This window comes from Chelonia mydas, chromosome 6 (assembly GCF_015237465.2).
Source record: "Chelonia mydas isolate rCheMyd1 chromosome 6, rCheMyd1.pri.v2, whole genome shotgun sequence".
In the NCBI taxonomy this organism is placed as follows: domain Eukaryota; kingdom Metazoa; phylum Chordata; order Testudines; family Cheloniidae; genus Chelonia; species Chelonia mydas.
Genome location: NC_051246.2, coordinates 67,007,068 through 67,063,652, shown reverse-complemented (window position 1 = coordinate 67,063,652; position 56,585 = coordinate 67,007,068). Strand labels below are relative to the sequence as shown.

The 56,585-nt window shown below is 44.7% G+C and overlaps 2 protein-coding genes across 2 annotated transcripts; both read left to right on the top strand.

Moving 5' to 3' along the window:
- The first annotated feature begins 11,886 nt into the window (after nucleotides 1-11,886).
- LOC102933702 (disintegrin and metalloproteinase domain-containing protein 20) lies at nucleotides 11,887-16,323 on the top strand. The gene has a single exon (XM_007055788.4). It carries the CDS (start codon nucleotides 12,145-12,147, stop codon nucleotides 14,494-14,496), a length of 2,352 nt encoding a protein of 783 aa, XP_007055850.3. The 5' UTR covers nucleotides 11,887-12,144; the 3' UTR covers nucleotides 14,497-16,323.
- Nucleotides 16,324-21,907: 5,584 nt separating this feature from the next.
- LOC102939711 (synaptojanin 2 binding protein) lies at nucleotides 21,908-37,888 on the top strand. Its single transcript, XM_007055727.4, has 4 exons — nucleotides 21,908-22,138; nucleotides 30,177-30,313; nucleotides 34,544-34,639; nucleotides 36,026-37,888. Exons 1-4 carry the CDS (start codon nucleotides 22,075-22,077, stop codon nucleotides 36,164-36,166), a joined length of 438 nt encoding a protein of 145 aa, XP_007055789.1. The 5' UTR covers nucleotides 21,908-22,074; the 3' UTR covers nucleotides 36,167-37,888.
- The last annotated feature ends 18,697 nt before the right edge of the window (nucleotides 37,889-56,585 follow it).

Genomic DNA, 56,585 nt, shown 5'->3' with positions numbered 1-56,585 from the left:
AAAAAGGCACCACCCGCTGTGGCGCTTTTACTCACCCAGCGGCTCTCCAGCAGCAGGCTCTCACTCGCGCCGGGTGTCTTCAGCACTGGAGGTGCCGCCGAAGACCCGGAGCGAGTGAAGGTCCCCCCGCCGAGGTGCCACCGAAGACCCGGAGCGCCGCCGGGTGAATAAAAGTGCCGCTGCAGGGGAAAATTTAAAAAGCGCCAAGACATTGACAAGGCGCCACTTGTGCTCAGTGGGGAGCGGCTGCTCCCCCGCTCCCCCCATAGCTACACCACTGGCTTGGGGGGGATATTTTGGGGGAATAGGAACTCCATGTGGTCCTTTCCCTGATTCTTTGTTAAATCATTTGGTGATGGCAGCGTACCCTCCAAGGGCAAAGAGTTTGTGCCTGGGGTAAGTTTTACCCTAAGCTGGTAGAAATAAGCTTAGGGGGTCTTTCATGTGGATCCCCACATCTGTACCCTAGAATTCAGAGTGGGGAGGGAACCCTGACACACTCTCTCTCAGCTCTAGGCTATCAGAGACGCTGGGACGCTGTCAGTAACTGATGATCAGTTTTGATCGGGTAGCAGTGAAATAATGGAAAATATTTAGGATCATATGACACTGTCTTGACCTATATGATTTTGTCTGGTAATCTAAGGTTTTAATATTCAATATGTTAGGATGGGGTGGGCAAACTTTTTGGGCCGAGGGCCAAATCTGGGTTGTGAAACTTTATGGAGGGCCACGTAGGGAAGGCTGTGCCTCCCCAAACAGCCTGGACCCCACCCCCTCCCACTTCCTGCTCCCTGACTGCCCCCCTCAGAACCACTGACTCATCCAACCAGCTTCTTGTCCCCTGACCACCCCCTCCCGGGACCCCTACCCCTAACCACCCCCCAGGACTCCACCCCCTATCCAACCTCACTGTCCCCTGACTGCCCCGACCGCTATCCACAGCCCCACCCCCTGACAGGCCCCCCAGGACTCCCACCTCCTATCCAACCATCCCCTGACTGCCCCCCGCCCCGAACCTCCACCCCATCCAACTGTCCCCTGCTCCCTGTCCCCTGACTGCCCCCCGGGACTCCCTACCCCTTACCCAACCCCCCACCACTACCTCGCCACTCAGAGCGGCAGGAGCTTGCAGCCATGCCGCTGCCCTGCCCGGCAGGAACAGCAGGCCAGAGCGTTGGCGGTGCATTGCGCTGAGGCTGGGGGAAAGGGGGGACAGCAGGGGAGGGGCAGGACGGTCCCACGGGCCGTAGTTTGCCCCTCTGTGTTAGGATATATAGGGAAATATAGTTGCATTGTTGATATATCTATAGATATAAAATTGGCATGTTGATGTAGTGGTAGTTGGGACAAATTCATTGCTAGCTTAACTCCATTCAACCTGGGTTGAGTTTAGACTGTTACACTTCCTAACAATCTTTTTTTTTTCTTTAACATGGATACTTCAAACTAGCATGAGCTTCTAATTAAAATGATAGAACTAATGCTAAAGAGGAGAGAAAGGTTTGTTATTCCTTGCTGTATTGGAAACATATTTTGGAGACTTTTGTTAAATGGGTTGACATACCTAAAGAAGTGAATGCAGTTAACCTAATTCAACAACAGAAGGATTTGTGGTTCTTTTTCATGTACTGGAAGATTTACTTTGGATAGTGGGATGCTTAGAAGGCACAGTAGAATTTATTCCACTTTGATGCAATCCTCTGTCTATTCACTAAGTGTCTTCCAGCTTCTGCGACAGGTGAACAGGGCTCTTAGAGAAAGACTCCTTCTCTACACAAACCTGATCCATCCCCCAAGTGGCTACATTCTGTGCACAGAGTCCGGGGTCCTGTGGGAAAAAAAAAATGTAATTGTGGAATACTGTGTGCACATGGGTGACTGAATTAGGGTTGCACAAGCAATCTAAATTCTGGCATCTCCTAAGTTTTGAGTGCTTGACTTTGCAAACTTAATGCTCTTTTAACATAGGGTTTGGGATATTTTTGTAGCTAAGTGTTTTTAAAAATAAACTGAACACTCCAAAATGTGATCATGTGGATTCATACTGATACCACCCCACCAGTTCATCGGCAGGGTAAGAACTGTTAGATCCACTGCATGGATCCCCGCCAGTTCATCCCAGCTCCAAACTCCTATCCTCAGGCTTCTCATCCCAGTCCCAGGTCTCTTCCCTCACCCTGGCTCCTTGTCAGATGTCTCTCCTTCCCTTACCTCACTGATTCCTGTTCCCAGCCTCCCTCCCCTCCAACTCCCAGTTTCCCATTTACCACCCCCCGCCAAAACTGCTTGTCCAAATCCACTTCCCCTGCCCAGATCTAGCTCTTGTCCTCTGCATTTGAGTCAGGCAGTTTCGTCCCTGGTGTCAGCATGAGGAACAATGAGAGCACAGGAGAGAGTTGCCCTGTTTTCAAGTTTCAGTGCCCAGACCTGGCTAGCCTAGCCCACAGCAGCAGTGGCAGTAAAAATCCTGCTCATCTCCCAGCAGTCCTGGGCTAGAACATACTTGGTACAGACAATATTTGGGAAATCTAGCTGAGTAGCTCTAGGAAGTCTCTAATGAGCATGTGTGCACTGTGATTTTTTCAAGAGTTTATAACCTTGCAAATTTTCATGGGGGTGGCAAAAGGCTTATCCCTGACAAAGGTCCCCTCCCTACCAAATTTCATATCCATATTTCAAAGCAAGGGGACAACTATTTTGAAAAAGGTTGCCAGATTTTTTCAATGTAGGCAAAATCTATTTTTCTCTAACCGTATTGGAAAGAAATGAATTGTGGGCTGAAATTTTCCAAAGAAATTCAGCCTGAAGCAGATCTGTCTTAGAAAATTACAGCTCAAACAGTTAAAGGTTGGCCCAATTATAAGCAGCTGGAAACAGGGTTTTGTAATGGGAAGTGCCAGACAACCTTAAGCAGTGTTACTAACCTTGCCTATAATAAACGAGCCAAAATTTAGAATGAGAAATAATCCAACGAAGATCCTGGAGAAGACCACTAAAAGTTGTTACAGACTTAATGCCTGCATCCTGCTGAGAAGTGCTGAGCATCTTCAACACCTCTCTGAAACCAGTGGGAAATCAGCAGTCAACACCTCACAGAAGCAAATCATAAATACTACCGTGAGCTGGGCAAGCTAGCTGTGATTATGGACCAAGATAATCCATCATTTAATTAAAACGATGGGAACAAATTTGAAATACACAAGAGGGAGGCACTGTATATGTAGAACAGATGATGGCGTGGTAGTGTCACAAGTTTGGCTAGACTGTATTATGGCTTCTGGCAATAAAGTCTGAATAGCACAGTAAGCCCTTATGTATTCTATTTACACTTTATATTTTTGTCCTACTCCCATCTTCCTTTCCCATTTTCCCACTTCAAAATACATTAGTTACTATGGAAACAATATAATTAGTATGGGTGGAGCTTACTGACAACCACGAGCTCAGAATACAGTTCATTTTATATCATGGTTTGGGATGTAGATTGGGAATATTAATGGCGTTTGATTTTTCCTCCCTCTGTGTGGTATAAATAAATGTATATTCTATCTTCTATCTAGATTATCACATTCCTCTTTTATTTACCTATTTGGTTTGGTTCTACTATAGACAGATTGCTCTTGGCAGCTTTTGCATCCCATCATATAATGTAAATCTTTGTATTTACATACAAATATTTGTATCAATGTTAAACAAATTACAGTAAATTTCTAAGGCTTTTATATTCATTGCCAGGACCCAAAGATCGTGAGGTTATGGTTTGGCTTGAAAGCTGTACTGTAACATATGGTCCAGTAAAAGCCATCCTGTAATACTGGGGAATTGCCCTATGAATGACTGCCCTGTTTGCCTGCTGCAATATAAGTAAGTTAGGATGAGGGCTGGTATAGCTGTTAAGCTACTGTGGGCTTGCTTGATCTCCAGTGGAAAAACAGCCCTCTTAATGAAACCAAATTAACAGGCAAGAGTGGGTCAGTTTTCATCATGGCTAAAGATTACCTCAAGATTACCTACTATGTATCGTTGATTAATGATCTGGAAGAGAGGTAAGCAGTGAAGTACCAAAATCTGCAGATGACACAAGCTTATTTGTTAGGACCAGAGAGGACTATGAGGAACTTCAGAGAAACATAATCAAGCTAGGTGATGGGCAACATACTGGGAAATGAAATTCAGTGTTGATAAATACAAATAAAGCACATTGGAGGGCGGGAACTAACTCATACACACAGCAAGGATCTAAATTAATTATAAACTGAGAAAAGGAAGCTGGGAATCACTGTAGACTGCCTAATGTACAGCTGCAGTCAAAAAGGATGTTCGGCTCCATAAGGAATGGGATAGAGAACAGTACTGAAAAATCATAATGCCATCATATAAATTATGTGCCTCATCTGGAATAGCATATGCAATACTGGTCACCCTCTGAAAAAGGAAGTAGAGGGAGCTCAAAGAAGAGAAATGAAAATGATTAGGGGCCTGGAAAAACTCTCATGGGAAGTGACATTAAAAACACCAGGATTGTTTACCTTAGAAAGCAGATGAATAAGAAGGGACTTGACAAAAGTATATAAAATAATGACTGGAATAGAGAAGATAAATCAGAAGGTTCTGTTCTCGGTCTTATAACACAAGAACAAAGTGACAATAAAAGCAGTCACATTCAAAATGAATTATTTAGTCTCATGCTTCAGGGTTTAACACAATCTCTAATGTAGAGATCTGGCAGAAACCTAAAAGTGCGGGGGAGGCAGGCAGACTACCCCACATTTGCCTACCATGGGGTTCTTATAACTTCCTCTGAAGTATCTGGTACTGGCCACTTTCAAAAGGATACCAGACTAGAAGGAAATCTGGTCCAATCCAGTATAGTAATTCCTATGTCACAGTTTAATAACTAAAGGCACTTGCTACCTGGGTGACATGTTCTCCCGTAACAGTATTTGTAGTCCCATTTACCCAAGAAACAAAGCACAGGGTGGAGCCCTAAATTAAATCTGAGTGTCATTACAGCTGCTTTTATCTTGTATTTTCTTCTTCCTAGCCATGCTTGGCTGCCGTTCTGTTCCTTTACTTCTGGGTAGGAGTGAGATGTATGTAGCCACTTTGAAAAATGTGACATGGAGGAGTACTAATACAGTAATTGTATTTCCAACCCTTTTCATTTGCCCTGGAGTATCCCTTCGGTGACCCATCCAAATTCACGCCTGGAGTGAGTGGGCAGCCTAATTTACAGTGCCAGCATCTAAGCTCCTGCAGGGCCAATTAATGATTTTAATTTACAAGCCTGGTAGCACTGGGAGTTAGATTACATGTCCATTTTGTGAAAATGGTCCCTTTTTAAGAACGTTCAGTCTGTAAAACAAAAGTGTACTTTATATTAAAGCAGAAGAGAGCTTCCATTTCCACCAGTGAGTGCTTTAATTTCTTAGTCAATGACTTCCAGAAGCCGGGTTTACTTGTCAAGATTCTAATGAAATGTTTTCAAACCCTATTACTCTCATTCAAGTGATCCCCCAAAATTATTTTACCAACCAAATTCGCTTTCGATAGGTTTCTCAAGTGACATTAGATCAGATAGTGCAGTTAAACTCCAAGTAATGTACTTTCAAATAACTACGTAGAATTGTCTCTGTTCTTTTGTCAGTAATGATATTTTTAGTGTGAGATTCTAAAGTTTATCTTTATATGGTATTTAAATGTACCTATAAGTGTGGTGTTTAAGCAGTGGTGAGCTGGAGCCGGTTGTTAAATTTAGAAGCCCTTTTAGAACTGGTTGTTCCGCGAGGGACAACAGGTTCTAAAAGGGCTTCTAAATTTAACCGGCCAAAAGTGGTGCCTTAGGTGCCGACCCCATGGGTGCTCCACAGCCCTGGAGCCCCGAAGGGGAAAATTTGGTGGATGCAGAGCACCCACCGGCAGCTCCCTGCCCCATGCCCCGCCCCAGCTCACCTCCGCCTCCTCCCCTGAACATGCCGCCCCACTCTGTTTCTCCGCCCCCCCAGGCTTCCCGGGAATCAGCTGTTCCCACGGGACGCTGGGGCAGGCTAAGAAGCAGGCCACGGCTTCCCGCTCAGGCCCAGGAAGGCGGAGGTGAGCTGGGGCAGGGGGGTGTGAGGAGGGCCGCTCACGCTGCAGCAGGTAACCAAGGGTGGGGGGCGCGCAGGGGAATCGCTCCTTGCCCCAGCTCACCTCTGCCACCCTCGGCCTGAGCAGGAAGCCGCCACCTGCTTCTCAGCCCTCCCAGGCTTCCCGCCGAACAGCTGATTTGCGGGAAGCCGGGGGAGGGGGCGGAGAAGTAGAGCGGGGCGGTGTGTTCAGGGGAGGAGGCGGAGCGGAGGTGAGGTGAGCTGGGGCTGGGTGGGGAGCTGCTGGTGGATGCTCTGCACCCACCAAATTTTCCCCGTGGGTGCTCCAGCCCCGGAGCACCCAGGGAGTCGGCGCCTAAGGCGCCACTTTTGATGTGATCAGTGGGGGAGCGGCCACTCTCCCTGCCCTCTAGCTACACTCCCCTGCCCCTAAGAGCCAGAGGGACCTGCCAGATGCTTCCTGGGAGCTGCCCCAGGTAAGCATCTCTGGGACTCCCCACCTCGCCCCCTGGCAGGTGCCTCTGGCTCTTAGGGGTGGGGTGAGCACCCACTACAGTGGCCCACGAGACCCTCCTGCCCGGTTCTGGGGGCAATCAGGGGACAGGGGAGGGGGGTGGATGGGGCAGGGGTCCTGGGCGGGGGCGTGAAGGAACCCGGGGGGTTGGATGGGGCAGGAGTCCCAGGGGGCAGGCAATGACCCCCTCGTGGCGTGAGGAGGGAATCCGTTGTTAAGATTTTGACAGCTCATCACTGTGTTTAAGTACCAGAATGTAAGATCCTTGAGCCTGCATTCAGTATTTCTAATGTCACAAAGTGTTAGAGAAATGAGCAAGTAGCTCCAGAATTTGTGTTGTGAGTCACCATGTATGTTTTGCATGAAAGATGAGAGAGCTATATAGTGGAATCTATGATCCCTGTTTGTGTCCACTGTGCTCTTAGATAATGACAATTCAGATTTAAGATTGGCTTTCCAAATCTTTCTTCACATAATAGTTATTTTGGTGGCTAAGCAATATGAAATTGAAGGTTAGTGTATTTAACTGAGAGTCTGAGCATCAGTGTGTCTTACTGAATATATCATAAAATGGGGGGAATCCTCTTTACAGACACTACTGTGATAAGGCTAATGGATTCTGAGGTGCAGCTGAAATAAAAATTGATAATGGGGTCTGCATATTTTTCTTTTTCCCAACACTTCTAGGAATCCTCTAGGAGCCGCTATTTCCTCTTCATCACACTCACATACAACACATCTTAGCAACCTTCCCTTCCAGGCAAGGAAACTTAGGCGCCCACTGCCTCCACAGCCTGTTCGCTATCAAAGCAGGTTGCTTAAAACCAGGTGTAAGCTCCCCCTCTCTCTTCCCCCAAACAAACTCAATCCCAGGAAGGGTAACATTTGTGTCTCTGCTTCTCACATTGATCACTACTGGAAAGCCAGATCTACAAAAACAGTTGTTAACCCTATTTCCAGGCATGCAGTGTCCCCATTAAATGAAACTGATGAAGGTTTCCAGCATTTGAAGGGAAAACAGAAGAGGTTTACCTCCTGCCCCCCAAAACTGAAATACAAGTGGATGGATAGTTTTGGGAGGACAGATGAAAATATAATCAGTTTTGGTATTAAAATAAAAAAGTGAGCCTTCCCTAAATAGATAGTTGGTGTCTGAACAAGATCTTTGATGTGATATTGACTCTCTGTTCTTCTCATATATATAGATTTCCTAAGAAGCATATTCTACACCCATGGCTTCCCTCCAGATCCCCAAATAAGACCACCTTTTCCTGATATGCTATGGCATCAAGATAGGGTAAGGGTGAAATTATTTTGCTGCCTACGGAAACATTTATAAATAGACTTCACAGTAAAACTGCTGCTCCAATCCATTTACTGAGCTTATCATGATGTGGCTGACAGATGTGTCTTAAAGGGGAAATGTGTTCTTTTTTCTAAATTCTCTGTAACTTTAAATCTTTAAATCATGATTTGGGGACTTCAGTAACTCAGCCAGAGGTTAGGGGTCTATTTCAGGAGTGGATGGGTGAGGTTCTGTGGCCTTCAATGTGTAGGAGGTCAGACTAGGTCCCTTCTAATCTTAAAGTCTATGAGTCTGTAATCTAAACACAATTATGTAATCTCTTTGATATGAGCTTGATCTACTGTAAATGCTCAGCATAATAACATCATGAACTATTATTCACCTACAAATGGATCAGTACCAACAATTTAATAGCTATGAGTTCAACGGCTGAACTAATCTTCTCTTGTGTTATATGTAGACTTATATATCAAAGTGAGGCAGAAAGTAATCAGCAACATTTGCAGGTGATGCATCCCACCAATTTGGCAGAGGGCTTTACCAGGGATTACTCCTCAGGGAATTCTGCGTTACTGCACGTATGCAGAATTCATGTACCCCACAGATTTCTTTGCTTCCCCACAAAAAATGACTTCTGACGGGAAAGCAAAGGAAAAGGCACAAGAGCAGTCATGCGCCAATCCCCAGCAGTGCTGACCGGTTTGTTTGGGCACCCAGAGCAGCTGGTAGAGATGTAAATCATCACCGGGGAGGAAGTGCTGGGCAGTCATGTGTGAGAGAGAAAGAGATACATTCTGTCCCTCTCACTTGCTATTGTGGCACACTTTGCATGGAGGGGAAGGGCTTTGGGGTGTTTCTGAGGAGGTAAGTGTGGGGCAAGCTCTGTTCCCCTCAGAGCAGAATGTAGCAGCTTGTCTGCTTAGTGAATTGTTCCCATTGTTTTTGTGAATTCCCCCAGGAGTATACAACAGGTATAAAAGTTTTTAAGGCTCCTTTACATTGCCAGAGTGGCGTAAAGGACAATATGGCCTTATAAATGCTTATGGGGCTTTAGTGATTAGAACTGGTCTAAATTTTTGGACTGAAAAAAATTCCTGTGAAAAGGTGCTCCATGAACTGTTTGCTACTGACCTTTCTGGAGATGGTCAGTAGCCAATATAAACTGTAAGTTTGATTCCCCAGCCCTTACTTGCTCTTCAGTTGCCTATGATGTAACACTGAGCATATGGCTGCAAATATTTGTTGACTAATAACGAGCAATAAAGGGTCAAACCTAGCTACATTACTATTAGGCAAGAGGGTTTAGGGATTTCCTCCAATGCTCCCCATTCCCATTCTCCATTCATTGTATTGTAGTTTAAATAAATTACCAAAATAACTGAAACCAGAGTAATTATATTGCATTATTTTGACAAATAAAATATACAGAACATGGCAGAATTTTAAAATATTGTGTGCAGAATTTTTTGGTGCAGAATTCCCCCAGGAGTAAGGGACTCTTTGATAACCTAATGCGAGGCCTAACCTAGCAGAAGGATGCATTTAAAAAGAGTACTAGAGATACTGCCCTTCGGTCGAGGTTATATAATAGCACTTTGCTATTACAGCTACTGTGACCTATATTACATTTACTCCAGAATACATAATCTGACCTAATTCTCAATTCTGATGTGCAAAATGGGTAGTGGTGGAACATCAATTAAGGTACTGGAACCTCAGTAGAAGTAGAGAGGGCCCATCCCCTGTGCCTCCTCTCCCCCTGAGGCCCTGGCCAGGCCAGAAGTCAGAGCTGGGCAGTGGTGGGAGCCCCCCAAGGGAACCTAGGCCACTGTGGATAGCCCTGGACCCTCCACCTGCACTAGGGGGGTGCCAGGATCACCAAGAGCAGCCCACAGTCCGTATCCCTTCCCCACCCCATTGTGGCAAGGATAAGGGCTAAGGCCCACCTCAGCCCCGGCCCCCTTTCTAATTGCTGGTAACTAGACCCCCAAGGTCCCACCTCTTCCCCCGCAAGGCCTGACCCCTGCTCCACCTCTTCCCTCCAGGCCCCGCCTCCTTCTCCACCTCTTCCTCCCAAGGACCTGTCTCCATCTCTGGCTCCTCTCCACCTGCCCTAGGGTGACTATATGTCCTGTTTTGGCTGGGACAGTCCCTTTTTTAAACCCTGTCCCAGCCATCCCAACTTTTTTTTTGGCAAAAGTGGGCATTTGTCCTATTTTGCACTTGCCAACTGATCATCAGTTGGCAAGAGCAAACTGGACAAATGCATAGTTTTGCCAAAAAAGTGGGGTATGACCCCTAGCAGGGCATCGAGAAACATGCTGGGAGGGAGGGCGACAGGCAATGCCACCCCTGTGCGTGACGGAGGGTTTGGGAGAGTGCCTTGGGCTGGCCCTGCATGTGGGCAGGTGGCAGGGGGCTCAGGCCAGCCCCACATGCGGGCAGGCGGCAGGAGGGCCTTGGGCCCGCCCTCCGGGCGGTAGGGGGGCCTTGGACTGGGCAGGAGGCAGGGAGGGCAGGGGGTTTCAGGTCAGCCACTTGTGCTGTCCCATTTTCCATTTGGGAAAATATGGTCACCCTACCCTACCCCTCTTCACTTGCTGGATTGTATCAAGGAGCCTGCCTGCAGGTAGGAGGCAGCCCCGGCTAGCAGTGGCTGGTGCTGGTTAATGACCTGGTGCCTCACCTCGCCCCATCATAACCAGACTTTTGGTTCAGGTGCCATTTAGGATTGCCAGGGTTCCAGCACCCTGAGCCAATGAAATGTGAAATTCTATAGAAAAAAGGTCTTGAAAGGTAGACTTTTGAGGGTTCTCTCACCTTCAACAATGTTATGTGAAATTCCAAAACTGCAAATAAATCAGAGAGAGCAAGCGCGCACACGTGTGTGTGTGTATGGTTCATTAGTAGCAACCACTACAGTTAGTCCAAAGGAGTATCAGGTGTAGATATGGATACATGCATGGGTGGCGGGTATCAGAGGCAAGGATAGGCTGTGCCTTCCCAAACAGCCTAGCGTAGCCCTGCCCACACTCCACCCCCAGGTCAGGCCCCCTCCTGAGGTTCACCGAGCACTGGCTGCTCTGCCTTGGCTGGCCCAGGCTTGCTGGGGCTAGCAGGCCTGCAGGAGTCAGGGCAGCTGGTGCTGGGGCCATGCCGCTGGGAGCACTGCTGCCCGGAGCTGGCTGTGCTGCCCAACCACCTGTAACACAGGGGTCCAGGAGCACTGCTGCCTGGCAGACTGGGGCTGGGCACGACATCTGACCGCCCAGAGCACTGGGGGCTGGGAGAGCTGCTGCCCGGAGCACTGGGCCTGGCCGCACCTCCCGGAGCACCGGCACTGGGGCCTCACCCCGTGGCCACCTGGCGCGCTGGGGACCACGATGGGGGAGCTCTGGGCTCCTGTGGGGGAAGGCAGAAGGGGGGGCAGATGGGCACAAGGGGAGGGGCCGGGAGCTAGCCTTCCCCAACAGCTGGGTCACCGGCTGCCCATGGATATATCCATGTATGAAGATGTTGGTGCATTGCTGAAGCATCCATATGTATATGGTGCAGCCCTAGTGTCCAGTTAATGCCTGGTTTAAAAGAATTGACCATACTGGAATTACACTAGGCATTAATTTAGTCCACTAGGTTTTATAGGTGCTGGTCCTGGGGGGTGCTGCAGCACCCCCTGGCTTGAAGCGGAGATCATCATATAGAGAGTTTACAGTTTGGTTCAGGCTCTCAGCAACCCCACTATACAAATTGTTCCAGCCCCGCTGCTAGGTTTCTCAGGATCATCTTTTTTCTTTCGCCTGGGGATGTCGTGTGCTGTCAAGAGCAGCCTCAAGCCCAGGACTGAGCTGGCGGGCAGGGCTAGCCCGCCCGTGTTTGCTGGAATTGGCAGCTGTTATTTCAAGGCTATTTTTATTGGGGGGTGGGGGGACGGACGTTTTTCAAACTGCAAATTGCTCCAGCCCCACCAGTGCGCGTTTGCGTCTCTACGCCGGCTGAGGGGGTGGGAGCGGCGCTGAGGGGCAGAGACAAGGGAGGCGAAGCCGGCTCTGAGGCTTGTTGCTAGCAGGGGCTATTGATGAAAGCGAGGCCAGACCCTAGCCCCATGACAACTGGGGGGGGGGGCAGGGGCGTGCCTGGCCCCTCCCGCCCGTGTTTTGCCCTCGCCACGCTCCGCGGCCCCCGGCGCTGGTGCCCCGGCTTCAAACGACGCCCGCCTGGTTCTCACCCTCACAATGGGCCGCGCGCGCAGGGGCGTGGCCCGGCCCCGCAGCCGCTTCCCTGGCGAGGCGGGGCCACAGCCGCCCAACGGTGCGATGGGGGCGGGCGGCCCCTGGCTGGTGCTGCTGGGCTTGGGGAGCCTGGTGGGTGGCGCGGTCGGCTCGACCCCACCCGGCGGCCGTGGCAACGCCTCCTACGCAGTGATCGTGCCGCGGCTGCTGGCGCCCCGCGCCGGGCAGGAGTCGCGGGAGGTCTCCTACCTGCTGGAGGTGGAGGGGCGGGGCCGCGTCGTGCACCTGAGGCAGAAACGGCTCTTCGTGCCCGAGCACTTCACCCTCTTCACCTACCGGCCGGGCGGGGCCCTCCAGCGGGACCAGCCCTTCCTGCGCCGCGACTGCTTCTACCGCGGCTACGTGCAGGGCAGCCCCGCCTCCCTGGCCGCCCTCAGCACCTGCTCGGGCGGGCTCCGCGGCCTGCTGCGCACGGCGCAGGCCAGTTACGAAATCGAGCCGGTGCCGGACTCCGCCACCTTCCAGCACGTGTTGCACCGGGTGGAGGAGGGGGTCACCGGCCTGCGGTGCGCCTTAACCGACCAGGAGCTGCAGCGCCAGGCAGCCTTGATCCCTGGCCTGAGGGGCCTGTTAGCCAAGGAAGCGTCCCAGGGCGTCTGGTGGACGCATACCCGCTACGTGGAAGTCGTCTTGGTGGTGGAGAATGAACGATTCGTCAAGTCAGGCAGCAACGAAACCAAAATCCTGCAGCAAATGCTGGACATAATCAATATAGGAGATACCATGTACGATCCGATGGGCGTGCGCTTGTTCCTTGTGGGGCTGGAGATCTGGACACAAAACAACCGTATCCCAATTAATAGTAGTGTAGGTGTGATGCTTGGCAGTTTTAACAACTGGAGAAGAGTGGACCTGTATGAACGGCTGCGCCATGATGTAGCTCACTTACTCACCTATCAAGGGTATGGAATAACCCTTGGATTAGCATATATAGGAACTGTGTGTTCTCATCATTGGGCGTCAGCCGTTCTTTCTTTCAGGGCTCTTGGATTGTACTCTTTTTCCATTGTTTTTACTCATGAGTTGGGCCATAACCTCGGCATGATACATGATGATCGTTATTGTAAATGTAAACGCAAGGCCTGCATCATGGCTGCGACCCACAGCATCACTGATCTGTTCAGTAACTGCAGTTATAACAACTATTTCAATTTCATGACTGGCGGTGCACAATGTCTGCTTGATCCTCCAGCACCGGGGAAAGTTTATACACGCAAGCACTGTGGCAACAAGGTGGTGGAAAGTGAAGAGCAGTGTGACTGTGGCTCAAAATTTAGTTGTGAAAAGGATCCTTGTTGCCAACCCGATTGTACATTGAGTGCAGGCGCAGCTTGTGCTTTTGGAGAATGCTGTGAAGACTGTCAGATACTTCCAGCAGGAACACTGTGTAGAAAAAGTACTACTGAGTGTGACCTTCCTGAATATTGCAATGGGACTTCACAGTGGTGCCAGAAGGATTTATATGTGCAAGATGGAGCCCCTTGCAAGGATGATGCCTACTGCTATCATGGAAACTGCTCTAGCCATGATCAACAGTGCAAAATGATTTTTGGTAAAAAAGCAAAGGTTGCTCCATTAGTTTGTTTCAGAGAATTGAATACTCAAGGTGACCGTTTTGGCAACTGTGGTCTTAAGAGTGATACTACTAAATATAAGAAATGTCAAGGAGAAGATATCTTATGTGGTAGGGTCCAATGTGAAAATATGGAAAGTGTACCATCTTTGGAGAACCATAGTACCATACTTCAAACTCCAGTTGATAATAACTGGTGCTGGGGTACAGACTATCATCATGGGATGGATATAGCTGATATTGGAGCAGTGAGAGATGGCACATCTTGTGGTCCTGACAAGATTTGTGTTAACACAAGTTGTGTCACTGTGTCACTCCTGAATTATGACTGTAATATAACAAAGTGCCATAAAAGAGGAATATGCAACAGTCATAAAAACTGTCATTGTAATTATGGCTGGGCACCTCCAGACTGTCAACATAAAGGATATGGAGGGAGCATTGACAGTGGACCACCTCCACCTAGGAAGGCCTTCTGGGGCAGTGCTATCGGAATACCAATATTCCTTGCTGTTACTGCTGCTGTTGGGATTGGGCTTTGTGTATATTATAAAGCTGTACTAATGGGATGGCTTAGAAGATCAGTGGCCAGATTCCGCCCAACACAGCAAGCAGATGCTTCCAGTGGGGGAAAGGGAATCCCCGATAGCTCACATGAGACAACTGCTACTGTGTCAAAACCTGTGGTAGAGTCCGCGGAGAACGCATGGGATTTTTTGTAATGTTAAATAATGTATAAACAATATATTTACCTCTTTTAAGAATAAATTCAGTCTGCAAGCATTGATACAGCCTTTTAAAATTGTGTCTTGAAGGACTTGGTCTCTGCCTAAGCTCAGGGAGTTAGGAAAATACTAGGAGTATCTATATAGCCCCTTTCATCTCCATGCTCTACAACCAAACTGTCACAATGCCTTGTGAGGTAGGAAAGTATCCCTATTTTACTGATAGGTAAACAGACACAGCTGTGGTAAAGTAATTTGTGCAAAGTTACGCTTTAAGAGGAGGAAATGTTTTGAACGCTACCACACGCAACAAAAGATCAAAGGAAAAATTCTTGCCATTTTATATTCATTCACTGAAGTGACTCACTCAGATATCGGTGGGAAGCAGGCCTTCCACTCAGATGCACGTGTGTAGGGAGAGGAGAAGGGACCATAAATCCTAACCAGGAGCAGATGCGGAGAAGGAGGAAGATCATGACTGACCAGAAGCGTGTTCTTTGAAGGGTTGGGTAGCCAGCATTCTGCAACAGGAAGTTTTACACTTCATGGGATGGGAGAGACATAACTTCCACGTTCACAGCTGATAAACTTCTGAATGTTTGGAAACTGATCAGTAGCTTAGTTGACATCAGGCTTGACATTTCACAAAAATATCCTTTTTTGGGAATGTTCCATTACCTTTTGTGTGTGGCTGGGTCAGAAGCTCTTGGTGCCTTATTTTCAATGGGAGTAACTCTTAATGAGCATGCAAAAGTATAAATGAGAGCAGAATTTGGCTCAAGGTCATTTACCCCATAGGGTCTTATAATAGGGGGGCCTGATCCCCCTAAACTCGCCACACGTAGAACTCTCACTGAATTTAACAGAGTTCTATCTACCTAAGTATCTACAGGGGCCCCTTTACTACATAATGTATCCTCAACACTGTGGTGGGGTAATGAAAGTATTGTAATCTGCATTTTACAAATAGTTAAACTGAAGCATAGAGGCCGTGATTTGCCCCAGTTATACAAGCAGTCTGTAGTACCACTAGGAATAGCATCCCAGGGGTCCTATTTTTATTTGTTACTGTATTCTTTATATGACAGTAGTGTCTAGAGCCCATTTTGAAAAAATCCCTGCCACAAAGAGCTAACAATATATGTTGAAGACCAGATACAGCAAGTAGTTATAACAAATGGGGTGTGGCATGGGAGGGCTGGGGGGAGGAACAGTAATACAAACTCTTTTTTTCAAAGACTGGCTCTGTGCCCAGTTTGTAGGTATTGGAGGAGAGCTTTATTTCTTGTTTTGTTTTTTGGATAAATAAATGTATCAGTAGCAGTATGCCCAGCTGTTGTTTGCTAACAGAATACTACAAACATCATAGTAGAAACCTATACTCCTGAGACCCAGTTGTGTGCTCTAACCCCTAGACATTTCTATACACTTGAGCTATCCTCAGGGTGAGCTAAATAGTGCCCTCAATTACACTATGCAACTCCACTGATGTGAATATAGTTATAGAGGTGTAAATGAGGGCATAATGTAGCCCAGAGTACTTTGTTTAAAGCTAGACTTGAAATGTGAAGCAGACAGGACAAGTAGGTCTGCATTTCTGGTTTCCTTGGTTCCCTTCTCCTTACTCCTCAATATTTTGTGCTTAGAGTCACAACCCATTAAGGTCTTTCAATTAACTTGAATGGATCAGGCCTACAGAGAACATTACTCGTATTCCCATCGTGGGGAATGCCCCTGCGGTTTCGTGGACCACAAAGGCTAAGACAGCAGTTATACATGTGAGCCCAACTAACCTATTTGATATTTAATAAAAATTGCGTGCAGCAGGCTATGCCATCATTTTATGATTTGTGTTCTTGACAATACCAGGGCTTCTGTTTCCATCACAGTTACAAGTAGCTGGATGTTTCTGGAGGCTCCTCAGAGGCATCACGCTACCACTATGTTTTTTATGATATGAAGGTGTAAGCGTAATTTCTGCCCAGGCTCAACACCAAATTCTGTAGTTTCACTTTTCTGCTCTACTATAATTGAATCTAGGCTAACATTTATTTTAAAAAATGGCTGCCTAATATTAGGTCCCTTAAGTCAACATTTAGGCACCTAAATAAATGGCCTGTTTTTTAAAAGTGCAGAATACCAAGTGTCATAAGAACCAATGGAAGCTGGGTACTAGGCACTTCTGAAAATCAGGCCGCTTATTTAGGTACTTTAATATGCACAATCGGGTGTACATTTAGGCAGCCTTTTTGGAAACTTTTGGTCCTACTCTACATTTTACTGCTTAGGATTGACACTCTTTTGTCATGAAAAGCTCAAATACAATCATTTTGTCTCGCTAGAGCAAGGCAGTAGTAACCCTGCATATTTCTGCTGTTTCTACAATCCCCTTTTGGTTTTGTGAACACTAAAATAATCCCAACCAATATCAGGGCCTGTTGTACTAAGTACTGCACATACACGTAGGAAGAGACGGTCCCTGCTGCAAAGAGCTTATCAGCTGAATAAGCAAGGCAGACAAGCTGGGAGAAAGGAATTATTACCATCATACCCATTTTGCAGATGGGGAACTGAGGCACAGAGAGATTAAGTGACTTGTCCAGTCACAAGTGGCATTAGTGGCAGAACTAGAAATTGAACCTAGGCCTACCACGAGACCATCCTGCCTCTCAATATGAACTTGTTGCATGTTAAAGGCTTCAGAGGATTTTCTCATGTGGTTTATTTCAGTGGAGTTTCTTTATAGTCTCTTCTCTTTGGAGAGGCCTAAAATATGCACATCAGCTGGCCAAGGTAGCTAGCTGTGATCCTAACAGCAGACATTTGCACGTGGAGAATTTTTGAATTCAACTTTTTTATTGGACCTGAGATAATTTAAAGTATGAATTAATTCAGTTTTCATGAGGTATTTATTTACCAGCTTGTGACTGTTGCGGAGAAGTTGAAAATGTAGGTGAGTCAGAAAAAACTCTGTCTTGCTGTGACAGGGAAGTGGATCTAACTACCACATAGAGCAGGGGTGGCCAACCTATGGCTCTGGAGCCACATGTGGCTCTTCAGAGGTTAATATGCAGTTCCTTGCATAGGCACTGACTCCAGGGCTGGAGCTACATATGTGAACTTTCCAGTGTGCTAGGGGAAACTCACTGCTCAACCCCCCGCTCTGCCCCAGGCCCTGCCCCCACACCACCCCTTCCCCCAAGGCCACTGCCCCTTCCCCCAAGCCTGCCATGTCCTCGCTCCTCCCGCTCCCCCACAGAGCCTCCTGCACATGCAAAAGAGCTGATTGTGGTAGGCAGGAGGTGCTGACTGGTGGGGCTGCTGGCAGGCAGGAAGCACTGGAGGGTGGGAGCTGATGGGGGGCGGCTGACGTATTACTGTGGCTCTTTGGCAATGTACATTGGTAAATTCTGGCTCCTTCTCAGTCTCAGATTGGCTACCCCGACAAAGAGGTTGGGAATGGGAAATTGATGACATTGATTGGATCTTCTGAAGCAAGCACTCTCTGGGGCAACCTTTGAAAGGAATATTGATGAGAGCTGACTCATCCAGTACATCAGACCATTTCCTCTTCTGGGCTCCCTGAGTCAGTGGAGATCCAACGGATTAGATCAACTTGGGAGAGGAAAACAGGGCTCTAGGTGCTGCTACTCTGCCTAAGAGCAATTTTACGCCTACTTCCTTCTTTAGCATCTCTCCTTTGACCTGAATTACCCAGCCTTCAAGGAACATTCATGCCTCAACATTCCATATGATAGCTTCCCAAACAAATCTGTCACAGAGCCTTCAGGCCTCAGCATTACATCCATTAACTCCCCAATATTGCTCTAATTAGAACCTTGCAGATGGTACATAAACAGTAAAACAGTAAAAATATTATTTTATTTTAAAACATGAAACAGTAAAAATGTTATTTGCTTTTTCTTTTGCTCATTTCCTTATTGTCCCCTCTCTCATTGGAGCTGGCCAGGAGTGAGGGGGAAAAGAGAAGGTTCCAGTCTCTACATTATTTTTGCAATTTTGGACAGAAACCCAAAAACGGTCTTGCCTAAAATAGGGGGATATAAATGGTATACTCTGGTTTAAATGTTTAATGGTCATGAGTTTAAGATGGTTGCAATGCACGCAGGTGATAAAACTGAGTGAGTTACACAGATCGTCTCAAGTGCTGCTAACACCTTCATAGCAGACCACATGGTCACCTACTCTCCACATGCCACATATTTTATACAAGAAAAACTATTTTAGAAGCAATTTAGAGATTTTTTTCATTGTATTTTTTGATTGCATCTGATTTTTTCATTCTGTCTCTCCACCTGTAAAGTCAGACTTCGTTAACCTCATTAGTACAACTATACAGCCTTCAGAGAGAGAGGAAAAATATAACAAATATAGTTTAGAAAGCTTGATGAGGTATCCAAAAGAGCTTTTCTGTACATAAAAATGTAATTGTAAAATCTGATATCCTGGGACCAAGTTTAACAGGAGCCACTTGCCAATTATCCTGCAAAGAGATGACCCCCAACCATGGAAACTTGCATAGACTGAGATCTTGGAGTCCATATTCATTTTCAAAATATTTAAGTATAGGTGCTTCTGTGACAACTATTTCTGATTCTCAAAAGTTTATCTCTTGCCACTCATACCCAGTGCCATTTCATACTGTCTTCAAGCAACATTCTGAGTGGAGCACTTAATTGTAACACATTAAGGATGAATTTACTTAACTATATTAACATTTCCATGGCCTTCTTTTTTATGAGCTTCTCATTTGCATAATTATATACCTCCCTTGGGTCCACTCAAACTCCTACTGTCGTGTATTTGTACAGTGCCTAGCACAGTGGGGTCCTGGTCCATGACAGGAGCTCCTAGACCGCACAATAATACAAATCAATAATCATTAACAATAGTGGTGATTGGCCTGGAATAACAGCCTAAGTAGACAGAATTGAATAGAATGGTAAGATTCACAGGACTTAGGGCCTGTGCTGCAGCGAGCTCTGATTTGGGCCTTAAGTGAAAGACAGTCCACACCCTTTACTCTAACTGGTTGTAAGAGCTGGAGAAAAGCAAACTGAGGTCCAGATTCTGGGGCAGGGATCCACTCATATGCATTCATTTTCAGGATTTAAACCTGACTTTGAAAAGTTTCTTGTTAAAATTAAGGATGTGAGAGCTAATTTCATTTCATTTGGAGCCCATCTGAAAATTATGAGTTGTAAGTTTAGAACAGAACTTGGTGTTTTTGAGGTTCAAGTTCTGAGTGGCTCTGGCACTATTGGAGTTCTGATCTGCATATTTGTTTTATGCTTTTTAAATATTTCCCTGACATCCCAGAATTTTTTTAAAACAAGTATCTTTACTGTTTTTTAAAAATATCACAGGCTTCAATTTAGATACATATTTTAAAACACATTCCCCTGGGAAAACAATGGTTCAAATTAAGACACTGAAATGTTTGTAAAACTTGGAAAAAGTCACAAAATCTAAACCCTTTAAAAAACTTGTTTAGCCCCTTCCTGTATAAAATGGCTTAATTCATTGATTTTTGAAAAGTATACGGTAGATATATTTAAAATAATTAATGGGGTTAAAACGAATGTGTATTAGATTTGCAGGATGGGGAAGATTTGGGATAATTTACAACTAAATCCAGAGGCAGATTCATTTTTTCATTTGAAGGTAGTTTAGCTTCGGACCCTGACATTCCTGTTCATTTACCCCCACAAAACACATGGGTGGGGGCGCTGTGGAAGGAAACCAGCAAGAATGACAGGTTTCAGAGTGGCAGCCATGTTAGTCTGTATCAGCAAAATAAATGAGGAGAACTTGTGGCACCTTAGAGACTAACACATTTATTTGGGCATAAGCTTTTGCGGGCTAAAACCCACTTCATCAGATGCATGCAGTGGAAAATACAGTAGGAAGATATATACACACACAGAACATGAAAAAATGGGTGTTGCCATACCAACTGTAATGAGACCAATTAATTAAGGTGGGCTATTATCAGCAGGAGAAAAAAAAAGCTTTTGTAGTGATAATCAGGATGGCCCATTTCAAACAGTTGACAAGAAAGTGTGAGTAACAGTAGTGGGGGCGGGAATTAGCATGGGGAAATTTTTTCTCCCTACTGTTACTCACACCTTGTCAACTGTTTGAAATGGCCATCCTGATTATCACTACAAAAGCTTTTTTTTTCTCCTGCTGCTAACAGCCCACCTTAATTAACTGGTCTCGTTACAGTTGGGATGGCAACACCCATTTTTTCATGTTCTCTGTGTATCTATATCCTCCTACTGTATTTTCCACTGCATGCATCTGATGAAGTGGGTTTTAGCCCACGAAAGCTTATGCTCAAATAAATTTGTTAGTCTCTAAGGTGTAGGGTGACCAGACAGCAAGTGTGAAAAATCAGGACCGGGGTGGGGGGTAATAGGAGCCTATATAAGACAAAAGAAATCTGATGAGGTTCAATAAGGATAAGTGCAGGGTCCTGCACTTAGGATGGAAGAATCCAATGCACCGCTACAGACTAGGGACCGAATGGCTAGGTAGCAGTTCTGCGGAAAAGGACCTAGGGGTGACAGTGGACGAGAAGCTGGATATGAGTCAGCAGTGTGCCCTTGTTGCCAAGAAGGCCAATGGCATTTTGGGATGTATAAGTAGGGGCATAGCGAGCAGATCGAGGGACGTGATCGTTCCCCTCTATTCGACACTGGTGAGGCCTCATCTGGAGTACTGTGTCCAGTTTTGGGCCCCACACTACAAGAAGGATGTGGATAAATTGGAGAGAGTCCAGCGAAGGGCAACAAAAATGATTAGGGGTCTAGAGCACATGACTTATGAGGAGAGGCTGAGGGAGCTGGGATTGTTTAGTCTGCAGAAGAGAAGAATGAGGGGGGATTTGATAGCTGCTTTCAACTACCTGAAAGGGGGTTCCAAAGAGGATGGCTCTAGACTGTTCTCAATGGTAGCAGATGACAGAACGAGGAGTAATGGTCTCAAGTTGCAATGGGGGAGGTTTAGATTGGATATTAGGAAAAACTTTTTCACTAAGAGGGTGGTGAAACACTGGAATGCGTTACCTAGGGAGGTGGTAGAATCTCCTTCCTTAGAGGTTTTTAAGGTCAGGCTTGACAAAGCCCTGGCTGGGATGATTTAACTGGGAATTGTTCCTGCTTGGAGCAGGGGGTTGGACTAGATGACCTTCTGGGGTCCCTTCCAACCCTGATATTCTATGATTCTATGATTCAAAGCCCCAAATATCGGGACTGTCCCTATAAAATTGGGACATCTGGTCACCCTACTAAGGTGCCACAAGTACTCCTCTCTTTTTTCCCAGCAAGAATGAAAGTGAGCGGTAATTCCAGATAAGGACTACAAATCCCAGAGATCTTAGCAGGGTCTCCTCCCGCCCCGTTCAGAGGCTGATGAAACTGAAAGTGCCGCAGTAGCGGCGGCTGCTTCAGGCCCGGGAGATTCTTTCACCTTCAGCAGCTGTGCGGAGACGAGGGGAGCCAGCGGGTGGCGGGAGGCAGACAAAGAGCGTGAGCTTTAAAGCAGTGCGACATGAACGGAGGAGTGGACTGTGCCCTCTCGGAGGAAGTGATCGAACTCACTAGAGGACCGTCAGGTACAGAGTTAAAGATGGGGGCGGGAGGTTGGTTTGCTGGATGTGTGTACTTGTGATCTGGCGAGGAGCCTGGTCCTGTGTAACTCACTTGGCTTCACAGCTGCCAGGAAAGATCCGGCCTGAGGCCTGTATAATCTTGGCACTAGTTTCTAGTAGCAAAGTCATTTGCCAATACCTTCGGGGTGGAAGAGAAATCCAGGCAGAAGGAATCTCTTGTTTGGTTTTAATAATACCCACAAAACTTTGCTTTTTAAAACGTACTTGCAGCTTCTCTGGATGCTCTGGGGAAGGGGCTAATGCTGCATTGCACTTTGATTCATATGCCTATAAAGAGATTTGCTCATTGCTCAGTTATATTAGCCTTGTACAGTGGTGTTGGCTTGTACTGCAGCTGAAAAGAGTCTATAAATACAGTCCCCACAATTAAAAGGGGCTGGGGCAGGGGAAGAGAATGCAACTGGATTTTCTTCCACGGAAATACAAGTATGGCTCTGCTTTTTTAAAAGGAAGAACTATGGGGTACTTGAGGTTTAACCAGATAGTGACTCTAAACTGCAAAAAGAAAAGGAGTACTAGTGGCACCTTAGAGACTAATCAATTTATTTGCGCATAAGCTTTTGTGAGCTACAGCTCACTTCTCACGAAAGCTTATGCTCAAATAAATTGGTTAGTCTCTAAGGTGCCACTAGTACTCCTTTTCTTTTTGCGGATACAGACTAACACGGCTGGTACTCTGAAACCTGACTCTAAACTGTAATAGGGTTCTTTTCTCTTCCCCCCCCACCTCCCCCCAAGGGAGATATATTGTTTGTTTTTATCTCCTAGAAAACAAGGCTGAAAGGGAAGCCCTGGTGTTGAGCGGGCATGTAACTGTGTATTTGTGCTACCAAGCCATTAATGAAGGGGAAGAACAATCCTAGAGCTGTAAGATAATGCAGCCAGTAGTGAAGTAGTCCTACCTTGCTTGAAGAGATGGGAGAGATGTTGCTGTTTGTTAATTCTTGGCACTTTGGCCCTGGTTTTTAAAGGTATTTAAGTGTTACTGTACTCAGTGTTATGCCTAACTGATTTAGGAGTCTAAATCTCGTTTCCAAAAGCGATTTAGGCACTGTCAATGGGATTCCTAAATGTGTAAGTCATTGGCAAATGAGATTTTAGGCTTCTAAATCCATTAGCACAACACTGAGTGCAGCAACAGTCAAGTGCGTTTTAAAAATTCAGGCCTTTGGCTTTGTCTAGACAAAGCCCTGGTCTATGCTACACAGTTCGGTCAGTGTAAGTTGCCTTGTGTCAGTCAAGCTGTGGAAATGTCTTCACTTAAATTTGGCTTCTGCTGATCTAAGTGTCTCTCTATGCCCATTTAGTAACCCCACCTCCACAAGCAGCGTAAAGTCATGGTCGATGTAGTTAGGTCAATGCAGTGTCAATGTCTATGTCGCTTGTTACTGGCTTTCAGGAGCCATCTCACAATGCCCCACACTGACAATACAATCGATACAAGTGCTCCTAGTGCGGACATGCACCGTGGATGCAAGGAGCCAAGTGTGCACACATACAAACAATTTAATAATTGCGGTGGCAATTTTTCCACTCAAAATTGCCCACCAAACTCCTTGTGGTAACCATACAAAATACCCTCAGACACGCTGACTGTTGGGCTTTTTTTTTTTTTTTTTTTTAAGCCTTTATTTAAAGAAATTTAATAGTATGGCTGAAGTGTCAATTGCAGACAAATTCACATAACATACTGGTAGCATAAAGAACGTGGTGAATATTGAAGCAAAACATGACTGACATTCCCATAGCAGACAAGGCCCAGAACTTTCAAAAGTGGCTCCTGCTTTTGGGAAAACAGCACGGGTTTGCCTCTCAGAGGTGCGGCGCACCCCCAGCTCCTGTGGAATTCAGCTGGCTGCACAGTTGCTCTGCATTTCTGAAATGGACACACTGGGCACCCAAAATCAGTGGCCACTTCTGAAAAATTTGGTCAGGGTGACAATGTACCACACTAGCTGCTTTGGGTTTACTGTTGCTGTTCGGTGGGTTAACTAAGTAGGTAGCTAAGTGTAGTGTGGGTAGGAAGGGAAGGGACAGGGAGTGGGGTGGAGGATACAGAAAAGTTAGCTTTTCCATTACAGCCCTGGGTGCTATCACTGGGTCAATCAAACTTTTTTTTTTTTTTTTCCCCTTCAGAATGATTTTTTTTTTAATTGCATGATCAAAACTGCAGTTAGCTATGTGCCTGACTCAAACTCCTTAATCCAAAGACTCACAAACATTGGGGGAGTTTTGACTCTGGAACTGGACTGCATGGCTCAGGTCTTATCTTTAATTAAAATAAGTATGAATGAAAATCTGCCAGACCTTCAATCCATACCAATGCTGTGTATGACTAGTGACCAGTTTTGGCTCCAGTCATCCTTTGCAGAGACTGCAACACCCACATCTGTTGCAGGTGTCACTGTTGTTTTTCATAGTGAATCTAGTTCCAGTGAAAGGTACTGTCTTGACAGCCTTGAGAGATGAAGTCTTCTAGCTATCCCTAGAACAGGTACCGCATAAGTAGCAGTAGTGAAAACTTCCCTCATCTTGTCCTTCTGGTATGCTGTGATCCAAAACTGAAGTGACTGACTACAGAAGGTGGTACTTCAGTCTCTGCAGTCAACCCCTCATGAGGGGATCTGAACATTTCAAAATCTTTTTATCTTGATTTCTCTTGGTGGTACCATCCTACAGCCATAAGAACACTTCATTGTATAGCATTGAAGGGGAACAGAGTTTAGGAAGACTATAGAAAGCAATCATAACTTCTTCATGAATATATTAGAGGGATAAATACTGGAGAGGGAGAGGAATTATTTAAGCTCCGTACCAATGTGGACACAAGAACAAATGGATATAAACTGGCCACCAAGAAGTTTAGACTTGAAATTAGACGAAGGTTTCTAACCATCAGAGGAGTGAAGTTTTGGAATAGCTTTCCAAGGGAAGCAGTGGGGGCAAAAGACCTATCTGGCTTTAAGATTAAACTCGATAAGTTTATGGAGGAGATGGTATGATGGGATAACATGGTTTTGGTAATTAAATATTCATGGTAAATAGGTCCAATGGCCTGTGATGGGATATTAGATGGGGTGGGATCTGAGTTTCTCCAGAAAATTCTTTCCTGGGTATCTGGCTGGTGAATCTTGCCCATATGCTCAGGGTTTAGCTGATCGGCATATTTGGGGTCGGGAAGGAATTTTCCTCCAGGGCAGATTGGAAGAGGCCCTGGAGGTTTTTCGCCTTCCTCTGTAGCATGGGGCACGGGTCACTTGCTGGAGGATTCTCTGCTCCTTGAAGTCTTTAAACCACGATTTGAGGACTTCAATAGCTCAGGCATAGGTGAGAGGTTTTTCGCAGGAGTGGGTGGGTGAGATTCTGTGGGCTGCGTTGTACAGGAGGTCAGACTAGATGATCATTAAGGTCAGAAGGGACCATTATGATCATCTATGAAGTTAGTTCATGAGCACCGCTATTTTCTGGATTTCCTTAAAGTAGAGGATATATATATATATATGTTTTTTGGGATTTGATTTTTGTGTTTTTTAAATGAGAGAGAGAAAGGGGGAAGAGGAAATCTCAGGTTTTTAAACTCTCTACTGAAGGTAGGTATGACCTGAGTCTAACAAGTTTTCACATTGACTTATGGTAACAACTTGTTGTCACTACTAACCTGTCTAATATTTCTGTCCAGGACTTTGTACTCTGCTCATAACATAAGTATCTAAGTACCTGACCTTGAATATGGGCAATCTGATGGTCAAAAGATGAAAGACTCCATATCTCCAGCTCAATTCAGGTGTGTGAGGCTGGTGTACAGTTGTTAGGCTTCTCCTTATCCTGGTTTTGCTTCAGATGTCTTAGCACTGCTGCTTTGGTGTCAGCATCAGGGCATGATTCAACCTGCTGATCAAATTCTAACTTGCTAGATGTATGCCTTGGGGCTCATGCTGACTTGCAGTTATTCTTGTACATTAGAGAACACTCTGACCTGAATTTATTTGCTAGCACTTGGTGTCTTTGTGTTAGGGCCTCTGGCTCTTAGCTATGATTGATGATCCACTTATAAGGGACAGATATTTTATAGAGTTAAACAGCAAGATAATCTGTAGGGTCCAAGGTGTCTTCATTTCCTCATAATATCAAAGCACTTATCACATAGTTGATCATTCACTTATTTGGCAAAGTTCAGGTGCCTGTACAGTTTAATCTTTCTCTAAATATGAATGTTGACTGTGCTTGCAAACTGTTAAGATGGGTACAGTTGCATCTCTGGCAAAAGTTTGTTGAATAGGAAGAAGTAGTTACAATGGCAGAGCAGTATGTTTACACTGCTCAAAAATCACATTTTATGGAATGCCAAATTATATTCTAGATTCATCTGGCAATATTTTGCCATTTGGTGTCTTTCTTAGCCTGTAGATCAATGTCGAGTCTCTCTTCTTTGAAAAGGAAGAATTGTGAAACCTGCACCTGTTAGGAATACAGTAGATTCTGCTTAATAGCAACCTGGATATTAACAACTTCCAGTTAATAGCAAAATTTTCTTGTGAACCAGTTCTCTTCCGTTGATTATAATGTTGATGGGATTCAGATACAGTAACTTCTCACTTAACATCGTCCCGGTTAACGTTGTTTTGTTAAGTTGCTGATCTGTTAGAGAACATGCTTGTTTAAAGTTGCGCAATGCTCCCTTATAACGTAGTTTGGCTGCCTGCTTTGTTAACTGCTTGCAGGATTCTTTGGAAGAGCAGCCTGTCCTCGTGGGGGTTTGGAACCAGGGTGGGCCAGCAGCCCCCCATCAGCTCCTCTAAGTTCCCTGTAAGTAGGTGTGCGGCTGGGCAGGCACCAGCAGGCTATCCATTGCCGGGCAGTTCAGGTGTCCCTCCCCCCGCTGCCATGTGCTGCTCCTGCTCTCTATCTTGGAGCAGCTCCCGGGGAGCCTCCTGCTTGCTGTGCAGAGGGGAGAGGGAGGGGGTGCTGATCCCCCACTCCTGTACCCCATCTCCACAGAGCTGGGGGAGGGGCAGGGGACACAACAGGCTGCTGCTTTGTCTGAACATGCTGATCTACTTAAAAGGGCAGCGTACTTAAAGTGGCATCAGCTTACTTAAAGGGGCAATGTGTCTCTGTCTCACACACACAGAAAAACACACATGCACCCCCCAGCACTTTAGAAAGTCAGCGCCTAGGCAGCTGTGTATATTGCTGCCCAGAGGAGGGAGTGGTACGCTCCAGCAGGATAGCATGGGTTCATCATCCCTTTCAGTTTCCACAGGGAAGTGTTTGCAGCCACTGCCATGCATCTATTTGTTTCCTCCCTCCTGCCTCAGTCCATGCTGCCTTGTAGATTGTGAGGCTACATAAACAACAACGTGTTAACCCTTGAGGGCTCAGCCGAGAGCTAGTTCATCATTTAGCAGCAAGGCATTCCCTGGGAAATATCCCACCCTGTGACTCCTCCACCTCAACCAAGCTTCACAATCATCATCACTGTGTACAGTATTAAATTGTTTGTTTAAAACATATACTGTATATAATGTCTTTTGTCTGTAAAAAAAAAAAAAATTTCCCTGGAACCTAACTCCCCTATTTATATTAATTCTTATGGGGAAATTGACTTCGCTTAATATTGTTTTGCTTAAAGTAGCACTTTTCAGGAACATAACTACAACGTTAAGTGAGGAGTTACTGTACTGGCAACAGCATTCTACTTATTAGCAATTTTTTTTTTTTTTTTTAAAGAAAGGCTCCACCTACAGGCAGGTTTGTGGGGCTGAAGGCAGAGAGGGGAGTGCAGGGACCACCTGGCTGCCGCCCCACAAACCTGCTTGCTGCTGATGTTCAGCTCATCCCAGCGCTTCCTTCTGGGAGAGCAGGCCTGCAAACTTGCCTGCGGATAGCCCTTACCTCCTTTTGTGGTCCCTCTGCGTGGGCAGGGGTGGGGAAGGGAAGCTGTGGGCAAAGGGGGATAGCTGCAGTCCAGATGCTGGAACTGCATGGTACCTCTCTCTGTCCCTGTGCTCTCCCAACTGCACCCTGCTGGGGGACTCCATAAGGAAGGAAGTACCGGGATGTGCTGAGCTCCCTCATCTAGAGAGTACATGGAGAAGTATCATGCAGCTCCATGGGCCCCCAGTGCTCCCCGTTCCCTGGAAAGCCCTGGTGTTCCAGCTGCATCTCTGCTCCCTGCTGCTGTCCTACTTGCAAGCAGGTTTGTGGGGCTGCAACCAGGGAAGGCCTGTCCCAGCACTTCCTTCACTGGCTACTGCCTCACAAACCTGCTTTCCACTTATTAGCAACTGCTGGTGAATAGCAACTTTTTGCTGGCAACTGAGGAGCTGCTAATAAGTTGAATCCACTGCACTTGTTTCTGATCACCAAAAATATCCCTCCTCCACATTTCCCAAACTGCGTCCTCTGATAAAAATGAGTCTTCTATGTTTTGCCTTGATTGCTGAAAACCTATGAAAAATCTCACTTTTTTTTTTTTGTTATTGTTCATTAGTGTTTCTATCACTAGAATGGGATCCTCTGATGTTTCTGGTAAATCTTGACTTCCTCTCAAGTTTTCTCGTTCACTGATTTTTCTCTGTTCCCAGATTACTAAGCTTCAAACAAGCTGACAAAGCATTTCCCATGGTTTTTGCCACAAAGTGTGTGGCATCTCATTCAAGTATCTTTTAAACCAGACGTTAGTGCATTAGCAACATCATTGCCTCACTTCTCCCAAACCCTGCTAGCAATTCCATCCTCTCCACCATTTGTCTGAAGCTGACAGGAAAGGGAACAAAGACTGGGGAATGTCAAGGCTGCCATTAGTGTTGCTGTATTTATCAGCCTGTAAGGGCACTCTTTGAACACTATGGCTCACCCCAGACCCTCTGATCTCCTATAACTGAGCTAAAAAGCCACTTCCAAGGCGGAACAAGCTAGCTTTTATTTGCCATTCTGTTCACCAGTCTCCTGTCTCATATTCCTCTACCCAGTGCATCGAGGGAGAAAGCATCAGCCTGGCTAAGTGTGCATCTGGGACTTGCTTTCAGACCTTGCTTGGAGTAGCTTCTAAGTAACAGGATCATGTCAGAAGGAGACTGTTTTCTCCCTTTCCTCCCTCAGATGTTTGGTATGTCTGCTCCTGACTTCCCAAGTTTCATGCTGCTGGATCGTCTCCCTCCTTATTTATTTACAAATATTTTGTTGCATTGTGGTACAGACTGTGCTCTAGCAGTCCATGGGGCTCCAGCCTTTGAGTTCAGTCTGTTCTTCTGGATTAGACTAAACAAGTCTGAATCTTCCAATGCATTTTAATCTACCACCTGGTTACAGCTAGAGTTCTGTAATCAACTTTATTTTTAACAAACAAACAAAACTCCAAACTGCCTCAATCAGGCCATAATTTCCATTTCAATTTTTTGATGTGTGGTTTTTTTGTTTTTGTTTTTTAATCCCCTAGTCCTTTGAATTGAATTCCTGTCCTGTTTCAGATTCCAGGGACAATACAAAGTGCTTGCACAGTTGCTGCTGATGCTTACATAAAATGTGAAGTGGCTAAGAAGTCTGTCAATTCAGTATATGCTTGGGTAAAACTCTGCACTCCAATACCCTAGGGCCTGATCCAATGACTTGTAAACATTTAAATCATGGTTAAATACAGGACTGTAAATTGAGTGATCTGGGCTCAGGTAACCTCTTGGTGCCTCAGCTTCCCCATCTATAAAATGGGAATAATACTTCCTACCTCACAAAGGTGTTGGGAGGCTTGATTCATTATTTCTTGAAGATAGACCTACAGAAGGGTCTATTGTGAAATGTAGAGTCTTTTGGTTGAAAGAAACAGTTATTGATGAGAAGGTGTCCTGGGAAGTGAGGACTGGAGAAGGTACTGCTGCATTGGGGCCACTCCCCCCCCTTCCCCCCACTACAAGAATGTCTTGAACTGTATTGGAACTATTTTCTTATCTACTTGACATTCTCTATTTCCTGTGTGTCTCAGGATTGGGCTTTAACATCGTTGGTGGGACAGATCATCGGTACATTGCTAACGACAGTGGCATCTACGTCAGCCGGATCAAAGAAGATGGGGCTGCCGCCCTTGATGGCCGATTACAGGAGGGAGACAAAATTTTAGCGGTAAGTCACTCCCTGGGAGGCATGTGTTTGAGGGATCAGGGAGAGTTTTGGCCACCAAGGAGATGAGATGGGACACTCTGTAGACCAGAGACCATCCTCATCCTGTTTTGCCAGAAACATTCCTTGGCCTCTAGGCTTGCATAGCTACGTGATGTGCATCTCAATGTTTTTTTTATGGTACTGACGGCCTAATTATTTCCCCCCCCCCCCCCCCCCCCCCCCCCCTGGTATTTCAGTACTGTAGCTCCACTGACTTTTCTGGAGTTGCTTGTGATTTATATCTGTGTGGATGGAGAATCCATCTTTCAGTTGCTAGGTTTCTCTCCCTGGCATGCTAATCAGTGTTGTTGGGATTATTAACCCTTTGCTCAGGAGGAGCTGGGCTTCCTATGAAGGGTTTCACTGTAACCCTGGCTGCTTTCCTTGCCGGTACCATGGTTAAGGTGGATCAAATGTGGTCTGAAGATTTTCTTCTACTATTGTCAGTGATACAAGGTGATAGCACTTTAACAAGCAAAGAAGAACAAAGAATTCTGCTAAAATATGATACATCATTTGTATGTTTAATGGATTTTCTTTTTTTTTTTAATTCATTATGTTCCAGTTTTAGGTTTATGTAAATAAACTGAGTGGCTTGTGTAAGTTGGCGCTTGATTGCTGAACCAAAGAGTGATGTATAGTACCTTATCTTAACAGTGTAATAATTCTGTACAAGCAGTTGAAGTATGTAAATTCCGAGAAAGGGGAGGAATAGTTCAATGAGATCCAATGGAGTATAACTAGGAGTAACGGGATGAAATTTAGCAAAAAAAAAACTTATGCTAAGTATCAGGAAATACTTCATGATGGTGAAATCCACAAGGCTTTGAAACATTCTTCTGTGAGAAGTAGTAGCAGCCTCATTACTGTAATTATTTGATACTGGACAGGACAAAGCACCATGGAATATAGTATAGGTAGTAATTTTGCATAGATCCCCTGGTTGGGTCTCCATTTGTATATTTGCTTACCCAATGGGTCTTATCCATTTTTTCAAACCTTTTTTCCAATAAAAGTGTGTTATCTGTGAAAGCCAATAAAAGGGCCGAGGCATTCACTAACTGAAGATGCAACTTTTTATTTTGGATTGCATGTTGAATTTGTTAATCAGTATTCATCCATTAAGCATTCATACATCCCATACCACAGCATTTGACAGTAGATTAAGGTCACCATATAGGGCAACCTGTGCATTCAGTGATCCAGCAAGGGCACCTGCTCTCAGGCCTCCAGCTCCCCAGCCATTGCCTTTCTTAAGAGAGACAGGGGTCTCCACCTCCTTCTGACCTAGGTATTTCCAGACTGCATAGTCCCCTGACTATACTGTGGTGTTCCCAGTACAAACCGGTTTCCCAAGCATTCCTGTTTGCTTTCTCTTCAGAGATGGTGGACAGTGTGACTGCCCACAGTTACAGGTACCACACAGCTCTCTTTGTGTAAGCCTACTTTATTCTCCGGATAAAAGCACTAGAGAGAGAACCTACACACATACTAATACGCTTACCAGAGATCACCTCAACCCTAACATGGGCTTTGGCTGGAGCAGTCCTTCTAAACCCCACCCAAGGGATTTCCTTGTGCTTCCAAGTTCATCTACAACTCTGAACAACCCCCCGTCTTATGTGGCCTCCATAGGCCTAGTCCCTCCAACCCTACCCTAAGGACTGGAACCTTCCATGGGTCCTGTCCATTAGCTGGATCAGGAAGAAGGCCCTGAGCCAGTTTAAAACCAGGCTGTTTATCCAAAAACATTTTCTGTGTCTGTGGGTTCCTGGAGAATCCAGTTTGAAGTAGTATGTGTGCATCTCTCCAGGGGGATGGCTTCAAAGGGCTAATTACAGAAGGATTACATTCATATCCCCTTCCTCCTAGAGGAGTTATGTACATTTTTCACAATAACACATACACAGTTGTATTTTTAATACACAGGACCTCAAAGATATTAAACCCCATTTAATTAGGTTTAACTTAATTCAATAAAGTTCATTCAGGACACTGCAGGAAATTGTCCGTCAGAGATACGCTAAAAGCGTGCACATTCTAAAATTGGCAAATACTAACACATCTAGTCGACTTTCTTTTTAAAACTGCATATTTATCAAACGTTTAGTGTAAATGTGTATCTTTTGTTTATGCACAAATATCCTTAAATATTTAACTCATTTTTTCTAAACATGGTCTATCTTGGAGGAAATTTTCCAAGAATGGATCTGTCATAAATATAAAGGGAAGGGTAACCACCTTTCTGTATACAGTGCTATAAAATCCCTCCTGGCCAGAGATAAAACCCTTTCACCTGTAAAGGGTTAAGAAGCCGAGGTAACCTTGCTGGCACCTGACCCAAAATGACCAATGAGGGGACAAGATACTTTCAAATCTGGATAGGGGCGGAAACAAAGGGTCTGGTCTGTGTGCATGATGCTTTTGCTGGGAACAGATCAGGAATGCAGCCTTACAACTCCTGTTAAGTTAGTAAGTAATCTAGCTAGAAAATGCGTTAGATTTTCTTTTGTTTAATGGCTGGTAAAATAAACTATGCTGGAGGGAATATATATTCCTCTTTGTGTCTTTTTGTAACTTAAGGTTTTGCCTGGAGGGATTCTCTGTTTTGACTCTGATTACCCTGTAAGATATTTACCCTCCTGATTTTACAGAGGTGATTCTTTTACCTTTTCTTCAATTAAAATTCTTCTTTTAAGAACCTGATTGATTTTTCATTGTTCTTAAGATCCAAGGGTTTGGGTCTGTGTTCACCTGTACCAACTGGTGAGGATTATTATCAAGCCTTCCCCAGGAAAGGAGGGTGTAGGGCTTGGGGGGCATATTTTGGGGGAAGACGTCTCCAAGTGGTCTCTTTCCCTGTTCTTGTTTAAAACACTTGGTGGTGGCAGCATACTGTTCAAGGACAAGGCAAAGTTTGTACCTTGGGGAAGTTTTTTAACCTAAGCTGGTAAGAATAAGCTTAGGGGGTCTTTCATGCAGGTCCCCACATCTGTACCCTAGAGTTCAGCGTGGGGAAGGAAGCCTGACAGGATCAATGAAGGATAAAATGTGAGGATCAGTCTTAGGGTAAATTAGCACATTCTGTTCCAGTTCCTCTTTAAAGGTGTGGTGTTCGTATGGTGTGGGGTTTTTTTTTTGTTTGTTTTTTCTCCCCCTTTCTTTTTCTTAAGACTTTTTAGAATCCCAAAAGGGGGTAGGTGTGTGTGTGTGAGAGAGAGAGAATATGTAGCTTTAAAATACATAACTTTAAAAAAAAAATCAATGTTAGGCTGTCATTAGATTCATTCCATCATAACCTCCTGTGGTTGGTTGGTTGGTTTGTGTGGTCTTTTTTTTTTTTTTTTTTGCTTCCATATAACTTTTGCCACATCTCTTCTCTTTGGGTTGAAATTTCTCATGCTCCATCTCAAATCCATGTTCAGGTTATTTGCAAAGTTTGAAGAAAACAGGTTGAACTGGTTTTTCAGTTATGCCAATGTGAAGGAATCTATATTTAAAAAAAAAAAAAAAAGACTTTGATAACTCAGATTAGCTCTTAAATTTCATACTTGACATGGATTTACTTCTCAGTGTTGACAAGGGTTTGTGAAGAAATTGGAGTTACAGGCAGATTCAGAATGACATAGCCAGTCTGTGGTGTACTTCATTTTCAGTAGATCCAGTTCTATTAGTTCCCCTCCCCCCTCAAAATACCATAATTCCTTTGACATTGCTCTGCCCCTCCAAAAGATTTTAAAAAATCACTTACAGTAGAACCCATTTTATTTCAAGATGTTTCAGACCACTCAGCCTCAAAAACCACTCAAGTAAATAGGGGGTTGGATAAGACAGGTAAGCAAATGACAAGTAACTTTATAGCTGGATTGGATAAATGGAATTCTATTGTATTAAGCCACTGCCTCAACTGTTGTATATCAGAATTAGAGGTAAACCCAAGCTGCAAAAGTTCAGAACCAACTTAGAAAAGTTTTAGCAATGCTTTGGTCTAGGGTTTCGGTTTGGGATCCTCTAATTAGAATATACTGAGGACCTGCTTAATTGTCTGGTAACGGAAAGTGACTTTAATGCCCTCTTGCATTTAGAATAATTCTGACTACCTAAACGTGTGGCTATTCTTTTGTTCTGCAGTGCTGAGAGAGAACTTTTGATCTCACAGCTACTAGTTCTCCTTTTTATTCCTGTGTTTAGATTAACGGCAGGGACCTGAAGAACTTGCTGCACAAGGATGCTGTGGAACTATTCAGGAATGCAGGCTACAACGTTTCTCTGAAAGTTCAACACAGGGTGTGTATTGCCAGCTCCTGGTGGTTGTCCCTGAGGCCCTGCTACCATGGCTTGGGTCAGACTGAAGGAGAGTCCTTGTAGATCCCTGTCTGCTTTGAACCTCTGGGAATTCTGCTCTGGTCTTTCTACAGTGTATATGGTGATGGGGGTGGGTGGGTTAGAGGATTGGTTTTGTATTTATTTAATGAATGCACCTTTCTGCTAGAGTGAACATTCAAGTTAATGAACATCAGCAGTATCCACCCATCATATTTAGTGATGCTCTGGAGGGGGCTGGAAAGTGTAGTATGGTGGAGTCCTGTGATCTTTTCTTTGCCACAAGGAGTTGGAGTGGTATGGTCCTGCCCTCTTATCCACTCTTTTTAACAGGCAAAATATGTCTCACTGGACAGTCAGATGAAGTCCCAAGTTTTCTCCCATACCTTAATCTCTGGTGCCATGTTGTCTGTGGGGGGAGGGATGTAAGATGGTGGGAGAAGAGGCTGGGGCCTTGTGTGACAAGTCCTGATTCAGAATACAGCTCTATAGGTAAGGAGTAAAACCCCTCTGGAAGAGGACTGGGTTGCACAGAAATTGGTGGTTGGATACTGAGCCTTTCATGATAGGCTGCTGATTCAAATCTGGCCCAGTCACTGGTGGTGGTAACGCTACAATCTGCGGGCTGTTTAGTACCTATGTGAAAAGAGTTACTGGACTCAGTGCAGTTCTAGTGGGCAGGTGTCCATGTGATTAAAAGCCCACCATGCTTGACATTCATTGTTTCCCTTGTTGGCAGTCTCAGCTGAGAGGCAAAAGACTCTCCAAAGGGGGGAGAGAGAGAACGCCCCTCTTATCCCTAGCTGTCCTCTCCAGGCTAGAGGCATATTTGTAGTGTCAGGAAAGAAGCCGCTGCTGCTTCTTAAACTGCACTAGTACTAGCTCTGGAGACAGAGGAATCCAAAATCCACTGCTGTCAGACTGGCACCTCTAGCCGTCACTAAAGTTGATAAAGGAAGTGCTGAATCATCACTAGGGCAGCTCTTGTGAAAAAGTATGTGAACAGGTCATGCTGAATTGTGGTGTGTGTACGTATGTGTACCACTGCCATCTGCTGCATGGAATCTTACCTGTCCCAAGTGTGTGTTTTCTCTCTCTAGTGACTGGCTTACAAAGAGGATATGGAAGCATCGATACTACTCCTAGCTAATGGAGGTTTTTCTTTGACTCCAGTTGCAGAGTCACGCCTTTTGGAGCAGAAGGCTTCTGCATTCCAACCCTCCCAGGCCCCAAGTATACAGTATGCTGATGACCACGTCGTTGTGCGTGTTTCTAGAACCACGCATTCCTCACATAAGGTTGCTGTCTGTCTTGCCGCAATTACCACTGATTCTCTTCTTTCTATTTTAGTTGCAGCCACAGAATGGTCCAGCTGGTCACAGAGGAGATGGAGAACCAGGTGGTATTCCCCTAGCTGTCATTTTGGTGCCAGTGTTGGCCATTGGGGTGGCTGCAGCGTGGGCCTTCCTGAGATATCGACAGCGGATGTGAAACATTCCCCTCTGAAGATCTCTGTGCATATATGTATAATATACACCCACACAAGCTACATTATAATTTAAAGAGAGAGAATCAACGGTTTTATTGTGGACTAATGCCAGAAAGGATTGTTGCCTCTTATAAAGCTGCTGCTGATGTTCACTATGTTCTGATTTTCTTGTGGGGTTGATGGAGGAAGGAAGGAAGTAAATGGGGAGGGGAGATTATCGTGTGTAAACGAATGTGCCATTTTCACTGATCCCATGGCATTTTTGCTATCTCCTTTCTTGCACCATGAACTTTCAAATACTTATTCTGTATTTTAAGATGTGACTTTGGGTGTGTTTTAAGAACAAAACTTTTTTATTTTGAGAATTTCCTTATTCTCATCTCATTCCTCTTACAACCAATGATCCACCTCTCTGAATCAAGAATGAAGAGGAGTGTGGGGGATAGCTTATCTTTTGGGTAGGGTCGGGAGCATGCTTGTTAAGTAAATGCCTTTGAGAAATGTATACCATCGATTCTGGTTTCACAGTTAAAGTTCCCAGAGGAGCTGCTGATGTAAAACAAATTATGCAATATCAGTGAGGTGTTGTACTGGTCCTGGAAAGGCAGGAGGCCACATCAGGGAGGAGGAGAGAGGAGTAAGGATAGAAGGCTCAGGAATGAAGAACCAAAGAATTGTAACAGGAGGCTTTCAACAAAGTGCTAGGATACTGGAGAGAGACACCCAATAGCATCAGAAATGGCCCAATGCGGGGAGAGAGAGGTCTCTAAAGTAGAGGTGAACCAACAGCATGTTTAGTCTATGGAGCTACCAGAAGCCCATCTGTCAGGTTACAGAATAATTTTTGGAGGCAGGGGGTGGGAATAGAACACTCATTTTACCCAGACTTATTGCAGCAGCTGACCTGCTATCTGCAGTGTCGTGCAGCCTGGAAGATCTTAGCATGACTTGTTCTGTGGTGTGGTCTTGGTCCATCTAGGCTATTGCTTGCTTGCTGAAGCTTTGACATGGCTGCTGGGGAGTTACACCAATGGGCGAACCAGGGGATGGAGGAGGAAGATGCAGTCTTGGCAGGCATTCTGTAGCCACACTAGATTCTTCTTTTGGGGGGCACAAGGCAGACAGGGAAGGCTTGGTAAGAAAGGTGAATTGGCAAAAAGTCATGCCTTGCCACAAAGGAGAAAAACACCCCAGTAGGCTTTGTTGAACAGGCTGCTAGTTCTATAGTAATGCTGCAGGAAAATGAGCAATACCATGCTCCTATGAGAGAGTAAAGCTGGCTGGTTTCTAGACTGAAGGAAGCCAGAGTGTCTCTATTGGGGTAGCAGGGAGGAGAATACACACAGGATGTCAGTGCTTCAAGGCACTTTAATCTTTTTGTTTTTTAAATAGGCTGTAGAACAAGCCACTTCTAGGTATTTGATGTGGCCTCTGAACCGTGCTTGTTAGGCCACAGTGCCTGGAAGAAGTGTATGTGCTAGTGTGTTTAGTGAATAAGACTGTGCAGCGGGAGACCATCTTTTCAAAAGCTGTGATTGAATTTTATCCGCAGGATTGTATCTCCTCGCTCTGTCTGGTTTTAAACACCTCAGTGGAGTAAGACCTGTTTTTCTTGTCTCACAGAAAGAATGTATTCTTTTGCAAAAAGAAAAGTGATATGTATTATCTGTATAAATGCCAAAAATCACATATGCAATATATGTATACAAACAAGAGAAACTGAATTGATGGCCCTCTCCACTCTTTACTTCTCTCATCCCTAACCTTTTTCTGTTTTTACAGGACACTTTGTTATACAAATATTTAGAATGCCACAGTATGACTGGCTGGAAATGTTCTCCTATAGTGGTTAGATGAAAGCCCATGTGCTGTAGTATTTGACATTCCCATAGCATTGTGAAGGATCCTAGAGTGCTACACCAGCTATATACATAAAGCATCCCCTACTTCAGGCACAGCAAGGAGGAGAGTGCAAGGAAGAACTTTGCCCAAGGTTCCTAAGGCAAACCTCTGCTCTTGCCAAAAGTACTGCAAGATTTATTTATTTATTTTTGGCAGCTGTATGTGCAAAGAAGATGGTTTGTGCCCACAGTTCCATGGTTGATGGCTTGATTATGCATGCAAAGCAGATAAATGTGATTATCCACAAGAAGATGCCCAACTAACTCTCTGTGTGCACAATCAAGGCTGTACATTTTGTGAGTCTAGGTCTCTACTCGAACATTTAGCCACCTGTCCATGCAGAGGAAATGGAACCTCTTGTTATAAGGTGACACTTGCTGTCAGAATAACTTGGCCATTTTGAATTTAACAGTTCTTCAGACAAAAATGTCCACTAGTTACTGGATTGATTTTTATATAGCACCGTTTACAAGTAGAAGCTACCCATGGGAAATGAAACTAGAACATTAAATAAGTTACAAACTCTCACCAGGAAATAGAACCCAACTTTTCATATTAGATTGAAAAAGCGATAGGTTTATGTTTGTGAAACTTGCAGAGAGCATGAATCTATCAACTGGATGTTCAGAAGTTTGGTACTTCCAAGATAGAAATGGAAAAGCAGATGGCAAACCATTGCTGGAACAGAAGAAAATATATGGCCCTGCATCATCTGAAGGTAAGATGGTGTTAGTCTGTCACTTGCAGGAATTGCAAAATAATTCTTAGTTTGACCGGCATTTGTGTCAGCAGTCAATAGCATAACAAGGATCTAGATCACTAAGGAAATAAGCAAATAAGGAGATTATGTAGAGCAAAGGAGCTCCAAGTGTGACACAATGCCCTTCCTTCCCCTCCCTGTGGCCAAATGTGATCTGTGGAGTCTGAAATATGTCCTATAACTACTCTCCAGTTGTGTATCCAATACATAGACTGGCCTATAGAGAGTAATAGGGCAAGCTGAAGTTACACCAAGTATGAATTGGACCCATGAACAGAGTGCTGTGTACTGCCAGTTCCTGTGGCAGTTGCTCTTTTTCCTTTGGCTATTGTTAGTGAATTCCACCAAAAAGCAATTTCTGTTTGTAAAAGATGATGCAACTAAAAGCAGGTATGGGGGGGTGAGTCTTTAAATATGTGCCTTTGTCAGTTAGGAGCATCTATCTGGCTCCCAGTTATCTGTTAGGGAGACCTACCAATTCTGAATACCCCAGGGGTATGTTTACACTGCAATTAACCTGTGGCTGGCCCATGCCATCTGACTCAGGCTTGTGGGGCTGCTCAGTTGTGGCTCTGGGACCCTGTGAAGTGGGAGGGTCCCAGAACCTGGGCTGCAGCTCGAACATTTACACTGCAATTAAACAGCCCCTTAGCCTGAGCCCTGTGAGGCTGATTCAGCTGGCATGGGCCCGCAATGGGGGTTTGACACCCTGAGAGTCCAAGGTATACATCTTCATGTAGTAGTCAAGAACGCTGACAGACTGACTGACCATCCTGGAGAATAGAATTGCTTGTCTATCCCCCAAAACAATTGCAACATGGATAGTGCTTGTGCAAGCTACACCTCCACTGACCTGTGCCAGTATGTGTCAAGCCAGAACTGTGGGGGAAATCTCTAAAGGGAGCGAGGCCACGAGAGGAAACTGGCTTTATTCTGTCAGCCCTTGCCCTCTCTGCTGAGACTGGCTTACAAAAGTCTGAAGTGGTGTCAGTTGTGTTAGGGGTGTTGTGACATGAATGCCTGTCACAGAGAACTGGGTGGAAACCAGCAACTTTGTTTATGGTTGCTTACAAATTTGAAGAGATGTGGACTACATTTAAACTGAGACTGAACAAGCGATTAGTAGGAGCAGTGAAAGAGCAGGCATGTGAAGGTCGTCTGGTATCCTCCCCTCCCCTGCATGCGCGCAAACACACAAGGTGAGCTTCAAGACAGTGAGTGTGTAGAAAAGGGCCATGCAGAGTGAGGCACTGAGGGGAGTGTCAATGCTCATTTGATCTAAGTGAGGCACCCAAGGAGCCGATGCTGAGAGAAGGTGCCCTGTTTATGTAAATTGTAAAGAATTTTTTTTTATGCTGTGTACGAGGGACTCTGGCAAAATGTAAAGAAAGTGCTGTGTGTATTGATTCACAGAGTTAAAAGGGGTCACGGAAGAATACTTTCTTAAAATGTTTTAAAAACACAAGCAAGAAAGAGGAATTGATTAGGGGAAATCCAAGGGGGCACAGCTAGGAGTAATGCCAAGAAGCAAGGCAACAGAAAATCTAAGGTTGACTATCATGACCAACATCTCAGTAAGATGTATTAGGCTCTGGAATAATCACTCCAGCTGTGGTGGAAACCTGCTGACTGGAGTCATGTGACTTCTCAGACTGGGAGTCACTTTTTCACTTCCTTTATCAGTGAACAGGAATCTTGCTTCTGCCTACCTGGCTGTCAGCTCTAACACCCCCAGCATGTCAGCCCCTCAAGCACTCTCTTTGGGGCTAGGCCAGCCTTTACTTTGCCTTGCAGGTTAGCAGTAGGTGCACCCATGTCCCAAAGTCTCTTTGAAGCATTCCCCTGTAATATCCAGCTCCTGATGCTGACTTCTCACAGAAGTACCAGACTTCTTGTTCCCAAAGGAACAGTGTACACACCAGCTTCTAAGATTCAGCTGAAGGCTAGCACTTATCTTAACACCACAGCACTGAGTTATATTAATAGTAAAAACAAATTTATTATCAAAGTCTAAAGTCAGGAGATAGTAAAGATATTGAAAACAAGTGGCTGCTTATAAAACAAAATCACTCTTTCCAGAGAGTAAACATAACTAACAGGTTAACTTTTTGTATAAAGATTGAAAATGCTGAAGAGGACTTTGGGTGAGATAATCAAGGTTGAGATTCCTTTTTTCATGAAGGTAAATGCACTGCCCATTTACTTCGTAGATGAAGGATAAGGGGGTGTCGTCTTTGTCTCTTATTACCACCCCCCCCCCCACAAGTTCATTGTACTCAGACAGGATAACCACCCATAGCTTGTTTTTCTTGGGTGGTTTGCTAATATATGACTTAATATGTAAATTCTTTGGTGAACCAGCATGTGCAGGTATTGGGATGTTCCTGTAACCCCCCTTGCCAGCTGGCATTAAGGGCCTGTTGGGTCACATCATTTAAAATGACTGCACAAAGCACTGGAGCAGGTTGCACAATCAATTTACCTCTGCCTCTAGTGGAATAACCCCTCCCTCCCTCCCTCCCTCCCTCTCTCTCTCTCTCTCTCTCTCTCTCTCTGTAGAGTTGCAGCCAGCTTCCTTTAACTTCCCTCCATCCATCTAAGCATGACTGTCTGTTACTGAAGCCAGTGGAAGAAGTGACAGAATAATTTTATCTCCATCCAAACTGGAGACCGCTGCTTTCACAGAAGTGAAAGGAAACACTCTGAGCAGGTCAAGTTATTGCTCTATACGCTCTTCTGTCCATGTTTCTCCACTGCCTACAGGGGAATTCAGCCCTGTGCCAGCAATAAGGCTGACCACAGGACAGAGGGGAGGTGGCTTGTGCTTCCACCATTTACAGGCAGTCTCAGCCCCAAGTGGCCTAGAGCAGCCCTCAGGGCTCTCCGAACTGGGATTGTGCTGCAGTGCGGAAGCACTGGAATGCAGCACTGCTTCAGCCACTCCTCCTCCCACTTACATGAGCCTCCAAAAGCCCTCTGCCCCAGCACACCCTGCAGAAGAGAGGGTGTGGTGCTGGCTCAGGCCTCTTACACTGGGAATTTTCCCAGTGTCTCTGGGTAGCTGTTTTGTGGCCCCTTTGCACCAGCTAAGGAGCTTCAGGGCTACCATCAATGGGATTCCCTGAAGGAAAATGTACACAGGTTTATAGTTCAGACTCAAAAAGTTACCCAGGAAACTTGATGCAGAGCTGGGAACTGATTGTCAAGGATGGTGTAGGCTGGCAGGCTGTTTTACCACCCAGGGAAAGGAAGCAAACTCCATGGCCAAGTCCTCTTTAAAAGCCCTTTCTTCTGGGCCAGGTTTATTATTTATAACAAAGGAAAGAAACAGCTCAACTGAAAAGATGCTAGTCACAATCCCCAGAAGCTTTTCCTGGTCATAAAGAGCTGAGGAGAGAAGAGGTATCCTCTCCCCTGGACCCAGCTTCCTCTGTTTTATATACCCCACCCAGCCATGTGATAGGCAGGGATCCCTTAACCCTTTCCAGGCTACTGCTTTACTTTGTCTCGTTTATATATTACTCAGAGCGTAGAGCTTCTCATATACCTCAGTTCAAATCTCTACATCATTTGCCCAACTCTAGAATGGGGATAGTAACGCTCAAGGTCCTTTGTCAAGTACTTTGATATCTATAAATAAATAACCACTATTGAACTCCAAAGCACTCCAAACTCCATTTTTGTTTGTTTTTTGTTTTGTTTTGTTTGTTGTATTAGAGCTGTGTAGCGAAAGCTAATTCTGTCTCATGGAGGATTTTGGAATTAGATTTCACTCTGATTAAGAAGGGAACTCTCTAAATTTTGAATTTCTCCATTAAAGGGAATGGAGCCCTGGCTCGGGGATGGTCTGAGTGGCTGGCTGCTCCAGGGCCATGTACCCTTGAAGCCTGGGCTACCAAGGAGCTGGGTGCACAAACTGGCAGCAAACCAGGCAGGGTTCTGTCAGAGCTTTTAACAAAACTAGGAGTGGCTACAAATGGCCCAAATAAAACAATGCTCTGTCAGAAATTTTCTGTTCACCTTTAGTAATCAAGGTTCAGAGAGGTTCAGTGGCTTGAAGGGGATGCGCTATGGCTTTGGAACCAAGAAATCTGGACTGTAGATTCAGCTCGGAGGTTTACTCGGGGTTTATTTTCTGCACTTTTTACCAACACTTAAAAGTGAAGCTAGATTGTGCATGTATAGCAAAGTTTTGTGTAGAGACCACTTATATTTTTGTCAAGCTGTGCAGGGATCATGATTAGCTTAGGCCCTGCTGCTCATGCCTGTGAGGTTTGTTACTCTGGTGACCTGTTCATCCAGTGGTGTGTAGGTTGTCCGTTTTTTTTTTTTTTAGTATATGTTTACTGATCCTCACTAAATAAAAAAACAAGATGACCAGATAAACTTTGAAATCCCAACACAAACTTGGCTTCAAAAGCCAGTTAAGGTTGGTAAGGCACTTTTGCCAGTATAGCTTATTCCAATACAGAACCACACAACACTATAAAAGAAACAGAAATGATGTAGACAAATGCAAGTCATACATATAATTGTATTATAAGCTGATGTGTTACACTTTTCCTGTTAAACTACTTGTGATATAACTGAAAGCCCTTGCGTGGGTGTAATTTATAAAGTTATATATGGAAAAGTCTAAAAATTGGGCAGTAACAGACTGCAGATCTCAGGGATGACTGAAGCGGTGATATTCTAAACAAAAAGAGCTCTCCACCATGCTCAGGGCTGTTTTCTTCACTTCAGGCTGACTCCATGGATGTTCCAAGCTTCATAGTGACACATAGACCAAATCCTGGAATGTTCTTATATAGCGTCTCATGAAATAGCAATTGATAAATAGGATATGTCAAGGGTTACCATAGTCGCTTAAGACAATATTTAGATAGTATAAAACAAGCCCCATAATTGGTGAGACAATTGTGCTGTGATAAAATATAAATTTCTTGATGAGCATAAAAGCTAGGAAAGGAATAAATTAAGGACATCAGATTTTAAGTGATTGAGTTTTGTAAATGATGCTTGCGACGGGTTCGGTCAGAGACCCCCTTGGGACTGCCATCTGATGTGCTGAGACTAACTCTGAGCCCGTTTTCTTGGCCAGTTTGGGCCTCCAGAACCCTGCCTTGCTGAGCCAGACACACCAGTCTGCTCCAACACAGACCCAAGGTCTGAACTACACACCCCAAAGCTGCAGACTTAACTGAAAACAGCTTAAGAAGTGCTCCTGTCTCCAGCACCCAGATACCCAGTTCCCAATGGGGTCCAAACCCCAAATAAATCCATTTTACTCTGTATAAAGCTTATACAGGGTAAACTCATAAATTGTCCACCCTCTATAACACTGATAGAGAGATATGCACAGCTGTTTGCTCCTCCAGGTATTGATTACTTACTTTGGGTTAATTAATAAGTAAAAAGATTTTATTAAGTATAAAAAGTAGGATTTAAATGGTTCCAAGTAATAACAGACAGAACAAAGTAAGTTACCAAGCAAAATGAAACAAAACATGCAAGTCTAAGCCTAATACATTAAGAAACTGCATACAGTAAATCTCACCCTCAGAGATGTTCCAATAGTCTTCTTTCATAGACTAGACTCCTTTCTGGGCTGGGCCCAATCCTTTCCCCTGGTACAGTCCTTGTTCCAGGTCAGGTGGTAGTGAGGGGATTTCCTCACGACTGCCAGCCCCTTTGTTCTGTACCACCCCCTTATATAGCTTTGGCAGAAGGTGGGAATATTGGGTCTCTCTGGGTCCCCGCCCCACCTAAATGGAAAAGCCCCAGGTTTTAGATGGATTCCAGTACCAGGTGACGTGGTCATGTATCCTGTGAGACCCGAAGTCTTCATTCTTCCTGGCCTGACTCACAGGAAGGCTTGCAAGTAAACAGAGCCATTTGTCATTATGCAAGGCACTGCATTTAGCCGTATGGAGTGGAAATCTATCAACTGCATGAAAAAACTTGTACAGATACAGACAGACATCATCTTCCTTTCCAAATGCAAACAGATGGACATAGTACCAAAAGGACTGAAGGTAAAAAATCCATTACAATCTACATACCACACAGACTATGCTGACAGCTTGTGCCACACGCTCTCAAAGAAACTGCAGAACCACCTGGTCAACATCCTCTACAGCAAACAGGGCAAGATAAAGAATGAGCTCTCAAAAATGGATACTCTCATAAAAAAACAACCTTCCACACAAAGTTCCTCATGGCTGGACTTTACTAAAACTAGACAAGCCGTTTACAACACGCACTTTGCTTCTCTACAAAAGAAAAAGGACACTAAACTACTACATGCCACAAGGGGCCACAGCTATGGTTCCCTCAACCCACCCAGCAATATTGTTAACCTATCCAACTATACTCTTAGCCCAGCAGAAGCAGCTGTCCTATCTCGGGGCCTCTCCTTCTGCCCCTCCACCCCCACGAACATGATACAGTTCTGTGGTGACCTAGAATCCTATTTTCAACGTCTCCAACTCAAGGAATATTTCCAAGACACGTCTGAACAACATACTAATCCACAGAGACCTCCCTACCAACACTACAAAAAGAAGGATTCTAGGTGGACTCCTCCTGAAGGTCGAGACAGCAGACTGGACTTCTACATAGAGTGCTTCCGCTGACGTGCACAGGCTGAAATTGTGGAAAAGCAGCATCACTTGCCCCACAACCTCAGCCGTGCAGAACACAATGCCATCCACAGACTCAGAAACAACACTGACATCATAATCAAAAAGGCTGACAAAGGAGGTGCTGTTGTCATCATGAATAGGTCAGAATATGAACAAGAGGCTGCTCGGCAGCTCTCCAACACCACTTTCTACAAGTCATTACCCTCTGATCCCACTGAGTTACCAAAAGAAACTACAGCATTTGCTCAAGAAACTCCCTGAAAAAGCACAAGATCAAATCCGCACAGACACACCCCTGGAACCCCGACCTGGGATATTCTATCTAGTACCCAAGATCCATAAACCTGGAAATCCTGGGCGCCCCATCATCTCTGGCATTGGCATCCTGACAGAAGGATTGTCTGGCTATGTAGCCTCCCTCCTCAGGCCCTACGCTACCAGCACTCCCAGCTACCTTCGAGACACCACTGACTTCCTGAGGAAACTACAATCCATCAGTGATCTTCCTGATAACACCATCCTGGCCACTATGGATGTAGAAGCCCTCTACACCAACATTCCACACAAAGATGGACTACAAGCCGTCAAGAACGCTATCCCCGATAATGTCACGGCTAACCTGGTGGCTGAACTTTTGACTTTGTCCTTACCCATAACTATTTTACATTTGGGGACAACGTATACCTTCAAATCAGCGGCACTGCTATGGGTACCCGCATGGCCCCACAGTATGCCAACATTTTTATGGCTGACTTAGAACAACGCTTCCTCAGCTCTCGTCCCCTAACGCCCCTACTCTACTTGTGCTATGTTGATGACATCTTCATCATCTGGACCCATGGAAAAGAAGCACTTGAGGAATTCCACCATGATTTCAACAATTTCCATCCCACCATCAACCTCAGCCTGGTCCAGTCCACACAAGAGATCCACTTCCTGGACACTACGGTGCTAATGAACGATGGTCACATAAACACCACCCTATACCGGAAACCTACTGATCACTATTCCTACCTACATGCCTCCAGCTTTCACCCTGACCACACCACACAATCCATTGTCTACAGCCAAGCTCTGCGATACAACCGCATTTGCTCCAACCCCTCAGACAGAGATAAACACCTACAAGATCTCTATCAAGCATTCTTACAACTACAATACCCACCTACGGAAGTGAAGAAACAGATTGATAGAGCCAGAAGAGTTCCCAGAAGTCACCTGCTACAGGACAGGCCTAACAAAGAAAATAACAGAACGCCACTAGCCGTCACCTTCAGCCCCCAACTAAAACCCCTCCAACGCATTATTAAGGATCTACAACCTATCCTGAAGGATGACCCAACACTCTCACAAATCTTGGGAGACAGGCCAGTCCTTGCCTACAGACAGCCCCCCAATCTGAAGTGAATACTCACCAGCAACCACACAACAGAACCACTAACCCAGGAACCTATCCTTGCAACAAAGCCCGTTGCCAACTGTGCCCACATATCTATTCAGGGGACACCATCACAGGGCCTAATAACATCAGCCACACTATCAGAGGCTCGTTCACCTGCACATCCACCAATGTGATATGCCATCATGTGCCAGCAATGCCCCTCTGCCATGTACATTGGTCAAACTGGACAGTCTCTACGTAAAAGAATAAATGGACACAAATCAGATGGCAAGAATTAACATTCATAAACCAGTCGGAGAACACTTCAATCTCTCTGGTCACGCGATTACAGACATGAAAGTCACGATATTACAACAGAAAAACTTCAAAACCAGACTCCAGCAAGAGACTGTTGAATTGGAATTCATTTGCAAATTGGATACAATTAACTTAGGTTACCTTGCATAATGACTTAGCCACTCCCAGTCTCTATTCAAGCTTATTTCCCCTTGTTTTTTCCTACCCCCCCCCGCCCCCCGACATTCTTGTTAATCAAGGTGGGCCATTTCCAGCACAAATCCAGGGTTTATCATACACATTGTAAGGAGAGTGATCACTTTAGATAAGCTATTACCAGCAGGAGAGTGGGGTGAGGGGAGAGAAAACCTTTGTAGTGGTAAACACCCTTTTTTTTTTTTTTTCATGGTTTGTGTGTATAAAAAGATGTTCTGTACTTTCCACAGTATGCATCCGATGAAGTGAGCTGTAGCTCACGAAAGCTTATGCTCAAATATATTGCTCAAATATATAGTGGTAAGGTGCCACAAGTACTCCTTTTCTATTTGCAACCAATTGTCCCAGTTGATGGGAGCCATCAAGATTCCAAACCACCTTAATGGCCCACACTTTGCATAATTACAATAAGACCTCAGTTATTTCATATTTCTAGTTTGGTACAAGAATGATACATTTATACAAATAGGATGAACACACTTAGTAGATTATAAGCTTTGTAATGATACCTTACAAGAGACCTTTTGCATGAAGCATATTCCAGTTACATTATATTCACACTCATTAGCATATTTTAACAAAATCATATGGAATGCAACATCACAATGCTACCTTGTTTTCATTTATCAACTTTACCTGTGTGTGTGTTTTTGTTTTTAATTAAGGTCTATGTTGTGGAAAGAAATCTAGACATGAAAAGGCCTCTTAGTTTTCTAGGCAATCCTCTCTTAATTGCACCATTATTCTCTACTGGGAAGGTAATAGAGAGTATATCCGGCTGTAGGACCCTAAACAATCTGCTCCAGAGGTAGTTTCTATTCTGAGAGAGAGTCAGAAGTTTAACATTAGACCCTGTGGGCAGCTGCTGCTATCTAAGGGCATATCTATACTAAAGAGGGGTGTGGTTCCCAGCTGGAGGAGACATAACCACCCTAGCTCTCATCAAGCTAGTGGACTAAAAATAGTGCAGCCATGGTGGTGTGAGTGACTTGCTGCCCTGAGTACATGACAAGAATGGGGGAGGGTGAGTCTTCCAGCTGTCTGTTACTCTGCTAAACATTCTTCCCCCTGCCTAATATGTGTGCTTGACCTACATTTTTTCACTATGTTACAAAAGCAGTTGCCTTTGGAAAGCTGCTGCTGTTTTTGTTACTTGTCAGCAGATCATGATTTTCATTCATTCAGCTCTGTTCCCCCAGTGGGTTAGAGGCCGATCAAATGAAGGTGGTGGATTCCCAACCCATGCTCTCAATAGGCTGCCAAACTTCTTGTCTCTAGTTTCTTCCTTTTCAGTCTTCCCCTTTGGAATGTACAAATGGGTTTGGCACTCCCTGCTTTCGCACGAGCTAGGCTACATTTAGCCTTAATCAATTATCAAATGACCACTTGAAAGGCATGAGTTCAGTGCAGCTGCACTCTGGGGCCAGGTCTACACTAAAACATTTTGCCAGCACAGCTGTGTCAGGAGGGATGTGGGGAAAAAAAACTGCTTTCCAGCCAACACAGCTATGCTGGCAAAGCCATCGTGGAGATGCTGCTTATACCGGCAAAAGAGCCTTTTGCCAGTATATGCTAAGTCTCCACTAGCATAGCTGTGCTGGCATGGCGTTTGTAGTTTAGATTAGCCCCTAGTCCATTTAGGACCAAGCCTGAGGCTACTTGATCATTATTAGACAATCGGTCTTCTCTGGAAGGCCTTATCCTTATTATAAACTTATACAGGGTGGTGGCAGAGATCCACTTTCCCTGGGCTAGGTGGCTGCCAAGGCATGGAACATTTTAGGCCATAGCCCCAGAGAAGTCATGGTCACGTGTTTGATGCCGCCTGACTAGTGCTCTGATGATGGGCCTGGGGCGAGTTCAGTGGCTTTGGGTAAAGATGATGGATCCAAGTAGTATGGGGGAAGTGGGGCTTTAGAAAGGCCACTGCCCTGCTGCTTTCTTCTACCACCTGCAGGACTGCGGTAAGGGCTATCCAGTGTTCTTGGATATTTGCCAGTCCTTATATGTTAGAGGATGAAAACCAAATAGTGAGAACCATGGAATTCAACAGGCTTATAACCGAGCGGAGTTTGAGATATACCAGAAACAATAAAGTGGCAGCTGCTGCTAACTGCCCCTAGGCCTCCTGAGACCAGCCTCCTGATGGTTACTGACCTTGGAGAAATTGGGGAGGATTATAAGTAGCTCTTATTTGTACCAGCCATGGCTGCTGGTCCTGGGATTCCTGCAACTTGCCAACATCTGCTTTGCGAGATGTGGAGAAAGCCTAAGTACCTGGGTCCACTTCTTCCAGCCTAATCATTGAAGTGGAAATGATGTGCAGGAAGTGAGGGTAAGGGGAAATGACAAGTATTTTGAAAAGTTTCAGAGTAGCAGCCGTGTTAGTCTGTATTCGCAAAAAGAAAAGGAGTACTTGTGGCACCTTAGACTAACCAATTTATTTGAGCATAAGAAAGGATATCTTTGTAAACATTTGATCCTCCATTTCCTTTCACCTTGAATAAGCATTTACAGCAGTGCAGAATGTATAACTCAAGCCAGTCAAAAGGGCAGTATTTTCAAATACCCACTTTCAGATGTAAATCAGCATGTAAGGTATAAGGCAATGAAGAGTAGGACTTGCATCGGGCAGGTTAGCAACTCTTTTAGGTAGGATAATTGAGATATTAGGAAATCTGGCATTCAGCAGTTGTGCGTATTGGGGATTACAAGAAGGAACTGAAGATCACGTTAAAGAAATTCCTATCTTAACTGATGAAATAGTTATTAAACATATAACTTCAGTACAAAGAATATTTTGGATCCCAAAACAGCAAGATTAATTAGTAGGGTATCAGCAATGCAAAATAATTTTACACATTAATTATGTCTCATAATGTTGTAGGGAAGTGTCCCCCCCCAATATGGTAAAAAGAGGGGGAATAAAAAAATTGTATTTTCAGGGCATTGTGTCCATCTTTCTAAATGTGCAAATGCAACACAAAATAGAGACTGTAATGGGGAACTCATTGAAAAAGGAATGTAATTTAATTGATATTCCATGACCATAATGGTTGGTGTCTTTTACTATGCAAATTTACACTCAAGTTGTGACAGTAAATGTGATATCTTCTTTGATTTTGATGAAAGAAAGCAATGTTTAGATCTAAGATGCTCTGAGGCTAGATCCTGTGGTTTAGCCAAGATCTGGGCAAAGGAACAATTTGGGATGGGAAAACAAAGGTCCCTAGTGTAATTAGAGCAGCCTTCAGACTGCTCTATTTATGCTGTGCTGCTTCACTGAGATCAGGGGCATACAATAGCATCCTGGTCCTGCCACTTTTACTAGCCCTACTCCCTGTGGCAGAGGAGGTGATACAGGAGCTGCTAAGGTGGTCCTACACTTATGCTGCTCAGTTCCATAGGGTATATAGCTGCTTTGCACCAACAAACCTACATAAAACTGTGTGTCTGAGTGTCCAGCCCTTGATGTTCAAGAAGAAGAGGGGAGAGTACCTTTTTACTCTTGCAGAATTGGTACAAAATTCAAATCTGCCACAGCTGAATGATTGTGTCCTTTTTCCTCTCTGTGTTTGTATTTTCTCTAGATGCTATGTCAATCTTGTGATTTTAATTAACGGTGATGGATGAAAATTCTTTGTTTAAATTATTTTAAGGGATATGATCAAATTGTACACTTCTTCCCACTAACTTTAATTAAATCGGAATGGAATTGAATCTGTTTATAGTGAAATGATATCTTGTGAGGGTCCATGATCTCTCTTGTATCTTTCTTCTAATGTGTACATATTTTAAAAATCATTAACATGAGATATGAGAGCACCATACAGTTGAGTTAGATCAAAAACTCAATTCTGAAGTTGCCCCCTGAAACTAGAAGGTAAAAATCATAGACTCACTCTCCCACAGCACACACACTCTCTCCCCCGACCCCTGCTCCTTGTCACACACTTGCTCCTCCCTCCACTTCAGTTGAAAAGCGGCTGGCAATCTAGTAGGATGCCCATGAAACAATGGGATTGAGAAACCTGCATCATGTGATGCTATACCTGCCCCATGAGGCATTGCAAACCCTTCGCACCCTGTGGCCAGTTTCATAGTGGGATAGCTACCCACAGCGCACTGCTCTCTGTGCCTATGCAAGAGCTGCTAGTGTGGGTGCACCCTGCCAACACAAGGAGCATAGCGTGGACATGCACCAGCACTTTAAGTAAAGCGCTTTAATTTAAATGGCATAACTTTTGGTGACAAAACTCTGCTGTGTAGATTAAATAATCTGAATGAAATTATGTTGCTCAGCCATATTATGATGTACTGACAGCTGTTATTGTTGGAGGAGCCTTTTCCTAAGTGCTAGCTAAGCACAGGTGCTTGCTTTCTCCCGGCCCCTGGGGTGCTCAACCCCCTGCCCCCCACTTTGTCCCAGGTCCACCCCCTTACCCCCAAGTCCCCACCCCACGGCTTCCTGACCAGTTTTGCCCCCTCCCCTGAGTGGGCCCCATCCTTGCTCCTCCCTCCCCCTCTCAGCGCCTCCTGTATGCCACGGGACAGCTGATGGCAATGGGTGGTAGGTGCTGGGAGGGAGGGGGAAAACTGGCTGCTGGTGAGTGTTAAGCACCCTCTAATTTTTTTCCGTGGCTGCTCCAGGGCTGGAGCACCCATGAAGTCGGTGCCTATGGTGGCTCATGCAATTAAGGGCTATCATTTGAAGGCCCTTTTCTTTAGCCACAGGTTTTCACAATGCAAACTGTTCAGTAGTGGAAGATCATTGCCATTCATTCACAGCTGCCAATACCCATTGCAATGAAAGGGACACAAGTGATGGGTCACTAAGCCAGCATGCAGCGATGAGCTCTGTTTTCCATTGGCCTAGCTGATTCATATGAAGTAATGCAACTCTATCTAAAAGAATGGACAGATGGTGCAAGAATAAGTGAGACCGAAGTGTTTGAGTATCTTACCATTCATATATCTGCAGCTTTGCATCAAAATTCTCTTTCCTCTTCTCACCCAGCCTCCACTATGGCACTTAAGCTGTGTCTATACTGCAGAGACTATACCAGTCAATATGCTGGAGCTTAGATGTAGCCTGCTCTGACAGAAGGAGTTTTTCCATCAGTGTAGGAACACCACCTCCCCCCTTCCCCCACCCAAATTAGCTATGTTGACATTCTTCTATACTGGGTTAATCAACACAGCTGTGTCAGTCAGGGAGGAGGGCTTTTTACACCTATGACTGAAGTAGTTATGTCAACTTAACTTTTAAGTGTAGATCAGCCTAAGATACCATGGTGATGGGCCTATTAGAAATAGCCAGTTGGCAACCCCGTGGTGAAAATCCACTGGTCTCTAAGCTATTTTATTTTCAGGGGAGGGAGGATTCCTCTCTGTCCCCCTTCCCTCAGAATTTAAACAAATTTTAAATAAAATTTCTCCCCCTCTGAAGCGCCTGTATTGGGCTGATCAACCTCTCAGGCAGAAGAGGACTAGCTGTGGCAATTCTCTCAGTAGGAACTGGTGGAGAGGACAACTGCAAAATAGGGATTTGGGTTCAAACTCTGCCCAAGTTCAGGTATATTTGGATCCAGGGTTTTGGTCAAACCCATCACTAAACTGAATAAAAACTTTAAAAAACTAAATAATGCTTCCAAACTCTAGCCTGAAAAAAAAATGTTTTTGACCAAAACTATTTAGTAAATTTCTGTCAATTTGCAAATAGTTTGTTGACTTCCAATTGCATTTTTGGCAAATTAATTGTTAGTCCAAAAAATGTCTCCCAACTGATTTGGAGGGTTCTTGTGTCAGGCAGGACACTGGAAACTCTACTTCTGGGCAATCACAATAAAAAGCTGATCAAGTAGCCCTTTAGAAGCTGCACTAAGAGAACCTATGCCCAAGAGGACAGAGATTTAAACGTGTCCTTCTAGAGCCCATCTCTGGGGTGGGAACCCTACCACAATAGCAAGTATTATGTATTGAATCTGGGGAACATCTTCAGGCAAGTTCTACAGTACGAAATTTCTGCTAGATACTTGCAGGTCATTCTCATTAACAACGTAGGCTTTAAGAAGACTCCTGAGGGGCCAAGAACTTATGTTGTCTGCTGAAGCCAAATTATGAAATACATCAGACACTATGAACTTCTCCATTTCGTTTCCCCAATGAGGAAAACAAACCCTAGATTTTTCAGGCTTTGGAGGCCCAAATTGGCCATAGAGTCAAATCAGAGTATTGCTACTAGATAGGCTAGCTACAGAGAGCTGTTCTCCAGTGTTTCAGGAAACACAGCCATCCTTCAAAGTGACTCTTGGTTACAGCCCATTGCTATTAAAAATACAAAGCTGTATTGTGTTCAGAAAGTTAAGGGGGAAGCTTATTCAAACCTGTTGGATATTTAAACAGCAGTGCCCCATTAGAGAGAGTTAGTGGTTGAAATGGCTAAGCAATCATTTCAAGAAGGCTATAGACTTAACAGAAGGGAAAATTAAGTCTTTAACTGGAAAACCTGCTAAGAAACTTGTATATTTTTAGCTTGCCTGCAGTTTGAGTGGTGTAGGTACGTAAGCCAAATTGTTACCGTCCCTTTCTTGCTGTGCTCCAATTGCTATTGACTTTCAAGTTAACTGATTGCTCAATAATGAAACTGAATGGAACAACTGAGCTGTGGGTGTTCATTTTAGAGGTGATGTTTAGCAATACAGAAAATAGTTTTCTGGTGATTGGTGGAGTCGGCTTCTGAATCCTGAACATTGGTTTTGTTTAATAACTAGGCAAAGTCATTGCCAAATTGCTCACTTAAAGCAAGTGTGATGGTGGCGAAAGTTTGTTTCAGGGAGGGGAAAAGCCTTCTCTCTCTCTCTCTCATTCTAAAACAAATTCTATTTAAAAAAGGGAGACGCTGTGGTATATGTTGCTATGACACTGAAAGGAACATAGGATTTGCTATACTGGATGAGACCAGTCGTTCAACAGTGGCTAGTACCAGATGCTTCAGACGAAGATTCAACAGTGGCTAGTACCTGATGCTTCAGACGAAGATTCAGGGTCCCCTGCTGTAGGTAGCTGTGGGATAATCTTCCTCAGGGATGTTTCCTCCTACGCCCCAAAAGGTAGAGGTTGTTTTATGCTCTGAAGCATGAGGGCCCTACTACAGATCCTCTAAGTCTTTTCCGGTATTGACCTACATAACTTTGTGTCATCTGCAAATTTTGCTACCTCAGTGCTCATCCCCTCTTCCAGATCATTAATTAATATATTAAATGCCACTTGACCTGAGGTGGAAAGTTGAGGCACCCCACTATTAGCTTTTTTCCATGATGACAATTAACCATTTATTTCTATTCTTTGTTTTCTGTCCTTAGACGGTTTCTGATCCATGATGATACTTTGCCTCTGGCATCATAACTAACTACTTAGTAACATTAGTAGTCTCTTATGAGGGAATTTGTCAAAGACCTTCTAAAAATCTAAATAAATTATATCAACCAGTTCTCCTTTATTCATTGTTTTTTTATTGAGACAGTCAAAGAATTGTAATAGATTAGAGAGGCATGATTTTCCTGTGCAGAAGCTGTGCAGGTTAGACCCTTTTCTATCATGATCTAAGTGTTTTATAAGTCTATTTTTAATTATCAGTTCAACCAGTTTATTAGGAAGATAAGTCAGGCTCATTGGCCTGCAGTTCCCCAAATCACTTCTAGTGCCTTTTTAAAATAATGGGTACATTTTCTACTCTCCAAGCCTCTTGAACAATAGATGATTTTAATGAGATTGCATATTTCTACTAGCAGCTCCGCCACTTCATACTTGAGTTCCTTCTGAAATCTTGGATGTATAAAATGTGGGCCTGGTGACTTGTTGCTTTTTAAATGATCAGTTCATTCCAGTACCTTCTTTTTTGGTAGCTCAATCTCTGATAGTACTGTCTCTCTGTTGTTGAGCTTGATGTTAGCTAAACTTATCATGTCTCATGAAATGAAATATCTTCTCCTGGTTGAGAGTGCTGGTCTCTCCCCCTATGAAGATCTGCTCCCGCTTGAGATTTGTGATCCCTTCTTCTCTCCCTGAATACCTCCACTTGCTGGGAATCCTCTTCTGCCTGCTTTTGGTTGAAGTACTGAAGGAGGAGAACCTATAATGTCACGAACTATATTTTTCATTGACATTTTATTGTATGTCAGGAGTAAGATCAAAAAAGTCCCCCTCTGAAAGTCGGTGTGTTTCTTTTTAAGGGACTCTTTTGAGCGGCTGGCAGTGATCACAGTGTGAGATCACAGATCGGTTTTGTGTGACTCTATCAGCCTCTTGCAACTGTATTGCAGTCAAAGACATCCTTTTATAATTGACAGTGCCTGCAAAAACCCAGTAAAACACAATCTAATAATCTCACAAAGAAGGGAGTGGAATAACTCCCATCCTAATAGCTTGTGCTTTGCCTACACAGGTGTCAAGGTTCCTTTCCCACTCTGAATTCTAGGACACAGATGTGGGGACCTGCATGAAAGACCTCCTAAGCTTATTCTTACCAGCTTAGGTTAAAAACTTCCCCAAGGTACAAACTTTGCCTTGTCCTTGAACCGTATGCTGCCACCACCAAGTGTTTTAAACAAAGAACAGGGAAAGAGACCACTTGGAGACGTCTTCCCCCAAAATATCCCCCCAAGCCCTACACCCCCCTTTCCTGGGGAAGGCTTGATAATAAGCCTCACCAATTAGTACAGGTGAGCACAGACCCAAACCCTTGGATCTTAAGAACAATGAAAAATCAATCAGGTTCTTAAAAGAAGAATTTTAATTAAAGAAAAGGTAAAAACCACCTCTGTAAAATCAGGAGGGTAAATACCTTACAGGGTAATCAGATTCAAAACATAGAGAATCCCTCTAGGCAGGGGTGAAAGTGAGCCGGTAGGGGCCAGTCCTGTATACTTGTAAGAACCCGCACCGGCCCATACCCAGCCCATATCAAAGCGTTGCCGCAGCAGCGCTTTCGTTTCCCTGCCCCTTTTGCCTCCCCTGTCAGCAGCCCTGCTGGTTGGCTCCCTACCGGCAGGGCCACCGACGGAGGGGGGGGAGGGGCAGCAACGTCAAAGTGCTGCCGAGGCAAAGGACCATCCTTAAAGCGCTGCCCCTTCGCCCTGTAAGGAGCCCTGCCGGTAGGGTCCGTCCCAGCAGGGCCGCCGACAGGGAAGGCAAAAGGGGCAGGGACATTAAAGCGCTGC

What these genes read in the sequence shown, in the direction of transcription:
- LOC102933702 (XM_007055788.4), top strand. Translation starts at nt 12,145, where the DNA reads ATGGGCCGCGCGCGCAGGGGCGTGGCCCGGCCCCGCAGCCGCTTCCCT.
- LOC102939711 (XM_007055727.4), top strand. Translation starts at nt 22,075, where the DNA reads ATGAACGGAGGAGTGGACTGTGCCCTCTCGGAGGAAGTGATCGAACTC. An exon ending in AGGGAGACAAAATTTTAGCG is followed by an intron (nt 30,314 to 34,543) that starts GTAAGTCACTCC and finishes TCCTGTGTTTAG; the next exon opens with ATTAACGGCAGGGACCTGAA. An exon ending in CTCTGAAAGTTCAACACAGG is followed by an intron (nt 34,640 to 36,025) that starts GTGTGTATTGCC and finishes TTTCTATTTTAG; the next exon opens with TTGCAGCCACAGAATGGTCC.